General features: G+C 38.5%; 1 protein-coding gene across 2 annotated transcripts; it reads left to right on the forward strand.

Annotated features, from left to right (window-relative positions):
• Positions 1 to 21,333: 21,333 nt before the first annotated feature.
• LOC107649090 (zinc finger protein OZF-like) lies at positions 21,334 to 49,142 on the forward strand. Of its 2 annotated transcripts, XM_056796848.1 has the most exons (5): positions 21,334 to 22,151; positions 33,775 to 33,851; positions 40,725 to 40,851; positions 42,360 to 42,455; positions 45,009 to 49,142. In XM_056796848.1, exons 1-5 carry the CDS (start codon positions 22,070 to 22,072, stop codon positions 46,607 to 46,609), a joined length of 1,983 nt encoding a protein of 660 aa, XP_056652826.1. In that variant the 5' UTR covers positions 21,334 to 22,069; the 3' UTR covers positions 46,610 to 49,142. The 2 variants fall into 2 exon arrangements, with proteins under 2 accessions (XP_056652826.1, XP_056652827.1); XM_056796849.1 differs by lacking the exons at positions 33,775 to 33,851; positions 40,725 to 40,851; positions 42,360 to 42,455.
• Positions 49,143 to 69,942: the final 20,800 nt, after the last annotated feature.

Genomic DNA, 69,942 nt, shown 5'->3' on the forward strand with positions numbered 1-69,942 from the left:
AAATGGGTGGGACATATTGGAGACAGTTCTGATACACTGTTACAGTCTCATACCAAGAGGGAGGGAGGTGCCCAAGTGGCTTAGTTAACTTGTGATGTGTTATAATCTCATCCAGTAGGTGGGAATAATTTTTGGTATGATGGTAATAATAGACTTTGGAATGATGGTAATAATAGACTTTGTTAAAAAATATCTTTGCCAAAGTTGAAAGATTGGCTAAATCTGTAGAACTTGTGACAAGTATTCATGATTTCAAAGCTTTTTTACATGTCACACAGCAAGTCATGTGAATCCTAATGATAGTTCGTTTGTTTGCTATTGTCATTAATGAGCTCTTATAATTTGGGGGATTTTGGTATGTTTTAGAATCTGTATTAGTTGTACTACAGTTTTTAAAAGGTTTTAACCTGGTGCCATGTACACTCACACTGTGGATCCTGGCCAAGTTAAGAGTAATATATATTTCATTTTTGAGTAAGCACCTTTTGTGTTGTGCCTCTGCTTGGCTAACACATTGTCATATGAAATGTGAACTCTGAAATTATGTTTTTTTCATTATTTTTTTCTCTTTATGTTTTTAATAAGATATTTGATTTTTTTCTTTCTTTTTTCCTAGCCTTGGTGTTACTTGCAGTACATAAAATCAGTATTAAAGTGGTTTTTTTTTTGGCCTTAAAAGATTAAGTTTACAGTATAAGTTTACAGTATCTATTAGCCCTAGTAATATGCATGCCCAAAAGGCTTTCAACTATGGAAACCTGCCATTTATTGATAAATGTTATGGGACTTTGTTTAATGATTATGTCTGATTCCAGAAGGGAACAAAAGAGCCACTATACAGTGCCAAGTAGCGCAAGGTCAAAACAGACCAAATCCAATCCAGGGAGGATTGTTGAACTTCTATGCCAATACGAAAGGTCTTGAACCTAATGTACAAATTGAGGTTGTAGCACTTGACATATGTTAAGATGCAAGACTCCTTGTACCACACTCCATGTGCAATATTCTGACTCAAGTACCCCAGGTTGGCTATCATCCTGGCTCCCCTTATCTCTGACAGTCACAGTAAAATCAGACCAGGGAATGATTTTTCCCATTTGCTGCTGAAACTTAGTCCTTTATCTCTTATAGTTCGGTAATTTTCTGTAGTCCTGGCTGCAAATGGGTACAGTGCTCTATTGCTGTTATTGTCCTACAGACTTGTGGGTCATAAGTCACTTTAATTGGTCCTGCTTGTGATTAAAGAACCTGTTACAGTTTTATTATTTTTTACTCAGAATTTTATACATGTAAGATTTTTATTTTATTTTTATCATTTCTGTATTTCTTATTATTTTTATGCAGAATTTCATTTTTTACTCTTTTATTTGGGATTTTGGGGGGAGGTTTTCTTTTGATATTAGTTTCATATACCTCATAACTCAGTCATGTATCCCAGTGTGATTCTGGTGTTTGTCAACACCCTCCTCGGGGGGGGAGGGGTGTAATTGTCCTAAAATGCAAAGATTTTAAAAATTTTGGAGAAATTTCAGGAAAAGAAACTTGCCAACACCCCAAAATCAAGAAAGTGGATCCTTTTGGAGAAGGTCCTGTAAAGATGCCTGAAGAAGCCACACACTGCATCAAAAGGTCTGGAATGAAGTTTGGGATATAATGAACTGAATTGAAGGAGATTGAACATACTTATTCTGAATGTAAACTCTTATGCCAAAGGGGACTAGTTGGCATTTTGTCAATGCATCTATCAATCAGTTTTTGTATTCTACTCCCATCTCTATCTATTGTAACTCCCTCTTAGAAAAAATGCAATATTGTATGTACTTTTGGCTAGAAGATATTTAGAGTTATAAGATAGTTATAGTTAAATGATCCATTGGGGAGATGGGTCTCCCAAAGGATCACAGGGGGGTTGATTGTGTCAAGGAAGCTCATACCCTTCTCCTCCTGAGTAACTTTACCTATCAAACATTCCTGACATACCACAGTTGCACCAGGGTTGCATCAGTGTATGTTCTGTACATCAATAAAAGTTAAGGTTTGAGGGAGAATTGGGAGGATGGACAAGAGAACCAGAAGGAGAAGAGACAGAGCAGGCAGGTGAGGGGGAATGAGGAAGAGACTGGCAGGCTAGGCACCACGTGGTCAGGTTACTTATAGGAACATTGTCTACCCTTCCAATAAACTTTATTAAAAAAAAAAATATATATATATGGGTAGAATTATTTATTTTAATTATTACACTACTAAAGTGATTTTCCTAAAATATCCATCTGACCATGTCAACCCAATAAACTCTAGTGACTCCTTATTTTTCCAGGAACAAATTCTAACCCTTCTCTTGAGCATTTAAGGCTTTTCAAGGCTTGGTCTGTTCATATATTACCAGTCTTCTCATACTTGACTCCCCTCAACACAGCATCACTGAGCAACCTGCTCTTTATATATGACACTCAATTTCCCTTCTCTGAGCCTTTGTATTGGCTATCTCCCATGCCTAGAATACTCTCCCTCAAAACCTCTAACTAGCAGAATTTCTGGCTTCCTTCTTGATCCTTTTGGCCTTGGTTCTTCATCTGTCAAATGAACTGGAGAATAAAATGGCCAAGCACTCACTGCTTTGTCAAGAAAATCCTAAATGGGATCACAAATAGTCAGACACAATTGAAACAACTGAACAACAAAATAGATATAAAAATAGTACCTTCCTCCCTGGACTGTTATGAGAACAAAAAGAAATATTTCCAAAGCATTTGGTAAACTTCCAAGTGCTATATGAATTATTATTAATATTAAATAGATGAGTCCTTTTTTCTGAGGCAGCTAGGTGGCATAGTGAATGTGAGAAAGTGAAAGGAATTCTGACTATAGTAATTGCTTGGATTTGCTCATCTCCATTTTTTCCCAGGGGATTTCTGACATATAACTATGATCCTTTGTGACTAGAAACTAAGCTTGAGAAAAGGAAACCCATCTCCTGAACACTGCCCTAACTGTACCAGTTGAGCCTGGACTGAGATCAATCCTAGGAACCTTTCCTGAAAAGATGATCATTATCTCCCCAGGAGGGGCTCCAGAGATCTCCATATAAGAGAACTGTTATCAGCCTATCTCCTTTGTCAAGAATTTGCTTACATTTATGCCTCAAGATATCATCTTTTTTTTTCTTTTTTCTTCCTCATCTTTCAAACAATAAAATTCAAACAAAAAATAAAATATAGGCTAATGTCTATATCTAAAGGGCCCCTCTCCATGCATGCTCATTCTGCTAAAAATAGATTAAAAACAGCCTTGGATTCTCCCTCTGTTTCTAGTATCTTTCACTCACTTTGACTCCAGTCTTGTGGGATCAGATAGTGTGTTGATGAATGTTAGGTCTAAAGTTAGGAAGTCCTGAGTTTGAATCCAGTCTCAGATATTTATGAGCTATGTGATCTTGAGGATGTCATCCAACCTCTCTATACTTTTAATTTCCTCATATGTAAAATAAAATTAATAATAGAGCTTATCTTCTAGAGTGGTCTTAAGGACAAAATGAGATAACATTTGTGAAACCCTTTGTAGATTTTAAATCACTATGTCAAATCTAGCTATTATTACTGTAAATAGTAATAATAATAATAATATGAACCCTTTTCCTTAGGCAGCTAGAAGCTTCAGTAGATAGAGCCTCGGTCTGATGTTAGGAAGATCTGAATTTAAATCTGGCCTCCCACACTTACTGTGTAACCCTGGGCAAATTACTTAATCTCTGTTTGCCTCAGTTTCATCAGCTGGAAAATTGGAATAATAACAGCATCTACTCTTGGGGTTACTATAAAGATCAGATTTGTAAAACAATTAGCATAGCGCCTGCTCCATAGTTGATGATCATTAAATGCTCTTTCCATCCCTCTTCTCCTTCCCTTAGTAAACAAAGGCATTCTTTACAGAATATTCAGGGCCTAAAAGTCTTGATGGAATTGCCATTAACCTTTTTTTCCAAACCCTTACCTTCCATCTTTGAATTGGTACTGTGTATTGGTTCCAAGGCAGAAAAATGGTAAGGGCTAGGCAATGGGGGTTAAGTGACTTGCCCAGGGTCACACAGCTGGGAAGTGTCTAAAGTCAAATTTGAATCTAGGACCTCCCATCTCTAGACCTGGCTCTCAATCCACTGGGCTACCCAGCTACCCCCATTAACCTTTAAAAATATATACATTAATAAATACATGTATATATTAATATACATATATATACACATATCTCTATCTATCTAATTTACAAAGAGTTCTAATGGGGAATGTTTCATACCACCTTCTCTATGTTTTCTCTACAGATCATCAGAGATATTAAAGACAAGAGACAAAACCCAACTTGTTTCCTGGCTCCTGGATACAAGTACTTCATAGGAAGATATTTCTGAACCATCTTCCAGCTACCAGCACAAATTAATTTTCTCAACATTCCAGGTAGCTTTTAAAGATTGTGGTTTCAAATGCTGTCTCTGACATTGACTAACAAATTGTCCTCTAGACAAGTCACAACTTGGCTGGCCTCAGTTTCCACTTCTTTGTGTTGAAGGGGGAAAATTAGATGACCCCTAGAGTCTCTTTCAGCTCTAAACTCTGTGATCTTTGGTGTTTCAAGAAACAGAGGGGATTCAAGGATATGGCTGAGGGCTTCGTCCAGTAAGAGCTCTGTCCTTCAGAAGAAACTATACAAGAAGGCCATGCCTGAGAACCCCTAGAACCTGGTCTTCCTGGTTAAGAACAGCTTGCCCTCTGATCTAATCCCTGCACCAGCCATTCAGAAGAGTCATTGAAGGGAGGGTCTTGGCTCCCTTACTGCTTCTTAGAAGACAATGTTTAATCTTTTAATCATTAATGAAGAACTGAGATTTCCAGTCTCTTTCTGACTGAAAGACAAGACCTTTCTGTTCTGTTCTCATATTAAAAGAATTGGTTTTGGTCTAGTAGGAAACTAGAAGCTTCATGTGTCTTTCTTCAAGCTATCTCTTTCTGATTCCAGGCAATTTCAGGTCAAAAATTAAACAGAATTAAAGAATCTCAGACTTAGAAATTATCTCAGAGGTTGTCCAGCCTAACCTCTTTCTGGACAAGAATTTGCTTTATGATCTCTCAAAGAAGTGATCATCTAGATTTTCTTTGAAGACTTCTATCAAAAAAAATCCCTAATTCTTGAAAAATTTCCTTTCTCAAGGGGATAGTTCCAATCTTTACAATAGCCTTCCTGATTTGGGAAACAATCTTCATAACAAAAACCTCTGACAAAGGTCTAATTACTCAAATCTATAAAGATCGAAATCAGTTGTACAAAAAATCAAGCCATTCTCCAATTGAAAAATGGGCAAGGGACATGAACAGGCAATTTTCAGTTAAAGAAATCAAGACTATTAATAAGCACATGAAAAAAGTGCTCTACATCTCTTATAATCAGAGAGATGCAAATCAAAACAACTCTGAGGTATCACCTCACACCTAGCAGATTGTTCAACATGACAGCAAAGGAAAGTAATGAATGCTGGAGGGGATGTGGCAAAGTAGGGACATTAATTCATTGCTGGTGGAGTTGTGAATTGATCCAACCATTCTGGAGGGCAATTTGGAACTATGCCCAAAGGGTGATAAAAGACTGTCTGCCCTTTAATCCAGCCATAGCACTGCTGGGTTTGTACCCCAAAGAGATAATAAGGAAAAAGACCTGTACAAGAATATTCATAGCTGCGCTCTTTGTGGTGGCCAAAAATTGGAAAATGAGGGGATGCCCTTCAATTGGGGAATGGCTGAGCAAACTGTGGTATATGTTGGTGATGGAATACTATTGTGCAAAAAGGAATAATAAAGTGGAAGAATTCCATGGAGACTGGAACAACCTCCAGGAAGTGATGCAGAGCGAAAGGAGTAGAACCAGGAGAACATTGTACACAGAGACTGACACATTGTGGTCCAATCCAACATAATGGACTTCTCCAGTAATGGCTTTACAATGTCCCTGAACAACCTGCAGCGATCTACGAGAAAAAAAAACAACTATCCTCAAGCAGAGGACAAACTGAGGGAGTAAAAACACCGAGATAAAGCAACTGCTTGACTACAGAGGTTGAGGGGACATGATTGAGGAGAGATGCTAAATGAGAGCCCTAATGCAAATACCAACAACAAGGAAATGGGTTCAGAGCAAGGACATATGTGATACCCAGACGAATCATGCATCGGCTAGGGAAAGGGTGGTGGGGGATTGGGGGGGAGGAAAAGAAAATGATCTGTTTCCAATGAACAATGTATGAAAATGACCAAATAAAATAATGTTTTAAAAACTAAAAAAAAAAAACAATAGCCTTCCTGACTTCAATACTAAATTTGCTATTCGTTCCTGCTGATCCTGTTCCTAGAGTCTAACAGAGCTAATCTGTCCTTCTGACAGTTGTTAAGAATACCTAGAACATGCCTTGTTTCTAGGGCAATTCACAGGTATTTCATTCAAGAGATCTTTCTAGAAATTTCTAGGTTCCACATCACTTATGTGGTGTCCTTGGTAATGTGTAATTAGAATTTTGTTAACCTAAAAACTACATTTTCCAGAATTCCTCTTTTGTTCCCATGATAGGTCCTTAGTTTTGTACATAAAGTTTCAGGAACCCTGTCCCTTGGGGTTCTCTATTCTCCTCTCCCCCAACCTCCATCAGGATAAACTTCTCTTTGCTCATGGTTTTTACTTTCCTCTATTTCCTCTATTTCAAGTGATTATTAATAAATCTTATAAAATATAATACTTGAAGTTATTGGATATTAATTTTAATCTTACATTGCAACCAGCAAAATTGGAAAAAGAATTCTCAACATTTTTTTTAAGAAAGCCTTTGAGTAAAGGATAGGGAGCAGATAAATTTTACTCCTGCTAATAAGCTGCTTTTCAAAGTGCTATTTTTTTCTGTGAGCTGTCCACAGTTTCTCATACTGAAAAGAATCTACCTTACAAATGCAATAAATGTAAAAATGCTTTTAAAAAGCCCTCCAAAGTTGCTTTATATGAAAGTTTTTTTAATTGGAGAGAAGCTCTAGATCAGAGTCTTTCAAAATATGGTCTGTGGATCCTTGAGAATATTTGAGGCTTTTTCAGGACATTGATAAAGTCAAAACATTTTTCTTAATATATATAAAAGCTGTATAATTGTGACCCATTTTATTTTGTTGATTAAAAAAATTAATATCCAATATCCCAAGTAATATATTTTATGAGATTTATTAAATATCACTTGAAAGTAGATGAAAGAAAAAAAACCTTCAGTAAAGAGAGGCTTTCCCAGACCATGCACACAGGAGAAGATTTGAGAGCAAGAGGCTGAGTTTCAGAACTTATAAACAAATATGTAAGGATGCCACATGGACATAGGGAAAAGGATTCTGGGAGATGAAGTAAAAGGGTTCAAGATTTTCTAATTACACATTCCCTACACATTGGGAAAGCAGTCTCCCCAAAAGGATCATTTTAAACATAATCAACTAGAAGTACATACAATATTATAGCTTCTAAATTTAAAATTTAAGAAAATAACCTTTGAGTGAAATATAGAATATCAAAAATGTGAAAAATTCTGGGAAAAAGGAAAAAATTCACAAATCACAACAGGTTCTTGAAGCAATCCATGTCCCATAAGTCTGCAATGACAATCATTCACTAACTCAATTTAGTGGTCTGCCACATCTTGGAAGAAAATGGAAAAAAGAGACTAGATTTTGAAACAAATGGGAAATATCATTCCCTGGTTTGACTCTTTTTTTTTTTTTGCTTTCCAGGATAATGGAGCCAGAACAATTGATGTTATGTACTTGATATAGAGTGTAGAGTGTGGTACAAGGATTCTTTGCATTTAACACATGTTAAACAGCTGCGACCTCAAGTCGCACACATGATCAAGTCTTTGCACTTTTTGGGCAGAATATCATCAATCCCCTTAGTATTGGTTTTGTTTTGTTTTGTTTTTTACCTTTGGGCTCATTTGGCACTTTGCAGGTCAATGACTGTGCTCCCTTGTGGTTCATTTCTCATTGGATTAGACATATTCATTGAGCAAAAGTCTCATAATATTTAAATAACTAGTGGCAGGTTGCCATAGTCCAAAGCTTTTTTGGGTATGCATTGACATTAGTGTTAATGTACATTTTTAAACTTTCCCTAGTGAAAAATAAAAAAAAAACTTTTCAAAACTGGTAAAATTTGCTTTGAGTTCAAAAAAGGAGAGAAAAAATAATACTGAAATACTGCATTGCACATACCAGGAAGAAAACTAATTTTAAAAAGAGTTTAAAAAATAAAAAATATATAGCTTACCATCAGTAACACACTGTGTCGGCCAAGGAAAGGTATAATACAAAGGTTTCTCACCTAAAAATGAGATCCATTTCCTTTTTAACTAAGCCATGATCCCAGTGTGAGTGCAAATGATTTTCACAAAGTAACAGCTTTATAAAACAGTAGTACAGTAGGTAATGTACATTCAAAGAAAATACCAAAATTCCCAAAATTCACAATAGCCCAGTTAATGACAATAGCAAACAAACCCACTATTATATAGGATTCACATGCATCTCTATATAGCCACTTACTGTGTGACATTTTAAAAAACCTACGAACTGATAGATACTTGTCATAAGTTCTACAGATCTAGCAATTCAACCTTGGCAAGGATATTTTTAACAAAGTCTATTACTGCCATCATTCCAAAAATTGATAGAGGAGCCTAGAAAAACCCCCAACACATCTCTCTGTACTACTGATAAAAATCTTTTGGATTTAAAACATCACTAAGAATCCAGATAGTTCTGGTGGAAGTAGATTAAACTGAAGAGTTAAATATCATGCAGAAACTACTTTGGTTTCATGCTTTATATAAAACTTTTGTGGAAGGACCTTCTATTTTTGTTCTCTACCTTTAATTCAACATTATTTTACACATATATGTATATATATATATATGTTTATATGTATGTATATCATACAGAAGCTACTAGATATCTAAAAACTCATTTCTGAAGACCCATTAAAATCAATTGAGATATTTAGTTCATTAAATTCTCCAAAGATTATATACAATTATAATCCGTTTTAATGGAGTCCATCCATCATCATCTATGTGACAATTAACAAAAGCAAAAAGGAAAATAAGGCTGTATAAGCAATATGCGACCTTGCTGGATCAGGTGAGAAATCCAGCATACATAAGGAGTTATGGTTTTGCCACTGAAAAGGGTTTGTGTAAGGTGTTTATAGGCTTTCACAATGATATGTTCTTCAGTACTGTCATGGGGGAAAGTACAAGTAAAGATAATGTAACAGAATATATATAATACTCAAAACACAGTAGCATGAAATGATTCAGTATAACAGAATAGTATTAACTAGATTAATATATGAAGGTAATAAAATAAACCTTAAAGCAAATAATCAGCAAAATACAATAAGCATGATAGACAATGAATTCAAAAGTCCTTTCCAATTTCAATAGACTCCTTCACTATTATGGAGGAGAAAAAAAAACAAAAAGCTAACATCAATAAATTTCCAGATCTCATTAAAGGTTCTATCACCTCCCCAGTATTTATCATCCATTTGCATTTTTTTAATCACACTTATAGAGTTCTCCATACCCACACTGAGCATAGTGTGGATGAATCTCATATTGGGTTTGGTGCAGAAACTGGGGAGGCCAAAATGACAAGAGGGTATAAGGAGATGTATCTCCCATCTGAATCTTAAGATTAGTCAAGCTTCAACTGCAAGGTATCCAATCAGCACAAAAACCACCCTGAACAGAAATAAGAAAAACATCCTAAAACTGTAGGCTGCATTTGCTCAATAAGGCTCTCTGAAAATGGAAGCTGTTTGAGATATGCAGGAAAGTAGGCCAGGCTTTGTAACATGTTTACTCTTCAAATAAAGGTCAATGGGTTTTTAAAAGCTATTCTCCAGTGCCCTCTTCCCTAAGGGCAAAACTTTGAAGGGGAACAATAGCATATTTGCATATGAGAGATTGGCTTCTCTTAGTGTTTTGGGGTCAGGAGAAAAAAAGCTGGGAAAAAATCAGACAACAATCCCTAAAACTTCTGCTTCAAATCCACTAATATGGGCTACCTGCCCTCCCTGTTATATTGGGTTGTAGGGTGGGAAAAAAATGGCAGGGTCAGCTTAGGAATTTGGCTTAGAAAATAGAAAGAGGTGGGGCTAAATAGCAAGTTTTTTCTGTTCCACCCTGTGTTCCCCTGCTGAAAAATACCTAGGACAGGCTGGAAGTTCATGTTGGTGGGGAAGGGGAGTGGGGTGGACAGATTTATATGTCACCCTCTGTGCAAGATGAAGAAGGCGCTTCCAAACTCCAAACAGCTCTCAGACTTTCCAGGACACCTGAGCAATAGGGAAACCAGGGTGGGAGCAATGGAGCAGCAATGAATGCTGACTCAAACGGATGGACACAAGAAGCAGCAGGAGAGAAAATGGGGGCTTGCAAAATTTATCTACTCCTTATTCTTTTTTCTAAGGCTTAAACAAATATTTTTTGAGAATTCTATCCCTTCGTAGGTAGCCAAATATAGATTAAAAATTAATCTCTAATATTCCAAGTAATATATTTTATGATTTATTAAATATCACTTGAAAGTAGAGGAAAGAAAAAAAACCTACAGTAAAGAGAGGCTTTCCCAGACAGAGCATGTGGGAGAAGAGAAAGCGAGAGAAGGAGTTATTGAAGTAGCCCCAAAAAGACCAAACATGGAAAAATTACCCCATCCACATTTTTAGGGGACAGACCTGGTTTCCCTTCTTGCAGGAGATCAAACTGTTTATGCAAGATAACAAACTGGTTTCTGCTTAGCTTGGATGGCAAGGGACAAAAGAGGAATTTCAGGAATATCAAAGGGTCAGCGAACTAACATTTGGCTAAGTGAAGATAAACACTCCTTGAATAACAGCCCCCTCATAAATCTAAGAATTGTCTCCACATCTCAGACCCCACATTCCTGTGTTAAAATCTGTTTGTTGTCAGATAAGAACCTGTATGTGAAGAGAAATAACTTGTATCTTGGAAACCTATATAATCTGTTCCTTAATGTCACACTGGCGCAGTTTTCCATTAGGGAATTCTGCCCCAACTGGTAGATTCTTTATTTCTCTCATTTATTAATAAATTATGGTTCCAATAATTGAAATTCTAGGTGTTTGAACTCATTTGTGAAGTGCACCACTTCATTATAAACTTATAAACAAAAAAGCAAGGACACCAAGTGGATGTCAGAAAAAGGGTTCTGGGAGATGAAGTCTAAGGGTTCAAAATTTTCTAATTACACAATTTATTTTTTATTAATATCTATCCTCATCCTAAAAACCACAAAATTGCATTTATGTATACCCAGAAGAGTACAAATTATATTCCCTATGAAAATATTAATTTCCTTAGAATCCTTAGATTTAATTTTGTAAATGGGATCTCCTGGTAATATCCTGGGGAGACAGAGTAGGACATCTGTATTAACCCTGCAAGCAAGTTGCTCTCATGTATTTTTCCTGAGGCTAAGTAAGAATAATAATCAGAAATTCTAATAATAAGGGGATGTTAATAAGGAAAAATCACTTAGTGTGGTTTCAGTGGGTATTTGCATCCTTCCTGGGGGCTGCTTTGCAGTCCCCAGTTTCCACATGTGACAGTGTCAAACAGCATGATCTTTGATGGCTCCCAGCAATGACCAAAGTTATACTGCTTATAAAGGAAAGGCTGTAACTAGAACTCCCATTCTGTTATGGGTAGCCCCGTACTCTTTTTGGAGTGCCTCTCTCCAGTTAAGGATAACTTTTTCTTTCAGAAGCTTTTAAATTAATAACAATTTAAATTGTGTTCTGGTCCAAAAATTATAGATTTAGTGTTTCCATTTTTCTATCTTTGTTTATTTGGTGTTTATAGGCTCTAGCATATGTGAAGGTGCTGTGCTAAACTGAGTAATAGGTATACACCATTCAACTTCTATAAAGCAGTTGTCAAAAATCTATGAATATCCATAATCCTGGGAAGCAGTCCCTGTGGAAATGCAGCCAGACAGTAGCTTCCTTTCAAGTTGGAGCCCTGCTAGCTCAGCAATCTTAGCTACTAAAAACATCCAAAAGAATTTTCTTACCCCTAAAGTCCTTAGTATAGTCAGATAGTTCAATGTTAGAAACAGATATGATTTTACCATATAGAAAAGACATTACCATTCACTTTACTTGTACCCTAGAGATCATGGGACTTTTTAATATGACTTGCAAACAACCCATATATGTTTTCTATTCCATCAGGATATGAGTTCCCTAAAAACAGGGGGTCTTGCTAACTAGTTTGCATCTCTAGCACTTAGCACAGTCCTTTGCATATAATAACCAGTCAATGTGTACTTTTTTCATTCAATATTTCATCCTGACACTACAGTAGCTACATCATCATATTCCTAAGGATTCAAAGGGTTCCTCAAATGGGTTGATCAGAACCCACCCATCAATGTCCATTCCATATTATTTTTATGTAGGTTTATCAATAGCTTTTATAAAATATGGTACCAAATATGGAATATACTACTTACTGAAGATGTTGCTAAAGAAAGTCACATTACAATGAGCCTGTCAGCTCACTTGGTAGAGATTTCCATTTGGTCTCAATTTATGTCTGGTTTTTTGACTTCCATATCTCACTTTTGACTCCTATTGGGTTTTCAGGCCCCTGGCACACTCATGTCTTTTTATGGCTCAACTGTGTATCAGTCTCCCTGAGTAAGATTGATTTGTTGAATTTGCAAAGGACTTCATTTGCATCCCAACCATTTTCCTCTTGACCAACTGTCATTGCTCTCCTAACATTTTATCTGTTCCTAAAGCACTTGATGAGTATACATGTGAACCAGACATAGAAGGGGACAAACATGACTCTATGGCTATATTTCATTCTCCTAACAAGACCGTAAAGTCTTGAAGGCAGTGAACATCTCTCTCTTAAATCACCCTTAGGGCTTATGGAACTGACTTAGACCTTCTAGGAAATGGAACATTAGTCCAATCACTGAACAGCCAGAGGAAATGACTAAAAAGAATTGTCTCTGAATCATCCAGGTAGCATAGTGGATTGAGTCAGTAAGTCTAGAGTCAGTAAGACCTGAATTCCAATCTGCCCTTAGCCACTCGCTATCTGCTTACTTGGTAAAGTCACCTAATCCCTATTTGCCTCAGTTCCTCAATTATAAAATGGGGATAATAACAGTGACTACCTCTTAGGGTTGTTCTGAGGATAAAATGAAATAATATTTTTAAACCCCCAGCATAGTGCCTCGTACACAGGAAGTGCTATATAAATACTTATCCCATTGCCCTCTTCTGGGACAATGGAAACCCCTGAAAATGGAGAAAGAGAAATGTCTGTGTCATATCACAAACCCCTTTCTCCAAGAATACAGGCAAACATCAGGCAAGAGGGATCAGGAAAGTAACTTTTTTGATAAGAACAGTCTATGAAAAAGCTGAAAGTAGACAGCCTTAGTGCTCTTCAGCTGTCATTGAGAGCTTTGAGGTATTCCCTATATTTCTGAGGGAGGTACCTGTAGTGTCCCCAGAGTGTGGTATAGTGAATCTCATGTACCACAAAAGGTTTACACAAGCTGATATAGATAGTTTTAAGAAAAATACCCCAAAATATGAAGAACAAATGGCAGTTGTAAAGCAATTCAAGCACTTAATTGAAAGTTACAATTCTTCTTATTTGGACTTTGACATCCTTGTGGATGAATTATTAACAAAAAGGGAGAAATAGCAAATTATAGAGCGCACTAATAATAACTTCTAAATTGCCAATTGACCAACTGAGGATCCTGGTTGGGAAGTCAACTCAGTTGCAGGGTGGAGAGAATTAACTACAGCCAGGGAAGCAATAATTGAAACTATGAGGCAAAATTCCAGATGTCCAGGAACCTGGTCTAAATTTGAGCACTTAAAGCAGGAAGTAGGAGAGACTCCCTCCACTTTCCTCGATAGAATTATTGACTGTGCTGAAAAATGGATTGGGTTGGATATTTTGACAGAGGAAAATCACATTCACAGGCAGTTTGTGAAAAACGCAAGCTCTGCAATCTGAAATTATTTTTGGAATAACTATCCCAATTGGTTTGATATGGGTCTTGATGAAATTTGGAGAATTGTTCATTATGTTTTCTAAGATGAGAAATATAGGCAATCAGAAGAGAAACTGATATAATTGATAACTTAACCAAAGAAATTAGAGAGCTTAAACAAAAACTGAAATCCAGTAAAGTACAGGAAAAAACAGTAGCTGCACTAAGAACTTCTAGACAATCCAGAAATAACTATAACCCCAGACAATACAGACAGACCCCAAGATGTTATCTTTGTGAACGACCTGATCATCTAATGAGAGATGGCAGATTTAAGGAACAATTTTTGGACAAAACTTTACTGGGAAATGAGGCAAAGAGTTTAATTGCTTTAATGGATTCAGGCAAAATGGATATGGAGATTATGGATTTAACAACAGATTCAATAATGGATTTAATAATGCATTCAAGTATGGGAGACCAAACTACCCAAATTATTTTGATACTGGGTGCTACCATAATTCACAAGGCCCAGACCTGAATTCTATGCAAGACTATATCAAAGCAGGTGATCGTCCAAAATATTCCCAGGTAGCTGGTGGGAATCCCCAAGAACTTGATATGCAAAAAGGTGCAAATTCATTATAAAGGTGTGCCAAGGACTGTGCAATTAAAGAACTAGTATATGGAGAAAATGGATTAGGAAGTATAGGCAATGAAATAAGAATTAATGAAAATGGCAATAGAGATTTTAAAAATGTGGAAAATTAGTACCAGAGAAATCAATGAAGAATTAGAGAATGAGGACCAGGAACAAGTGTTGAGTTTTCTTGATCCTAGTGTGTTAACTCCTGTCCATTCTCCAGAAAATAACACAGAACACCATGTAACACTAAAAATGGGAATCCAAGTTTATGATTATCTCTTAGACACACGTGTATTAGAGAAAGAATTGTGGCTGCTGACTGCTTGTATGTGAAAAAAGCAATAGCAGCCGAAGAGATTACATTAGACAATATGGCTCAGTCAAAAAGACATCAGAAGAAGAAATTATTCAAGAAGAAGAATAAAATAGAGACAGAAATCAAGACAAAGGAGAAGACAACATAGAAAAAACAGAAGATGACAGCGGAAAGAATGATTGAACTGTAACAAAGGTATTGCAAAAAAAATCAACACAGAAAAGAGAAACACAGAATGATTATGAACCCAAACTGTAAGATTTTTGCGCCATTTTAATATTACACACTTTCACTATAGTTGCAAAGAAACACAAAGACAGAAAACAGTATCAGAGGAAGTGACTTTAAAGATTCGGTAAGTATTCATTACAAAATAATATACACATATAGAGGACATTTCTCACACACTCTGCAACATCATATCCAGATGATGAGCATTCATAGAAATAAATAAATACAGACAAATCACTGGAAGATAATAATGATTGTACATCTTAAATTAATAAGACCTTATCTCACAGGAAGACTTTATGTGTTTCTAGGAGATAACATCAGAAGAACATACATATCTTTCAAAAGAAAATCTTTAAAGTTTTCTTGGACTATTTTAAGGAGGAAAGTTTATTTTCCTCCTGCAAAACATAAATACTTTGTAAATACTATGTACATAGTCTTTAATATAATTTGTACACAATATATACATAGGTGTAGAAATTGTACAGATCTGTATATTTCTATAGATTTCTGTATAGTTAAATTGTTGCAAGGTTTTGATGTTATTAGTATAGCAAATTGATTTTGAGTTTTAATGTAGTTAGTTTTGGTTTTCTGTATTAGCCATATGATAAGGTCTTAGCATAGTAAAGAGTTTCATTTGAGTTGTTCAAATAGGATTTGTAAAATGTAGTTTGCATGAGTTTTGCAAAGTTATTATTTTAGATAGACTTTAGTTTTTTTGTAAATTGGTTTTTTGTAATTGTATTTTATTGTTTCAAAAGTTTTTCAAAAGTTTGCAGCTTACATTTTGTATTTTACATTTTGAATGTCTCTAATTGTATGTTTTACACTTGCATTTGTGCAAGTATGTTTTCATTATTTGTTTTCATTGAAATTTTCTTTTCTTTGATTTATATCCCGAGTACAGTTTAGCATAGATAAGAATAGGATAAGATTAAGTGTAAGATTAAGATTAATTTGTTTTGGGAAATATAATAATAATAAAGTTAGGTATAGTTTTGGAATTTCATAGAATAGCGAGCATACAGGGGAGATTTTTTTTTATCTCTCCATATGCTTGAGGGGGAGAAATTATAAGGATGATATTAAAAAATAAGTATTGTTTTATTAGTTTAGAGATAAGAAGTAGAGAAGCTGGCTTGAGAAAGAATTGGAGTGTCAAACAGAGCTGAGACAGTGTCAATTTCAAGTCCAATGTTTTTTTCTGTGACAGTTACTCTCTCTAGAGGTGGCAGTTGGTCTCTGGCAGTTGGCAGTCACACACAGAGGTTCTGGCTCTGAGTGCTTTGAGGAGGTAACATCTTTGCCTCTCTCTCTCTCTGTTTGAGGTAATGTCCTGAAGGAGTTAAGTGTTCTCTATTTCCAACTTGAGAGACACTATTGACTATATACTACTGTCTTTATAGATTGTTTAATTCTGAGAAGACCAAAGAAAGACCTGCTCTTTGGTTTGGACTCTGACTCTAAGGTTCAGAGTCCTAACTTTATTCTTGTTGAGAATCAACTGGCTAGCCTTTGTTATTTTTATAGCTTGGAGGCAAATTAAAAATTATAAGAATAATGTATAGTTGGAAATTCTTGAATCCCTAAAATTGTATTACCCAAAATTCTTTTCTGTATTACCCAGAATGCTTTTCCCTTTGTGCACATTTGCATGGTCTATAATTGTTTATAAGTTCTGTAGCTCCTCCCTCTTTCTCTCTTCTTTTGTGAACCATTGGGTCAGTTTAGGTAGCTTTTTACTTTAGTTATTATTAATAAAACTTAACAAAATATAATATTTTAGTTATTGAATATTAATTTTTAAAACCCACATTAATATTGTTAGTTCGTTGTAGAACAGGGAAAATTTGGGTTAGTCAGATGAGGAAGGATTAGTGTAGTTTGTGGACACAGGAGAAGTGGTTCCTTGTGGAACCAGGGAGATTTATTTGGGTACAGTTAGAATCCCTTAGAGTTAGAAATCCTTTTATCCTTATATTTCAATAAATATTATATTTTTTATAACAAGAGTCTTTTTACCATCCTTGCACCTGGCACCGAAGAGAAGTTCACTTCACTGGTTTAAACTGAAGATACTTTGTGAGCGCAGCAAGCAGAGTATCTAAATCAGTTTATAATCAATAATCAATCCATTGATATTAGTTTTACAGTCACCTTGTATTTTTACAGTGGGAAAATAGATATACTGATGCAGTGTGGGTGAAGATATGAACTAGTCCAACAATTCTATAAAGCAAATTGGAACTATACCCCAAAAGCTAACCATGTGTGCTCATTGGCTCAGTAAAACTGCTATAGATCTATAATGGAAAGAAATCAAGGAAAGGAGAAAAGAGTTCATAGCAGGGAATTGGAAACTGAGGGGATGCCCATCAATTGGGAAATGACTGAACAAGTTATGGTATATTAAACCTAAAAAACATTATTGGATTCTAAGAAATTATTAAGGAGATAGCTTCAGAAAAACCTGGAAAGTGCATGAACTGATACAAAGTGAAGGGAACAGAACCAAGAGAACAATTTATATAATAACGCAACATCATAAAGATAATTAACTTTGGAAGACTTTTGTTGTTCAGTGGTTTCAGTTATGTCTGATTCTTCAAAACCCCATTTGGATTTGTCTTGGCAAAAATGCTGGAATGGCTTGCCATTACCTTCTCCAGTCTATTTTATAGATGAGGTAACTAAGACAAATAGGATCAAGTGACTTGTCCACAATCACATAGCTAGTAAGTGTCTGAGGCCAAATTTGAACTCAAAAAGATGAGTTTTTCTGACTCCAGGCCTGGCTCTCTATCCAAAGCACCTCCTGACTGCCCCCCAAAGACTTAGTAACCCTAATCAACACAAGGACCAACCACAATTCCAAAGGGGTCATGATGAAACCTGCCATTCACCTCTAGATATGGGGCTAATAGACTAAGAGTACAGATTTTAAAGCCTGTCTTCTTTCCTCCATTTTTTTGTTCCCTCCCTTCCTTCCTCCTTCCTTCCAGTTAATGCAAAAATTAGTTGTATGTGACAATACATATTCATAATGAATTTTTATTTTCTGACTTTCTTGATGGATGAGAAAGGGAAGGAGAGCATTCAGTACTGAAAATATTATTGAATTTTTTTTCAGAAAAAAAATATAATTTCCCCATTCAAAAGGTATAGGAACTGGGGGGGGGGGGTGACTTTTACTGTAAATGAGTCTTACTAACATAGTAGAACTGGTTTTCACATAGAAATAATAGGAGTCCTGAAAGGAAGTGACCAATTCTTCTTGGGATTTTTGATAGGGGAGGGGAAATATGGCCCTAGACTGACATAAACTCTAGATTTGGGGAAATCAAATTGCAAGAGATTCAAGAGAAAGGTGAGAGGGAGGGAATAAGTAAGTGTAGGATTTTGGAAGCCTTATATCTCACAAAGAAAATCAACCCAGGATCAACGAATAATAATCTTTGAGGCAGTTAAGTGTTATGATGGATAGAATTCTAGACCTGAAGTCAAAGAAGTCCCAAGTTTAAATCTAGTCTAGGACACTTACTAGCTGTATCACTCTAAGGTCACATAACTTCTGGTTATCTCATTTTCCTCATCTATAATTGGGGATAATAGCACCTACCTGCCCAGGTTGTTGTGAAGATAAAATGGGATGTTTTCAAAGTGCTTGCAAGTCTTAAAGTGCTTTAGATAAGCCAGCTATTATGGTTATTAATATTATATTCAAGTAAGAACTTCTGAAGACTCAAAAGGAATTCTGTCCATCTGAAAAAGCACCGTTGTTTGTACAGACCAATATGAATTCACAAGGAACTCAACAACCAACTTAATTTTAACCCTAAAGTATATATAGAAGAATTGGAAACAGAGAGTGAAAGCAAATAATAATGAAGAATTGTCTTGTAAAGACAGGATAAGGAATTCTAAAGTTCAGAATAAGGGGAGGGGCAGAAGGGAAATTAATAACAATTAACCTGCAATGATATAAATGAGAGCTGGGTTCAAATACTCAAGTGGTGTGTGTGTTGGGAGGAATTAGACTTGTTCTTCTTGACCAAGTTGCCTTCGAAAAGGCAATTTTTGGCTTGATTTCAGTAAAGCTTCTTTAAGAACTTTCCCAAAAAGGAACTGGCTATATTTGGGGGTAGATATTGGGCTCTCCCTTAGACATCTTTGACCACAGGTTGGATCTTTGTTAATCTGGTTATGGGCTGGAGTAGATCACCACTGAGGTGGAATCAAATATGTTCAATGAACGAAATGGAATATTATGTACCCTAAAAAAATTATAAATGGAAGAGATTCTGAGATATCTGAAAAGACTTGTATGAACTAAGACAAAGTGAAATGAGCAGAACCAAGAGGACAAATTTCCACAGTGGCTTCAACAGATGGGAAAGACTTCAGCACTCTGGTCAGAGCATGTCTAGGCAAGACTAATGTGTCAAGTGTAGTTATTAATTTCTACAAGAGAACTTTAAAAAGGGAAAGAGGGCAAGAAATTCTGGAGGTGGCACTAGATGTGTAAAAAACAGGGCAATGACAGGAAAGGCAATGCTGTTAGTACTGTAATAAATTTATTTTTTTAAGAAATCATTTATGTATAATCAAGATTGATAGATTCAGATACAAACTTCTTTAGCCGTTCTTCCATGTCAATGGAAACGTCCATGTTAGCTGATGTTTGTCAAGTATGTGGACACTCTCCTGGCAGGAATTGCTCCAGGACATAGGGGTCATTCCTTCTTGCTCCTTGCTGCACTCTTGTGCCAGGCCTAAATAAATCCTTAGTAGACTGAGCTGGAGAAGGGGATTAATCTTTAAGTGGAAGGGAAGGGAAAGGGTCTTTCCTTTCCCCTGCAAGAAAGGAGGCTAGCCATCCCCTACAGAGGGCTACAGAGGGAGAAGTCTTCATAAAGATGAGAGTCGCTGGTCCTGCCTTCCTCCAGGGAAAAACTCAAGCCAAAAGATAACATAAGATTAGGTCAGACAATTAGAAATTCTGGAGGGGCAGCTAAGTGAGTGGATTGAGAGCCAGTCCTAGAATGGGAGGTCCTGGGTTCAAATATGCCCTCAGATACTTCCTAGCTGTGTGACCCTTGGCAAGGCACTTAACACCAATTGGCCAGCCCTTACCACTCTTCTCTTTTGGAACCAATACTTAGTATTGATTCAAAAACATAAGGTATGGGTTAAAAAGTTTTCTGAAGATAATAGATCCTGTTCTCCTTTCCATCCCAAATTGCTCACTTGGAGATCCAAGAAGCAGAAGGGGCTTTGGTGACCCAGTTAGGCTGATTCCAGACAGTTCCTTTTATGAGATGTTCAGAATCAGACTTCTCTCCCTGAATTCCTTCGACCACCCCGCACCCCCAAGCAGAGTCTAGACACCTGACTGCTTAAATTAGGAAGGAGTGAGTCTACTTGCTGGAATGTTTAGGGAAGGCTGAAGAAGCTGAGAGACAGAATCCCTTACGGGGATAAGGAAGCCTGAGGAGTGGGGAGCTCAAAATCCTGGATTTGGGGCGGGGGGGGGGGCAGGAGAGGCCAGAATTGGGAAAAGGTCAGAGATAAATTGAGAGGCTAAAAGAGAAGCCCTACATTTGGAACAGGCAGTGAAGAGCTGGGGGGAAAAAGGGGAGGAGGGTAGGGACCTGGGTAAGGCAGGGTTTGAAAAGCATGACCCACCCCACCTCCAGCCTATAGGAGAGCTCAGGGGGTGGCGCTGGAGTCCGGAGATACCAGAAAGGAGGAAGGATGCCGTGGCCCTCCGGAGCAGCGGGGTGCTCTTTTCCTGCTAGTGCTCCAGGATGGGCAGGAGCAGAGCCCCTTTTGTCCCAACCCCCCAAGACTTGCTTGCAGGGTGCCCATTCGTGGCTCTCGCCCTAGCCCCGGGCGCACTGCCAGCCGCCACTATTCGAGCCTCTCCCCGCCGCCACCACAGCCACTGTAGTGAGCAGGGGGATAGCCCTCCTGGGCGGAGAGGACGTCTTGACGTCATCCTGCGTAAAGCTCGGCAGGGGTCGGGGTGGGCCCTGAGAGCAGCTGCAGAAGGGTTCCCCCAGCTTTTGGGCTGGAGGCGGGGACGGTGGTGACCTATACCAGCTGACTCCACCGCCCAGGTGACAGCGGGCAGACCCCAGCTTATCCGTGGGTACCGAGAGCCCCTCTGGCCAAGCTGGCCTGGACTCCTGAGCGTCTCTGAGCTGTGTCTACACCGCACACTGTAGTCCCCTGCGCAAAGCTGGGAAGGGGGCGGTCTCATGCCCATTCCATACCTGCAGCTCCACGCGGAGGACGCTTCCCGCTGGCCAGCGCATCCCTAGAGAGCCTCTCCTACTCAGGGGCTTGGCTTTGGATCTCCAGAAGAAGGGACAGGGGGTGCTACCCTGCCCACCTGTGTGTGATGCCCCCACCTACCCAAATCCCAAGGAGCCAGGACCGAAACCAGAGACGCGGGCATCTCTGATAGCCCCGGGCCCTCGGACCAGGAGAAGCCTTAGCATTCTCCGGGCTGATCCCATTTAGTGACTGACGGAAGGCTGACGCTCACCAAGGACTACTTGTCCGGTTACCAAATAACCCCCGAGACGGAAGGGAGCCTCTCGGCACTAGACACTTCCATCCCCCATTGTCCACTGGAGACTTGGGCTTTCCGGTGTGCCGCTACAAAAACATAACGGCCATGGCTTACTCCAGGGAAGCCTGAGAAAGAGAGACCATCCACCAGGCGCACAAAGACTCTCTGTGCCGGAGATGGGCACCGAAAGTGATGCCTCCACAGAGAGAGAGTGTGTGTGTTATTACAGAGGTGAAATAGGGAATCCTCTGCTGCTAGGTGAGTAATGGAGGGGTTTAATGCCAACTGAATTACTGTGTTCAGCTATTTCGAATTCTGCCTCCTCCAGTCTGTCCCGTCGATCTGATTTTCTATTTTCTAGTGAATACTAAATGTTTCAGTGATGACTGCTTTATAATAAAGTTCTGAGTCCAGAAGAGCCATTCAACCTCATCTCTACTTTTTTTTCATTATTTTCCTGGAAATTCTAGATCTTTTGTTCTTCCCACTTAATTTTATCATTATTTTGTTTAGCTCTGTAAAGTATTCTCGTGTTAGTTTCACTGCTTTGCCGGTGTGTATGTCTACCCAACTCTTCCTGACCTCATTTTGGAGTTGTCTTGACAAAAACACTGGAGTGGTTGGCAATTTCCTTCTCCAGATCATTATATAGATGAGGAACTGAGGCAAAGAAAGGAAGTGACTTCTCTGAAGTCACACAGCTAGTAAGTGTCAAGGTCAGATTTGAAGTAAGAAAGATGAATTTTCCTGACTTCAGACCTGGCACTATCCAGTCCTCCCCAACATTAGAATAGCACCAAATTTCTAAATTAATGTTAGCCAAATTTCTATTCTTATTATAATAATATGACCAAGCTATGATTGCTAACTTATTCCCCAGCTCAATTATTTTTTAAGAATTTTATCTATACAAATACTGAATTATTTAAGTGGACTGGCTTCCAGTTGGTTTAAGCATTTTGTGGTTATTTTGAAAAATATTTTACTTTTATTGCTATCTCCTTGATACTATATAAAAATGCCACTGATTTTTGTGGACTAATTTGTAACCTGAAATTCAAAGCCATTAATTGTGATCATTTTCTGTCTTCTGTCTTTGCTGATTTTCTAGGACTATGTAAGTAAAACATCATATCATCAGCAAATAAAAAATAATTGTGTGGATTTTTTGTCTATATAGTTTTACTTTCTTTTTGCTACTGTTAACTTTTTAAGAACTAGGTATAACAAAGTGGGGAGAGTGTACACTCCTGCTTTATTTCTTATTGGAAAAAACAGTATTTTTCCATTGTACAAAATGGCTTCAGAGAGATACTTTTTATCATATTTTAAAAGATTCCTCTAAGACTATGCTTTGTTGGGTTTTTAGCATAAATGAGTATTGTATTTTGTCAAAGGCTCATTCTGAATCTGTTCAGATAATCCTGTGGGTTTGGATGTTTCCATTTTTTAATATGTTGAACATTAATGTTTTCCTAATATTAAACCATCTATGCCTTCCTAGTATAAATACCAGCTTGATCTTGGTGAAGGGAAGAGAATAAGTAACTACCACAAGCCAGGCATTGGGCTAAGCACATTATAAATATGATCTTATTTAATCCTCACAACAACTCTGCCAGCAAGGTACTATGGGTATGATTAGTGAATGAGTTTCTGTATAAATTACTGTAATTTGCAGGTTGGGGGAATTTTAACCTTGAAATTTTGTATATTAATAATTACTAATGATATTGTGTTATAGTTGACTTTCTGCTTTTCCTTATAAGGTTTATATATTTAGCCTATATTCTCCTGTAAATTTACCTGGAGAATTTTTCTTTCATAGTTCCTTTACACCAATTTGATTTTCCATTTGTGAAACAGTTAAGAACAATTTGGTGTTCTGTTACATTGTGTATTTTGTATTTTTATGGATAATCCTCTTTTGCTTTTGAGTTCTTCATTTTTTTTATGTCTACCTGAATTTGTTTGGTTCAGGTATTTTTGTTTCTTTTGTCTTCATCCTTATTCTCTCTTATTTAAAAAAATGTTTATTAATTTGATTTTCACCCTCTTCTTTTTAATCTTATTAGCCAAAAATTTATAAATTTTGCTAGTTATATCAAATAATAAACTTTTAATTTTGTTTGCCAGTTTTATGGTCTTTTTGTTTGCCAATTTACTTGTAGGAAATACTGTTTTCATAGCTTCTTCCCTCCACCCTTCATCTTAATTGTCATTCCTTTCTATAGTTTGGGAGTTTTGCCTAAATTATTGATTTCTTCTTATTTATTTCATTATCTGTTACCCCACATGTTTCTATTTTTCCACCTCAATTAAACAGTTAGTTTAAAACTTTCATTTTTCTCTGATCCTCACCTATTTCTTTTCTCTTGGACTTTTTATATGGGCATTTTTCCAAGAATTCCTTTGCTTAATCATCTTATCATCTCAATTTCTTTCTGTCTATATTGAATATTTATTCTCTGATTCATGGTCTAGATTCTTATTTGTTCCTTCTTTCATCTCTTTCTGTTTCTCCTAGGGTTAGAGCTTCTCAATTAGAAGATTATGAACTGCTCTTTTCATTCTTTTATTTTTTAACCCTTACCTTCAGTTTTAGAATCAAATACTATGTATTGTTGATTCTAAGGCAGAAGAGTGGTGAGGGTTAGGCAATAGGAGTAAAGTGACTTAAAGTGTGTGAGTCCAAATTTGAAGCCAGGGACCCCTGTCTCTAGACCTGGCTCTCAATTCCCTGAGCCCCTCAGTTGCCCTCAACTCCTTTCTTCTAACAAGTTTCAATATTCATTGTTTTTATAGGTCTTGCCTCATCTTTCCTTCCTACTGTTGTGCCTTACGTCTGGATGCATCATAAGGGCAGTTAGTGCCCATTGGTAGAAATTACCCTGTGTCCCCAATCATGTTATCTTTTTCTAAATCTTGTTCTTCCTTCTCCTCATGACTCTTCTTTCTCTGCTTATGGGTGCCAACTTGCATTTCACTCATGGAGGGAGGGGATGATATCCATGGAGGCATGATACTCTTCCCTTTCAGGGCACCAACTCCTTTCAGATCAAATCCATCATAAGTTCCCTATCTTCCAGCAAAGACATCCACTTCATTACCAATGTGTACTACCCTATTGTGCTGAGACCTCCCTTCCATTCCAATATCCATCTCTCCCTTCAGTCTCCTTTCCCATTTTCCTGTGAGTACTCTTCTTGATAAGCCATTGTAGGAGTTATCAATCTTTTCCTTTTCATCCATGGTTTGATTCTCTTTCTTCTCTTTTCATTTCCACCCTCTCATCCTGTAATTTTGCACCACAAAATTCATTGATTCACAGGATGAAGAGATTGTAGTGTTTAGTCCGTGATCCTTTTTTGCTCATTCCTCCAAATTCTCTTCTCCATTTCTTTAAATTCCAATTTCTCGTAAAATTTTAATTTTCTCTCAATGCACATGTTTAATTTTTTAACTTTAAGTCAGATTGTCTTGTTCTAAAAAATAACAAGCTTTTCAATATTGATTAATTTATTTCATTACTTATTCTTTCTTTGGAAATTGAACTTATCTTTTTTGGGTGTTTCTTTTTGGAAAGCTATTTGCCATTATTTCACATTATTCCTTTCACACCTGTTTTTTTGTTAGGTAGGAATATCTCAAATTCCTTGGCTTTTGTTTAATATTTATCTTTTTATTGATTTTTGCACTTGCAGATATCTCATTTGGGATTATATTTGAAGCCTCTTTTCCTTTGAGGGGAAATAATATTGCATTTCCTTCTGTAGTTCATATGGTATTCAGGCTAATTTTGTGATGTTTTAATTTACTTTGATTATTTTGAAATTCTTTCAGCTTTTTAAAACAACTTGTTTTTTGTTATTGGAATTGTTAGATTTAACTAATTTATTTTGGAGTTTGAATTAGAGAATATTTTTCTGGAAGGGACCAGTAGATTCTTTCACAGTCACAAATTCTGGGATTTTCTATATTATGGGATTCTGGTTTTTTTAATTATCATATTCTTCTAGGAAAGCTATGCCTTAAATTGTCTTTGTATGGCACAGCTGATAGAAGGCTAAACCTGGAGTTGGTATGGCCTGTGTTCAAATCTGACCTCAGACACTTTTTAATTGGGGCAAATCCCTTTAACTCCCTTGCCCTTCTGTCTCAGAGTTTTTCTTAAGACAGAAAATAAAGGCTTTTTTAAAAAACTGTCTTTGTACATCTTGTCTTTGAGGTCAATGATTTTTTGCTTTTGAGATCAGCAAATTTTTCTTAATATTATTGCCTTGTGCTTCTCTTCTATGAGATTTTCCTCTGTTATAATCTCTTGGATTTCAAGTCTCTGATCTTCTCTTTCATGTGTTTGTGGACACACCATCATTGATTTGATTGTTTCTAATATGCTCATTGAGTGCATTTTTGGCATTTGAATAGCTATTTATACTGACATTTGTTCATACTTTATTTCTTCTCATAGATTTCACTTCTCTCCTGAACCATCACTGTTTTTTAGGTGTTACCCACTCTTGAGAGTCCACAGGTTTTGTTTCATCAAGCATTGGTTTACTTTCCTTTGTGTTGTGCTTTTTAAGAGAGCTTTATAATCTATGAGTGTTTACTATTCATCAGTGCTAGTTTTAGAATCTTTTTTGTTGATTTATCTGCTTGTAATTCTAGCTCTTAAAGTGAATTCTTTTCCTTTTGCAAAGATTTGGTGGTCTAGCCTTTTTTTCTTTATATCTCTGTCATTCACTTTCTGACTCCTCCTCTTTTATTGGTGGATACATCCCTGACACTGTTTTTAAAAACTCCCTCAGCCTCTGCCCTCATTTGGAATCATCCATCCCTGTCTCTTCTTCTGCCAGAACTACAGGTCTCAGGGAAATGGGACTCCCAAAAGTTCTCTTGATATCATTAAGGATGTGGGGGTTTTGTGTGAACAAGGTAAAGTGTCTTTAGTTCAAAACCTGATTTCTTGTTTGAGAGTTGTTGACATTGACTATGAGAACTGTCAAGATTCAGAAAGCATAAAATAAGATAATATCCCCAATCCTTAAAGGGGAAGAGTTGAGCAGAACTGGGGACTTAAGAATGTGGCTGCCTATGATGGAAAGAATTGTTGTAGATATGGCTTTAGAACATTAAGGTCTGTCCAACTTGCTTCCGCTTAGATTTTTTTCTTTTTAAAGAAATTTGACTAGTTTGGCCCTATTTCAGACTTCAGTTGCTATGGAATTGCTGTGTTTTAACATGTAACTAAAGGCTAACAAGCTTTTCTATCATTTTAATAGAACAATTATGTTGTTTGGGATTGCATCTAAGGACAATTGTTATCCATGGTATATTTTATTTTAAGCATGAATGGTAATTAATGATTGGTAGTGCCAGCAAATTAACCTTTGAAATCCACCATTAGTTTTAGTCTGTGATGATGGTGGAATGAAAGGAGCATAAAAAATAAAAACCTTTAAAGTCATTCATGGAGTGTAAGATTAATGTGAATAACCATTATTATTTGATTCAAAATCATAGAATTTTTGAGAGTTGGAAGTAGCCATTTGGCACCTCAGGTACATGAAAGGGATTGTTAAATAGTAATAGTTTTTATTTAATTAGTTCTTATTTTTTAATTAAATCTAGGAGAATATTCTAACTATGAGCAATTGATAGTTGGGAAGGGATTTTAATGAAATTGGAGATATATGAGTGCCCCCCTAGGTGTGGGATTCTCCAAGGATCTCAGTGCAATGATTGCTTTATTATCTAGAGCAATATCAGAAATTTTGGTTGACTTATTTTTACTGATACAGATGATGGAAAAAGTTTTTTTCCTACTCTTTCTTTCTCTCTTTATCTCTCTCTCTCTTTCCCTTCTCTCTATTCTTTTTATTCCTCTCTTTTTCTCTCTTCCTCTCCCTCCTTCCCTTTGCTCTATTCTTTTTCACCTTCCCTTTTCTCTCCCTCTTTTCTTCTCTCCCTTCCTTTTCTCCTCTCTCTTCCTTCTTTTTTCTCTCTTTTTCCTCCCTCTCATTTGTCTCTCTCTCTTCCTCCCTTATTTCTTTCTCCTTTCTCTTTCCCCTCTCTCATATCTCTCTCTCATCTCTCTTTCCATCTCCTTATCCCTTTCCCTCTCCGTTTATCTGCCCCCCTTCTTCTTTCCCTCCCCCGTCTCTCCCTACCTCTCCCCCTCCTTTTTAGTCCAGTTTAGGCCCATTCACTCTAGACTATTGCAATATACCTTTCTCCCTGCCTCTAACCTCTTTCCACTCCATACTAAACCCTACATAACTGCCAGATTGATCTTCATAGACCATGGATCAGACCATATTAAGCTCTGAATCCACAAACTCCAAAGGCTCCATGTTGTTTCTAGGATCAAATACAAACTTCTCTGTTTGACACTTGCACCCTGGCCTCAACCTACTATTCTAGCCATTTTCCCTCTCCATGAATACTATGGTTCTACTAAACTGTCTTTGTTTCTGTTAATAAATTGTTTGTTCTCCTGTCTGCTATGCCTCCTTGCTGCCATTCCTCAGAATCCCTAATGCTGAAGAAAACTAGGGATTCTGAGAAATGGCAGCAAGGAGGCATAGGGTTAGAGTATTCCTATAATGCTCTCCAAGAGTAAGAGTGTTCCTAGAATGTTCTCCAAGGGTTAGGTTGAGGCCAGGGTGCAAATGTCAAATAGAGAAGTTTGTATTTGATCCTAGAGACAACATGGAGCCTTTGGAGTTTGTGGATTCAGAGCTTAATATGGTCTTACCCTTGGAGAGCACTCTATCTACTGTGTTATCTAGCTGCCCCTATAGGATAATTTTAGAATAGCTACTTATGGTCATAATGTATTCAAATAGTCAAACTTAGATTATTGTTAATTCAAAAGGTTTTCTTTCTTGTTAAATTGATGTGACACTCTAGGGAAAAAAAACCATTAGAACTTCTCCCTACAGAATGACAATGATTTGAAAATGCTTTTTATGGTAATTTTAATAATTATGTCAATATGTTGATTTGAAGTTAAAATTTGCATTTAACTTAATTTTATATTAATTTGTATTCATTTTAGTAATTATACTAAAATTGAAAATTATGTTAATTTGGTTTCTAATATTGTGTATTTAACTAGCAGTGATGGGTAACTCTGTGGTCATGTATAGTAACTATAGCTTTTTTTCTGAAAATGGTACCTAGAGTGTTCCTATAATGCTCTCCAAGAGTTAGATTGTTCCTGTAATGCTCTCCAATGGTTAGAGTATTCCTATAATGCTCTCCAAGAGTAAGAGTGTTCCTATAATGCTCTCCAAGAGTAAGAGTGCTCCTAGAATGTTCTGCAAGGGTTAGATTCTTCTTGTAATGATCTCCAAGGGTTAGATTGATCCTTAAATGCTCTCCAAGGGTTAGAGTGTTCCTGTAATGCTCTCTAAGAGTAAGAGTGTTCCTATAATGCTCTCCAAGAGTAAGAGTGCTCATAGAATGTTCTCCAAGGGTTAGAGTATTCCTATAATGCTCTCCAAGAATAAGAGTGTTCCTAGAATGTTTTTCAAGGGTTAGAGTATTCCTATAATGCTCTACAAGAGTAAGAGTGTTCCTAGAATGTTCTCCAAGGGTCAGTTTCTTTCTGTAATGCTCTCCAAGGGTTAGAGTGTTCCTGTAATGCTCTCCAAGGGTTAGAGTGTTCCTATAATGCTCTCCAAGAGTAAGAGTGCTCCTGGAATGTTCTGCAAGGGTTAAATTCTTCCTGTAATGATCTCCAAGGGTTAGATTGATCCTTAAATGCTCTCCAAGGGATAGAGTGTTCCTGTAATGCTCTCCAAGAGTAAGAGTGTTCCTGGAATGTTCTCCAAGGGTTAGATTGTTCCTGTAATGCTCTCCAAGGGTTAGAGTGTTCCTGTAATGCTCTCCAAGAGTAAGAGTGCTCATAGAATGTTCTCCAAGGGTTAGAGTATTCCTATAATGCTCTCCAAGAATAAGAGTGTTCCTAGAATGTTTTCCAAGGGTTAGAGTTATAATGCTCTCCAAGAGTAAGAGTGTTCCTAGAATGTTCTCCAAGGGTCAGTTTCTTTCTGTAATGCTCTCCAAGGGTTAGAGTGTTCCTATAATGCTCTCCAAGAGTAAGAGTGCTCCTAGAATGTTCTGCAAGGGTTAGATTCTTCTTGTAATGATCTCCAAGGGTTAGATTGATCCTTAAATGCTCTCCTAGGGTTAGAGTGTTCCTGTAATGCTCTCTAAGAGTAAGAGTGTTCCTAGAATGTTCTCCAAGGGTAAGATTGTTCCTGTAATGCTCTCCAAGGGTTAGAGTGCTCCTAGAATGTTCTCCAAGGGTTAGATTGTTCCTGTAATGCTCTCCAAGGGTTAGAGTGTTCCTGTAATGCTCTCCAAGAGTAAGAGTGCTCATAGAATGTTCTCCAAGGGTTAGAGTATTCCTATAATGCTCTCCAAGAATAAGAGTGTTCCTAGAATGTTTTCCAAGGGTTAGAGTATTCCTATAATGCTCTCCAAGAGTAAGAGTGTTCCTAGAATGTTCTCCAAGGGTCAGTTTCTTTCTGTAATGCTCTCCAAGGGTTAGAGTGTTCCTGTAATGCTCTCCAAGGGTTAGAGTGTTCCTATAATGCTCTCCAAGAGTAAGAGTGCTCCTGGAATGTTCTGCAAGGGTTAAATTCTTCCTGTAATGATCTCCAAAGGTTAGATTGATCCTTAAATGCTCTCCAAGGGTTAGAGTGTTCCTGTAATGCTCTCCAAGAGTAAGAGTGCTCATAGAATGTTCTCCAAGGGTTAGAGTATTCCTATAATGCTCTCCAAGAATAAGAGTGTTCCTAGAATGTTTTCCAAGGGCTAGAGTATTCCTATAATGCTCTCCAAGAGTAAGAGTGTTCCTAGAATGTTCTCCAAGGGTCAGTTTCTTTCTGTAATGCTCTCCAAGGGTTAGATTGATCCTTAAATGCTCTCCTAGGGTTAGAGTGTTCCTATAATTCTCTCCAAGACTAAGAGTGCTCCTAGAATGCTCTCTAAGAATTACTCAGTTCTGCTTTCTGCCTTTATATAGGAGAGAAGGGTTCCAGAATGAGACACATCACTTCCTTCTGAATTTCCCTGATCTACCTCCCATCTGGACATGAGGCTAGGACCAGAATACTCCCCAACTTGACCAAATTGGCAGAAAGAAGTTGGATGAATCATGTGAAGACTGAGCTGAAATGTCCCTAAGCATAAACTTTCTCATTTACTGCTTTCATCAGGGAACCTTACAATTGCTCTATCTGGACTCCCCCAATCATTAATAGATTTCCACCCTCTTCCACTTTTCTCATTTTGAAAAACTGAACCCTTGATGAGTAAAACAAGCCCCTGTGTCAAAGTCAGTTGTGTGCTCCCTCATCACCATCCCCTTCAGCTCTAGTTCCTTTCTACCTCCCCAAATGTCCTACTCCAGACTTCCTACCTCTTCTACTGTGCATTCTGGAATTTCTGGTTCGTCATTAAGAGGCTTCTTTCCATCTTCAATCCCTTCTCTTCCTTTCATACTTCCCTCCCTTTCTAACATTTACTTAGGATCCTTTCTATTGTGGATGTTTTTCTTTCTGCCTTTTACATTAGTTTTACTTTACTTTCACTTAGAACCTAATTCTGGGATGAAGGAGATGGAATTCTCATAACCCATTTCTGTTTCCCCGTTCTCTCCCTGTTATTCATTTGCTTTTCTGTGTTGTCGAACTCTTTGAGACCTGATTTGGGGTTTTCTTGGCAAAGATACTGAAGTGGTTTGCCATTTCCTTCTCCAGACTGAGGCAAACATGTTAAGTAGCTTTCCCTGAGTCACACAACTAGTGTCTGAGGTCAGATTTGAATTCAGGTCCTTCTGAATCCAGGGTCAGCATTCTATCCATTGTAACAACTAACTTCCTCCTACCTCTCTTTTGAGGTTCATGTTATATCCATCTATATCACCCATTTCAGATCCTATCAACCTTCAAGACCTTAAGGAAGAACCTCTAAGGAAGCTTCCTTAGTGAGTTCAATGTCCAATGATTTATTCTTCTACTCCATTTCACTTATAGCAATGGTCATACTCTTGACTCATATAGGTGCTTAGTTGATCAGAATTTATCATAGAAAGTGTATACACGCCCCACAGTCTCTGAATCACTTCCTTTCATTCCACATCATTACTCCCCTCTCTCAAACTTTTTTCTGTATGTGCAATAGACTACCTACTCTTCCCCCATTGCATATATATCTAGCCCTAAGTCTTTCTCCTGAACTCTGGGCTCACCTCTCTAACTGCCTCCTGAATTCTTCAAACCAGATGTCTTGGTAGACAGCTCAAAATTAGCATTTCCAAAATAGAACCTATTATCTTTCTCTCAAAACCCTCCCTACCTCATTATTACTTCAGTGGGCACCTCCATTTTCCCATGTTGCTCATCTCCATCACCTTCACATATCTAATCTGTTACCAAGTCTTGTCATTTCTACCTTCACAACATCTCTCCAATGTTTCCCCGATACCCAAGCAGCCTGATACATTCTGATGTAGCCACTCTTTACCATATACCTGAATTATTGTAATCCCTGGCTCAGGTTTATCCTCACTCCCATTCTTCCTCCACTTAGCTGTCCAAGTGATCTCTTCCTAAAGAACGGGACTGATTATATATTACCCTCCTCCCATCTCAATGAATTCCAATGGCTCCTTATAATCTCCAAGACCCAAAATAAAATCCTGTTTCCTTCTTAAAGTCCTTTACAATCTACTCACTTCCAACCTTTCTGGTCTTCAGGAAATGAGAGAGAGCATTCCAGTTGTATGGAATAGATAGTAGAAAGGCATGCAGATGGAAGATGTAGTATTGACTTGCTCTGAGTATAGGAGGGAAAGTAATGTCCATCAAGACTGAAAAGTCAAGTTAAAATCTGGTCATGAAAGACTTTAAAGGCTAAAGAGAGGAATTTCTATTTAATCTAAGAGCTGAGAGGAAGCCAGTGGAATTAGTTTTAAGTAGGGGATTCATATAATTAGGTCTGTTGGAGGAAAATGTTTTGGTAGTGCTTGCTCAGCCTACTGGGTCCCCTGCCTTTTCTTCCCTTCCTTATCCCACCCTGTCTCACCTCCAGCACCCAGAGCTAGGTATTCTGCCTCCCCAGCTCCTTGGATACAAGTGCCCAAGATTCCTTGCCTCAACCCCCCAATTCACTTTCAGTGCCCCAGGTGTTCTTGCCTTCTAGACTGTACCTATGGCACCCTTACCCAGGTCTCCCTCTTGCTCCCCTATCCCCACTTTTTTGATAGCCCTTAAACCCTCCTCCATCCACCACTGTGACCCAGGATATCTTTTTCAACTTCTCCTTTACTTCAGCCCCTCTCCTAAACCTAAGCATTCTCCAAACACCATTCCTGTTCCAGACCCAGGAGTCTGAAATCCCCTTTACTCTTAGTCCCAGCACTGCTCTGGCTATTTCTAGGCCTCCATCTTCCAAGGCTTTCCCCATATCCAGGCTTCTCTAGCCTCCTCACCTCCTAGATTCAGCAGTCAGATGCCTAGAGACCCTGCTTATGTGGGGCAAGAAGAGGGGAATGCAATGGAGATAGGTCTGACACTGAAGGATTCAATGAAGGGCTGGGTTCAGCCCATCTGGGGCAATAAGTCCCTTCCTGCCTCTGGGTTACCAAAGATGGAATTCAAGAGTGTGCGAGTGAGCGTGGTAGAGGAAGTGAGATGTTGACCTTCTAATTTTTCAATCCTGACCCTTATTTTAGGCCATCTCTACTCTGAAGGCAACTCTGACCCTCTGTAGGACTTGGCCCTCTCTTGGTCCTTCTGGGGTCTCCTGCCAAGGAGGGGGAAAGTCAGACTCCTCCCCCTCAGAGATCCTTCTCTCTCCACAGCTCAGCCTGCTGAGGATCTAGAGGGGAGCATGGAGCCAGAAGGAATGACCCCTGGCAGCCAGAGGACCCCCTCCCAGGTAAGAGCCAACAGGCCACACACTTGACCAACATTAGGAAACATGAACATTTCTATCAACACAAAACATCACAAGAGGATTGTAGATGAAACCACCAAAGAGAAACAACCTCTATTGCCTGTAAATCTGGGTGGATTTTTTTAGCTCGTTTCTAACCCTAATCTCCACAGCTTCTCACCCTCCCTTCTTTCTTTAAAGCTCTCCCCTTTGGAAATTAATTATAGTCAAGCAAAACAACTTCACACAGCAGTCTTGTCTGGTCATGCTTTGACCAGAGCTGAAGGCTTTCCCAGCTGTTTTGTTTTACAGGGTAGTTACTATAGGAGTTGTTCTTGCAGTCCTGCTCATTTTGCCCTGCCTAAGTTCACATAAGTCTTTCCACCTCTCTCTGAATCCCTTCCACTCCCCATTTCTTTTTTTGTAAACCTTACCTTCTATCCTAGAATCAATACTAAGTAGAGGAAGGTAAAACAAAAAATCAGTAATGGTTAGGCAAAGAGGGTTAAGTGACTTGCCTAGGTTCACACAGCTAGGAAGGGTCTGAGATCACATTTGAACCCAGGACCTCCCAACTCTGGACCTGGCTCTCTATCCACTTAACCACTTAGCTCCCTCTGATCCCCATTTCTAAGGGCACTTTAACATCCCATTTCATTCAAAGACCAGACATTATTCAGTCTAAATAATGATTAGAGTAAGAAATGGAAATAAGGTTAGAAACAGAACCATGTCCAGTTCTCTGCCTGTAACCAACAGGGTGGCTATGAATATTTGGGGGTATTTGATCTCTTTGAGTAAATAGCCTTTTGTTGAGCCCTATTAAGGCAAAGCTGTGCCTAAATAAAAGCTCTCCTTCCAGTGTTGACAGCTCCTCCTTTGAAAATACATTCCCTTTAGCGCACCCCTCATTGGTCCCCATCTTGGAATCAAATCCTCTTTGCTTTCCATATATTTAGTTCTTGTTTTGGATGTTCAATCATATCCAACTCTTTGTGACACCCATTTAGGGTTTTCTTGAAAAAGAAACCAGAGTAGTTGGCCATTTCTTTCTCCATTTTACAAATGAGGAAACTGAAGCAAACAAAATTAAGTGACTTGCCCAGGGTCACACAGCTAGTAAGTATCCAAGTTTGGATTTGAACTCAGAAAAATGAGTCTTTCTGACTCTAGGACCAACATTATATCCACTACATAGCCTAGCCTCCCTTTCTAAACTACTGATTCCAATTTCATTTCACAACTCAGACTAATCAATCACCCAATCAAAGTCCTAATGGCTGTTTCCTACTGATCTCCAGGATATTCTTTCTCCTTTCTCCAAAAGTTCAGTGTGATCACTCTGTGTCTCTTTGCCTCAACTGCTGCCTTTCCACGAGGAGTCTTCAACATGCATGGTGGTATTCTTTCAGTTGTTCCTCAGTTTCACCTGTCATGTCCTACTTCTTCACCTTACCTCAGCTACATGCAAGGATTATCATTCTTGCCTTCCATATTCATTGATTCCTTTCTGCACTCATGTTTTCCCATTCCCTCTCTCCTTATGCCTTAATACTCCTAACTTATTTCCCCAGACCATCACCCCGTGCTCTAACTATGCTTGCCTCCCTTCCCAGATTTGCTGAACCAGTTCATCTGTATGCTATTCTCTTTCAAATCCCTCCCAGTCAAACCCCATAAAACTCTAACTTTGGATTACCCCAGTCTCACATCTCCAACTGTTCATTGGACATCTTGAACTGGGGGTCCTACAGATATATGGAACTCAACATGTCCAAAATGGAATCTATTATCTTCTCTCTGGCTTTTGCCCTCATCCTAATTTTCCTATTATTTTCAAAGGTGCCACTATTCTTCCAGTCATCTAGACTTGTATCCTAGGAATAGTTCTTAACTCCATACGCTCTCTTACCACCCCTAACTCCCATATCCAATCAGTTGCCAAGTCCTGTGCATTCTCTCTTTGCTGTATCTTTTGTCTCTTTGTTGCAGGCCTTTTACCTTATACCTGGACCACTGCAATACCTTTCTGGTTAGTTTTTCTGTTTCAAGGCTACCCACTCTAGTCTATCCTCCACTTTGCTGATCTTTGCAAAGTGCACATTTGATTCTGTTCAAGAAACTATTCCTCAGCACCACCTGCCCCTAGGGTCCTTGCTACACTATTTGAAAGGGTCAACATGGACATCTGGGAGCTCATCAATGATCCTCTACCATTCAAAAAGAGCATCCAGGAAATTCTTCTCATAGTTTCCTACCCAGGCATTTTCCTGGACTTTATTATCCCCAGAAATTTTTCATTCTTTTTCTTAATTGAAAATTTTTATTTAATTAATTTATTTAGAATATTTTTCCATGGTTACATGCTTCATGTTCTTTCCCTTCCCTCCTCCCACCCCACTCCTGTAGCCAATGAGCAATTCTCCTGGGTTTTACATGTGTCATTGATCAAGAACCATTTCCATATTATTTATATTTGCACCAGGGTGATCATTTAGATTCTACATCCCCAATCATATTCCCATCAAGCCATTTGATCAAGCAGTTGTTTTTCTTCCATGTTTCTACTCCCACAGTTCTTTCTCTGGATGTGTATAGAGCAGAAACTTATTCTACAAGATGAAATAAACCTTGTAACACTCACTTCTTGAGGTCATTTCCTACTTCTATTGTAGGACTTCATCATTCTTACACTAACTAACTCACTAGGTATCTCCTCCCATCTCTTTTTGACTCCTTTTAATGTATTATCTTCTCCTTTAGATTAAGCTCCTTAAGGCCAAGGACTGCCTTTTTCTCTTTTTTTGTTTGCCTAGCACTTAATATAGTATAGGAAGCACCTGACAAATGTTTATTGACTTTATTATATATCCAAGATCAAATATAAAATCCTCTGTTTGACATGGCAATCCCTCCATATCCCCTTCCTACTTTTCTGTTGCTATTATACCTTACTCACTGTATTCTCCAGTGCCATGACCCCAGCCTCTTTCTGCAACTCCAACAAGATACTATCTCCTGACTCTGTATTTTTACAGACTGCCTCTTATCTCTGGAATTTTCTTTCTCCTCATTTCTGTTTCCTTGATCCTTTCAAAACTTAGTTAAAATATCATCTTCTTCAAGAAGCTTTACCTGGTCACCTTCAATGCTAGTGACCTATCTCTAAGATGATCTCCAATTTCTCATGTATATATGTATATGTAATATTGCTTTTTTTCTAGCTTTAACATTTTATCACTGTACCTAGGACATAGTGTAAATCTAATGAATAATTATTGGCTCATTGATTCCCATTATCTGATTCCTTTGATCTTATTCCTGTACTTTTACAATAGAACTAGAAGAAATCATAAAATCTGATGGACTGGACATACTATGATTGTGTGCCATCTGATCCACCCTTCCTTCAGTTAGGCAATCTTTCTCCTTCCTACCTGATATAAGGGGGATGGGGGGAAGGAGTTATTTATTAAAGGGTTGGACTGGAGTTTTTAAGAGTGTGGTCACCAGGAATTTATTTTATTCCAAAGAGATTTATTTACAATTTATTTACAAAATGTAGAAAGAATGAAGTAAGAAAAATCAGAGAGAGGCTAGGGTAAGATATCTAGCCTAAGCAATAAGTAATTTACTTCCTTAGCTGCCCTCAGCAAAGCCAAGGACCTAGGGAAAAACTCTCTCAAGAGGCTAGTCTCTCCTGAGGCTAGTTTCTTCATAAAATATGCAGGAAAGGAGTCAGCTCTTCCACTCACCATGTGTAAGTCCAACAGTCTCATCAGGAACAGGGTCTCAGGTCCAGTTAGCAGATGTTCTCCTTCAGTCTCCACTTCAAAGAATGAAGTAGTGTCTCTCACAGGAAGTGACTGCTCCTTTTTTTTTATTTTGCTTTTTATTTTTATTTTTTAATAATTTTTATTTGATAATTTCCAAGCATTATTCATTAGAGACAAAGATCATTTTCTTTTCCTCCCCACCCCATAGCCGATGCGTGATTCCACTGGGTTTCACATGTGTTCTTGATTCGAACCCATTTCCATGTTGTTGATATTTGCACTAGAGTGTTCATTTAGAGTCTCTCCTCAATCATATCCCCTCCACCCCTGTAGTCAAGCAGTTGCTTTTCATTGGTGTTTTTACTCCCACAGTTTATCCTCTGTTTGTGGATAGTGTTTTTTAGAACCCTGCAAGTTGTTCTGGGACATTGCATTGACCCTAATGGAGAAGTCCATTAACTTCGATTATACCACAGTGTATCAGTCTCTATGTACAACATTTTCCTGGTTCTGCTCCTCTCGCTCTGCATCACTTCCTGGAGTTTGTTCCAGTCTCCGTGGAATTCCTCCACTTTACTATTCCTTTCAGCACAATCATATTCCATCACCAACATATACCACAATTTGTTCAGCCATTCCCCAATTGAAGGGCATCCCCTCATGTTCCAATTTTTGGCCACCACAAAGAGTGCTGTTATGAATATTCTTGTACAAGTCTTTTTCCTTATTATCTCTTTGGGGTACAAACCCAGCAGTGCTATGGCTGGATCAAAGGGCAGACAGTCTTTTATCGCCCTTTGGGCATAGTTCCAAATTGCCCTCCAGAATGGTTGGATCAGTTCACAACTCCACCAGCAATGAATTAATGTCCCTACTTTGCCACATCCCCTCCAGCATTCATTACTTTCCATAGATGTCATGTTAGCCAATCTGCTAGGTGTGAGGTGATACCTCAGAGTTGTTTTGATTTGCATCTCTCTGATTATAAGAGATGTAGAGCACTTTTTCATGTGCTTATTAATAGTTTTGATTTCTTTGGCTGAGAACTGTCTGTTCATGTCCCTTGCCCATTTATCAATTGGAGAATGGCTTGATTTTTTGTACAATTGATTTAGTTCTTTGTAAATTTGAGTAATTAAACCTTTGTCAGAGGTTTTTATGAAGATTGTTTCCCAATTTGTTGCTTTCCTTCTGATTTTAGTTACATTGGTTTTGTTTGTACAAAAGCTTTTTAATTTGATGTAGTCAAAATTATTTATTTTACATTTTGTGACTCTATGTCATGCTTGGGTGACTGCTCCTTTTAAAGATGCGTCTTTTGCGTCGCTTCCTATGTCTTCCTCCACTTTTTTACATGGACAAATCATAGTCTAAAGCCTTGCTTAGAACAGCCCAGGAGGCAGTCAGTTGATTCTGATTCATCACTCACTATTGCACACATGGGTCAAAGACCTCCCAATGATTAAGTGGGATGTTTACACTTTTGGTGATTAGATCTAAAAATGGGCAGATCTTCCCACTCAACTTTAAGTAGGGTATTCTAAAAATAGGCAGGGTTACAATTTAAATCTTCACAATCAGGGAAGAGTTCATGATTTTCATTTTTACAATCAGGGGATAATTAAATTTAATCTTCACACTAACTGATTCCCTATCTCAGTCACCTTCTGTTTCCTCTTCAAGTTTTCCATGGTAATCTCTATTGTCACTCTCTCAGATGTCTCATATTTAATTAAAAAATGGAGGCTATTTGCCTTGAACTCTTTCCTTCTCTTCTCGCCTCCCATCCTTAATGTCACCCCCCAACAATTTCATGCTTTACTTCAATAAAGGAGGAAACAGCAACCCTTTCCCTTGCCAAGAATAATCCCTCTACATGTTCTCTTATTCCCATCTAATCCTGTTTTCACCACTAGATTACTCCCATAATCATCCCCCTTCTCTCTCTAATCTTCAGTCTTCCTCTTTATTGGTTTCTTCCCTTCTCTCCAAAAGAGACTCATCTTTCATTAGGCTTATTGATCATTGTTTGGTCTGTTTTGAATTCAGGTTTTTGATAGAGTAGTAGTATGCAAGAACTGGTTGGTCTGCCTCTGGACACCATCTTGTCTGGAAGTCCCCACAAGATGAATTCTTAATCAATTAAGGAATAGAATCATTTGCAAAAGATAAAACAGATTGTTTCCATTACATGAGATGGAAAAGTTTTTGCATGGACAAAACTTAAGTACCTAGGGTTAGAAGGGAAGCAACTAACTGGAAAACAAATCTTTGTATCAGATTTCTTGGAAAAACAATTGGTATCCAAAGTAAATAAGCAGTGAACAGAAATCTGTGACTAAGAGCCAGTCCTCAAGAGATATATGACCAAATGGTATAAGCAAACAGGTCTCAGAAAATTTTTTAAATATTGGCCACCATTTCAAAGAATACTTCAAATGACTGGGAAGTGCAGGAACTGATGTCAATCTTTCTGGACCAGGCTTCTCACATCCCCCACTTTGGGATCTCAAGCACCATGAGGGTCTATGGACAGTAGACTCAAAACTTAGCTCAATTCCTACATAGCATTGGCCCTACCAAGTTCATTTCTAGATATAGCTCCTTTACTGGATGAATCCTGGCACTGGACTAGAGTTCTTTAGTTTACTTTGTTAAAAAATATAGTGTATTTCCCAAGTCCTTACAAATTCATCATTCGATTCTATTTATGAGGTTTCATTATGACATATCACTTAGAAGGGTCTGGATGAGAAAAAAGTTTCATACTACCATTATTCCTTCTATCTTCTCTACCAATTCTCTTAGATTACAAATAAAACACAAGAAAATACTTCCTGACTCTCTATGGACAAGCGATTCACAATTTTCAATAGGACATTTCTCACCTACCTTGCAGTTGCCAGTGTAAACCATTTTTTCTAACTTTCCATTTGACCCTTGGGTTTAGGGTTACGCATGTTGGCTCTGACACTTACTAGGAATGTGACCTTTGGGAAAGACCATCAAATTCTTTGAGAGTCATTTTTATCACTTTGCAAAGCACAATGACTTGTAATATGACTTCCTGCTCTAAATTCTATGACTTCTGCCATTTCAGGAATATGTGTCATTCAAGGATGTGACTGTGGACTTCACCCATGAGGAGTGGTGCCTCTTGGACTCTTCCCAGAAGGCTCTCTACAGAGATGTCATGCTAGAGATAGCCCAGAACTTGCACTCCCTGGGTAAAGACAGATTGTACTTTTACCCAAACCCTCCCTCAGCAATTCTAAATTGGCCAATGAAAAGAATACTTTTATCCCTCCCTTCCTATCTGTAGTGCCCAGAATTTTAACCAATAAATAATGAGGCCACTTCCCTGAGAATAACATCATTTATTAATAGGGGATCAGTCAATCATGGTAGCCCCAGCATGGAAAGAAATAGAAAGTTGCAAATCCTTTTAACAGAGTTATATACCTTCCTTCTGTTTGGCCTGACAGTATAGTTTTTTATCTCCCCTCATAGCCTTGATTGGTGGATATTTTGAAAGAGAAGGTAGACTTAGAGATCTCGCTAGAGAATCCTGCAGCTTCACTAAGCTAGGAAATCTGACCCACCTACCCTCCTCTATTAAGTAATGGATTATCATTGAGCTTATAAAGCCCAACTTCTAGTAATCTTCAACTAGAAAAATATAAGTTGTCAAAATCATGTTTTCAAATGGTTCTTTCCTCTACTGGGGATCTGGTCATCCCAAATCTAGATAGGTTTAGCTAGAACAAAGAAGGCTTATTCTTTCTAATGACCTAGGGTGAGTGTTCTTACTTATAAATAAAGAAGGAAGTCTCCATCTTGCCCAAAACAAAATATGGAAGGTCCTATGCCAATTAGATGCCTTGAAGCTTGGGAATAATTACATTAGCTTGGGAGCCACCTGATGTTGGGAAGTTAGAGGTTTGGGGAAATGAATGGTTTCACATAGAAATATTTATAATAAATAATACAATTCAAAATTAATTTGTCTCACTATTATCCAGTGTTTCGAGTAGCAAGTACTTAACCATTATTAGAGACCAAAGCCTCCTAGTCCATTCCTGTCCAAGAAACAGGGTCTTCATCCTCCTTGTCCTCACATCAGAAGTACTTGTGTTGTCTAACAGGAAGTGAGGAGTTTTATTTGTTATTTCTCAAGCTAGCACTTCCTTATTCTAGGGATTTTTCAAGTGGAATATGAAATCAGAATTACATCCACTAGACATGGTCATCCAGCTTTTCTTTGAAGATGTACAATGAGATATAAAAACCCCTAATTCCTGAGGCAACCCTTTCATCTTTGAGATATATCTTATTCTTAGGTTTTTCTTCCTGATAATGTCTACATTTGCATCCCACTACTACTAGTCCTATTTTTGGAGATCTATCCAAGCAAGCCTATCTTTTTTCTATCTTAACACTTCCACAAAATTCATATATATATATATATATATATATATATATGTATATGTATATAATTCAAAAGGTTCACATCCTTCTAGGAGGGAAATGGATAAAATATTAATTTTCTGATTCCCAATTGACTCTACAACATTTTCTTCCTTCCATCCCATAGTTCCCAAAATCAACATATAGGTCATCCCTGAGGGGGACTAGGTAACACTCTCTGATCCTTCTAAGCATGCCTCCTTCTCTCAAGAAGACTGAATTCTAAGGTTCTCTGTGTGTTTAGCCTTTCCTTGTTTACCATGAGCAGGGCTTCCAGTTCCTAAAGCAGATCTTATCTCCCAGTTGGACCAAGAGGAAGTACCATGGTTATTGGATCCAAAAGACCCAAGAAACTCCTGCCTAGGTGAGTGAGTGAAACTGGGCACAGTTATCTCAGAAAGTCATCACCCAAAAAATATTGTACAGATATCCTTAAAAATCCCCAAGGTCATCCAAAAGAGACAGACTCAACATATGCCACTTTCTTGATCTTTCTTCCTTGATGTTTGCCTACATTCTTGAAGAAAGAGTGATCTACAGTATGATACAGAGCATTCTCTTTTCCCATTCTTGGTGGTCTCCTCTGTCAGAAGTCATTCTTCTGAGTTGCTTCTCCCGATTATTCACTGAATGGAAAGACAATCCATTGGCTAGTAGATCTAAGACATTGCCCAAAGCCTTAGGAGAAACTCAAAGGACAGAAGAGATGATCACTGCCTTCAAGGGTTTGCAAAACACACTGAAAGTGTGAGTTATATCTATGGAATAATGAATGCTGCCTTCTTTGACTGGGTTATCTCTCTAACACATTGAGGAAATGCTTTAGAAACAGATAAAAGACCAATTAAACAGTAGACCTAGTCTTTAGGACAGATTTCATTTGAGCCATGTGAAGTCCTATATTTAGGTGTGACAGATTACCTGCACAGTCACAGGCAGGGAAAGATGTGACTAAATCATAGTTCACACCAAAAAAAAGCTATTGGAGTCAAGAGTGAGACTTGGAAGTTGTGAAAACTGAGGTGAACTTGGGTTCGTGGATAGAAGTATGGTTAGCGTACCAAGAAGCTGATGGGCCCGTTGTCCTCTAAAGAGCCCAGACCACAACTGGAGCAGTATGTTCAGTTTTAAAGATATTGACAAACCCAGAAAAAGGTAATATAGGATGGGCAGATATGGGTGGGCTCTGATCAACTATTAGAAGAACTCTATCCCCTTTGATGGGATGACAGAACCATTGAAATGTAACTGGCAAAGTATGGTGTGAGCAAATAAATGATTGACTGCCTGAATGATGAATAAAAACTACTTATTAAGCACTTTCCATTTCCAAAAATATTGTGCTAATTTCTAAAGATATTAGTAGAAAAGCAGGAAAGCCTCTGATATCATGGAGCCCATGTTCTAATGGGGGAGACAACCCATAAAACTGTCTAGCATCCCATGGAAATGTCTAGCATCAGGCATCAAAATTGATGGTAAGACACATTCTTTAACTGCATTTGGCAATGCCAAAGAATATCATGAAAAGAATTCTCTTTTCAGGGTCTTCAATATTTAGGTCTCCTGAGAAGGCAGGAGTGCAGCATCTGAAGAAACCGTTGCCAGGATGCCTCCCTAAGGCACTTCTCAAGATGCTGGCTTCGTAGCTCTCTTGTAGTTCCTTAGTGTGAGTTGAAGGGAATGCAGTCACTTATAAAGCTAGCATAGCCCTTTTAAAAAATTAACCATGATGGTTACAAAAAACTCATATACATGAGAAAAGCATACCAGCAACACAATAAAAATCCTAACAATGATGAGCATTTGGAGAAAGGTTTCATACTAAAATGCCAATTCTGGGAAGGAATCTTGGCAAGTTGAGGGCTCAGGTCCCATACCTTCCCTTATACACAGTATGATCTTAGTGCTGTCACTGAAGTATTATGGTCACCTTTTCTGAGTCATACGGGTGTAATAAATAAAAATGCCTACCCTGCCTATGTCACTGACTACTTGGGAAAGGATCCAGTACTATTCTATGGGAAGCTCTTTGGAAAGATATTATTTTTCAGATATGAGATAATAGAATTTTATCATTGATTCCCACCTTTCTTGTTTGAAGACTTTTCTTTTTGAATGAATGAGATAGCATTTTTTCATAGCTTATTATGTGCCAAGAACTGTGTTAAATAAAGACTGGGCATCCAAACATTAAAAACCAGCCATTCCCTAGTTTCAAAGATCTCACTTTGTAAGTGAGGGAAGTAACATGGGTTGTTCGGTCGGAAAAGCCCATCAAAGATGGTGTCATAGACCTGGATACATCAGTAGGTCAGATGGTAGTTGTTATGAGACTGGAAGTCATGGAGTCAGGTCAAAGGAGAAGAATTGGAGGTTTTAGGAATATTGCATCTAGTTAGATCTAATGGTCCTCCATCTCTTGGGAAGGAATAGAGTTGGCAACTCTTATGCAACAATGTGAGTACTCATTCAGTGTTGAAGAATTCTAGGTGTCCTGGGAAAGGAATACAGGAAAACCAAAGAGGAAGGGTATCAACCTGCACATGTTTTAAGTTCCAGGATGGGGTGGAAGAAAAAGCCAAGAGACAAGGGAGGAGACTGAATTAACACTAAATCTATTTCAGCTTTCTTTCTGTACTAAGAAGTAAAGAGGCTATAGCAAGCAGTTAGGTGGTTCAATGGTTAGAGCACCAGGCCTGGAAATGGGAGGTCCTGAGTTCAAATATGGCCTCAGATACTCCCTAGTTGTGTGACCTTGTGCAAGTCACTTAACCCCCACTGCCTAGCCTTTGCCATTCTTCTGCCTTAGAACCAAAACATAGTATTGAATCTAATACAGAAGATAAGGGTTGTTTTTGTTTTTGTTTTTTTTTAAGAAGTAAGAGGCTATATTTCTGTGTTTTGTTTCCTTCAGATAGGCAAACCACACCTCAAAGCAAGGAGTCTTTTCCAAAGCTGAGCATTTCCTGTGACTTCAATTTCAAAGAATCCTGGCACTGTGATATCAAGTTAGAGAAGAAGCAGAGTATTTGGGGGAGTCATTCCAGACAATTCAAAAAGATACCCCAGAAAACTCCAGAGGAAGAGAGAGATGGTGATGAATATAATAAATTTAAAAGGAATTTTACTCAAGGGTCAACCCTTTCTGTCCAATCAAGAGCCCCCACAAGAAAGCTCCACCATGAATATGCTAAAAGTCAAAGGGACTTCAGACAATATTCAGACCTAATTCAATTTAAGAAATTCACCTCAGGGAAAGAACATTCCAAATACTGTGAATATGGGGACTGCTTTAAAGAGCAGAGAGAGCTCAATCAGTGTCAGGAAAAGCATACGGGAATGAAAGATTATCAGAGTAATCACTGTGAGACAGCTTTCAGTTTGATCCCAGATATTAATAGTCATAAGAAAAATCACCTCGGAAAAATACCTTCTAAGTGCAATGAAGATGGGCCATGCTTCATCCACCACTTGTCTCTTAGTTTACTGCAGAAAGCTCATACTAGAGAGAAATTGCACAAATGTAATCAGTGTGGGAATACGTATTTTCAGAAAATTCACAGACCAGAAAAACCTTGTAAATGCAATAAATTTGGGAAGGCTTTTCCCCAGGGATTATCCCTCATTTCACCTCAGAGAATTCATCCTGGAGAGAAACCTTACAAATGTAATCACTGTGCAAAAGTTTTCAGAAAGCCCTCCCAACTCACAGTCCATCAGAGGATTCACACCGGAGAGAAACCCTATAAATGTAATGAATGTGGGAAAGACTTCAGATGGAGAGCAAATTTTATTATACACGAAAGAATTCATACTGGAAAGAAACCTTACATATGTAATCAGTGTGGAAACGTTTTCCAAAAACCCTGCAACCTTGCTGAACATCTGAAGATTCATACTGGAGAGAAGCCATATAAATGTAATGAATGTGGGAAAGGCTTCATTCAAAGAGCAAAGCTTATTGTACATGAGAGGATTCACACGAGAGAGAAACCTTACAAATGTAATCATTGTGGAAAGGCTTTCAGACAGTCCTCCCATCTTGCTGTTCATCAGATGATTCACACTGGAGAGAAGCCTTACACATGTAATGAATGTGGAAAGACCTTCAGACAGAGCTCATCCCTTATGGCACATCATAGAATTCATTCTGGAGAGAAGCCCTATACATGTAATGAATGTGGAAAGGCTTTCAGACAGAGATCATCCCTTATGGCACATCATAGAATTCATTCTGGAGAGAAGCCCTTTAAATGTAATGAATGTGAAAAGGCTTTTAGCCAGAAGTCATCACTTATGGCACATTACAGGATTCATTCTGGAGAGAATCCCTATACATGTAACGAATGTGGGAAATCCTTCAGCTGGAGTGCAAACCTTGTTGCCCATCAGAGGATTCACACTGGAGAAAAGCCCTATAAATGTCACCAATGTGACAAAACCTTTACTCGGAAGTCTTTTCTTACCATGCATGAGAGAATTCATACTGGCCTGAAACCTTGTAAATCTATGTGAAGTGGAAATACTTTTAGCTGGGCAGCAGACCAGAAGATATTAGAAAATCCACATGGTTCATGAACTCATAAGATATAATGAATTTTTAAAATTCTTATGTTCAGATTGTTTACTATACAATAGTATTCAAATATTTGAGCCCTGTCTAAAGGTCTTTCCACATTCATTACAATGTGTAAAGCTCAATATTCATCAACCAACTGTAATACTTTGGCCATTCCCCTAAGGCAATCCCTTTATCTGAAGTTCTTGCTAAAATGAAAATTGTTGCTGTGAATATTTTGATGTATAGTGGACCTTTAGGTTTAGGCTGTGATCCAAAACGATGAATATTTTAATGATTTTTCCAGGACACTTCCTTTGTTGTTATTGTTTTTTATAGAAAGCGAGGGTTTTGTTATTCTGTTCTTGACAAAAATATCAGAAAATGAGCATTTTCACTTAAAAAAACTGAGTGTACATAAAAAAATGCAAATCTACCTGAAATACATTTTTTGTGGTTTTTCAAAAAATGTGTTGTTTTATCATTTGTAACTGTCTCTAGCCCTTGTTTGGTGAAGAATGCATCTCTTCCCATAGCTATGAAAACTATAGATCTTTTCTAATTTTTTAATGCTTTGAAGTTAATAAGAAGAGAATGTATCTATTAAGAATTTATTATTTAATATGTTATAATAATTTGATCTCAGCCTAATTTTTGATACTTCTTTCTAGTTTTCCCATAAGTTGTTCATCAAATAGATAGAAATTTATGTGCTCATGTTTATTGAACTCTGAGTTCTTGTTTATTTCTGATTTTTCCCATTTCTAGGCTATTCTACTGATCTATTTCTCCCTCTCTCTCTTTTTTTAAATACAATAACAAATAGTTTTGAAGACTGCTGATTTATGATGCAATTTGAGGTCTGTCTATTTTATTTCCCTGTCATCCTCACCTTTTTTCATGATTTCCTTTCATATTCTAAATCTTTTGTTTCTAAAAACGAATTTTGTTCTATATGTTCCTTTGAGAGTTTAATTAGCACAGAATTAAATCTGTAAGTTAACGTTGCTGATATTACTATTTTTTTATCATGTTCGTATGGCCCAGTCATTAGCACTGAATATCCATCTACTGAATTCATTTTTGTATTGCTTTTCATCAATGGATGTTCACAGGTAGGGCATATTACATATATTTTCAGATTTTTGAAATCTGCCAGTTTTCCTGATTTCTTCCTTTTTCCTTTTTCTTTTTCTCCTTTAAAAACATTTGTTATATCAGATAACCCTTGAAGAAGGGAAGACTATGTGGTGGTGTAAAACAATAGCAATAAAATCTATTTTTAAAAAGAAATATAAAAAATGTATATAAAGTATTTCTCAAAGGTGGTTCTAAAGTTGTCCCATTTCTCTTCATTGTCTCCTGAGCTTTCTGTTTTATTTTGTACTTTTTAAAAGAAGCTTCATGAATACTCATATGTTTAAAAATTTTCATCATCATCATCAAATCCTTCCTCTTCCCCAATAAGAAATTCTCCAATTACACAAAATACTTTAGCTCATTCTCTTCTTATTCTTAGTGATATATCCCATTGTAGTCAGGTCAAATATCCATTTTGAATTTAGGGTTGTATAAGGTGTAAAGTCAGACTTCTAAACTGCTCTACCAAATTGCTAATCCATTTTGGCAAGAAAAAAAAAAGATCCTTCTTCACCTGAGCATTTATATTCTTGACAATGGGCTCCTATTTTCATTTCTTTCTTGCTTGTTTGTTCCATTCAATTTTATATGAACTGATAGAGAGTGAGATGAGCAGCTGGAAGAGAATAAAATACTACCACATCCTACATTAAAAAGATTGCTAAAAAGAAATGAGACTGAATAACTGACAAACCAGCCAAGATCTTGGAGTGTACTGATGGAGAAAGATTTCTTCCTTCTCAAACAAAAGAGGGGGGAGATTGATTGCCAGCACCGAATGTTGGATGCACTAGCAAATGGGATCATGCTGTTTTTGCTGCACTCTTTATCTTTGCAATAAAAGAAGATTCCATTGGTAGAATGGGAAGCATTTCAGATTTTTGAAATCTACCAGTTTTCCTGATTTCTCTTTTTTCCTTTTTCTTCTTTTTTGAACCAGAAATGGCATGTAAAGCCAAGATCCAATAAACCATGCTTAAAACTAAATGTGAAGAGTGAAAGGCAGCAGGAGGTGTGTTGTCTCCTGAGCTCTCTGTTTCGTTTTGTTTTGTTTCATCCCAGAACATCACAGAACAGCCTCTTTCTTGAACTGAACCTTGAAAGAAATTAGAAAAGAATATGTTGTTCCCCAAGGATCTGTGTTAGTTTAAAGCAGCCAACCGATGTCATGTTGTTCTAGTCCATAAAGCAATCATTGCTCTCAGAGGAGTCGATCCTCAGTGTTGCTTCTGAAACTGGTACTTTGAGCATTCAACCGTAACAGTGCTGAAGGGGAAATTTCTTCTCCCAACACTTTGGTCATGTTGTTTTTCCTCAGAAATTATACTAGCTAATTTCAATAATCCAAAATGAGTCTGTGTGCAGTTTTTAATACACTCAGAGTATGGAATGCTTGGCCGGCGGCTGAAGGGGAGTACATCACAAGGCATCAGCATTTCTGCATTACATGTAACAAAGAAAGAAAGATGCTTACTCATTGTAGCTGGTTATACAAAGGAAACAGAGTATGCTTGTTAAGGAAAATGTACAACATTAGCTATAGGAGAGGGATAAGGGATGCGTCCATGCTAGTATAGTCAGTTTCACTAAATCAAAGGGAATTAACTATGTGTCAGGTTAGATAAAGAGGAGGACATACCAGATGCTGAAATCCTCTCTTTTGTTAGCCATTAAAACTCTTGGTATCAATGAAAGGAGAAGACACTGATGGAAATCAGCTGCTACAGATGGTCATACACAGCAAAATGGCCAGTATGGAACAAAATGGAGTCAGTTATTTTCTCCAAAAAGTTTGGTTTTGGGCACTTTAAGGATATAATCTTATACATGAACATATAATTCTTTCTTTTAATTCAATTTTATTTCATATTCTATTTCAAATTATCTCCCTTTCTTCCTCCCCCTTACCCACTGAGAAGACAAGAAAAATAAAACCCATTACAAACATGCAAAAAAAATTTTTACACATTAGTCATGTTCACCCAGACAGAAAGGGAAGGAAGGAAGGAAGGAAGGAAGGAAGGAAGGAAGGAAGGAAGGAAGGAAGGAAGGAAGCAAGGAAGGAAGGAAGGAAGGAAGGAAGGAAGGAAGGAAGGAAGGAAGGAGGGAGGGAGGGAGGGAGGAAGGGAGGAAGGGAGAGAGGGAGGGAGGGACGAATGGAGGGAGGAAGGAAGGAAGGAAGGGAGGGAGGGAGGGAGGGACGAATGGAGGGAGGAAGGAAGGAAGGAAGGGAGGGAGGGAGGGAGGAAGGGAGGAAGGAAGGGAGGGAGGAAGGAGGAAGGAAGGAAGGAAGGAAGGAAGGAAGGAAGGAAGGAAGGAAGGAAGGAAGGAAGGAAGGAAGGAAGGAAGGAAGGAAGGAAGGAAGGAAGGAAGGAAGGAAGGAAGGAAGGAAGGAAGGGAGGGAGGGAGGGAGGGAGGGAGGAAGGGAGGAAGGGAGGAAGGAAGGAAGGAAGGAAGGAAGGGAGGAAAAGAAAGAAATCTTACAAAGTTGATCAGTGTGGCAATGCTTTATTCCAACCTTGTATATCAGAGGATTCACACTGGAGAAAAGCCCTATATATAATGAATTAATTTACTCAAAATACTTCCCTTGTAGTACAAAAGTGTTCACACTAAATAAAAATCTTATAAATGAACAGTGTTGACTTTTAGAACTACTTTCACCCTTTTTTATATATCAGAGAATTCACAGTGAAGAAATGCACTGTAAATGTAATGTGGAAAGACCTTCAATCAGACCTCAGCCCTTATTTATTATGAAAGAATCCTATACTAGGGAGATGTATCAAGAATGTCATCAATGTTGAAAGGCTCTCCAAAATCTTTGTGTGTGTGTTCTTTCTTTTTTAATTTTTTTAGTCAATTTAGAACATTATTCCTTGGTTACAAGAATCATATTATTTCCCTCCCTCCCCTCCCCCACCTTCCCTTAGCTGATACGCAATTTCACTGGGTATTACATGTATCCTTGAGCAGAAGCTATTTCCATGTTGTTGATGTTTGCCCTGGGATGTTCATTTAGAGTCTACATACCCAATCATATCACCCTCGACCCATGTATTCAAGCAGTTGTTTTCCTTCAGTGTTTTTATTCCCACAGTTTGTCCTCTGCTTTGGATTGTGTTCTTTCTCATAGATCCCTCTGGGTTGTTCAGGCTCACTGCATTGCCACTAATAGAGAAGTCCATTACATTCGATTGTGCCACAGTGATTCAGTCTCTCTGTATAATGTTCTCCTGGTTCTGCTCCTCTCACTCTGCATCAGTTCCTGGAGGTTGTTCCAGTTCACATGGAATTCCTCCAGTTTATTATTCCTTTGAACACAATAGTATTCCATCACCAACATATACCACAATTTGTTCAGCCATTCCCCAGTCAAAGGGCATCCCCTCATTTTCCAATTTTTTGCCACCACAGAGTGCAGCTATGAATAGTCTTGTACATGTATTTTTCCTTATTATCTCTTTGGGGTACAAACCCAGCAGTGCTATGGCTGGATCAAAGGGCAGACAGTCTTTTAGCACCCTTTGGGCATAGGTCCAATTGCCCTCCAGAATGGTTGAATCAATTCACAACTCCACTAGCAATGAATTAGTGTCCCCACTTTGCCACATCCCTTCCAGCATTCATTACTTCTCTTTGCTGTCATATTAGCCAATCTGCTAGTTGTGAGGTGTTTTGATTTGCATCTCTCTGATTATAAGAGATTTAGAACACTTTTTCATGTGCTTATTAATAGTTTTGATTTCTTTGATTGAAAATTGCCTATTCATGTCCCTTGCCCATTTATCAATTAGAGAATGGCTTGATTTTTTGTACAATTGATTTAGCTCTTTATAAATTTGAGTAATTAGACCTTTGTCAGAGGTTTTTGTTATTAAGATTATTTCCCAATTTGTTACTTCCCTTCTAATTTTGGTTGCGTTGGTTTTGTTTGTACAAAAACTTTTTAATTTGCTGTAATCAAAATTATTGATTTTACATTTTGTGATTTTTTTCTAACTCTTGCTTGGTTTTAAAATCTTTCCTTTCCCAAAGATCTGACATGTATACTATTCTGTGTTCACCTAATTTACTTATAGTTTCCTTCTTTATATTCAGGTCATTCACCCATTCTGAGTTTATCTTGGTGTAGGGTATGAGATGTTGATCCAAACCTAATCTCTCCCATACTGTCTTCCATTTTTCCCAGCAGTTTTTATCAAATAATGGATTTTGGTCCCAAAAGCTGGGATCATTGGGCTTATCATAGACTGTCTTGCTGAGCTCTCTTACCCCAGGTCTATTCCACTGATCTTCCTTTCTGTCTCTTAGCCAGTACCATATTGTTTTGATGACCACTGCTTTGTAGTATGGTTTGAGATCTGGTACTGCAAGTCCTCCTTCCTTTGCATTTTTTTCATTATTTCCCTGGATATCCTGGATCTTTTGTTCCTCCAAATGAACTTTGTTATGGTTTTTTCTAATTCAGTAAAAAAGTTTTTTGATAGTTCAATGTGTATGACACTAAATAAGTAAATAAGTTTCAGTAGGATGGTCATTTTTATTATGTTAGCTCATCCTACCCACGAGCAGTTAATGTTTTTCCAATTGTTTAGATCTAGTTTTAATTGTGTGGAAAGTGTTTTGTAGTTGTATTCATATAGTTCCTGTGTTTGTCTTGTCAGATAGATTCCTAAGTATTTTATATTGTCTAGGGTGATTTTAAATGGAATTTCTCTTTCTAATTCTTGCTGCTGAGATGTGTTACACATATATAGAGGTACTAATGACTTATGTGGGTTTATTTTGTATTCTACAACTTTGCTAAAGTTGTTGATTATTTCCACTAGTTTTTTAGTTGATTCCCTAGGATTCTTTAAGTGGACCATTATATCATCCACAAAGAGTGATAGTTTTGTCTCCTCATTGCCTATTTTAATACCTTCAATTGCTTTTTCTTCTCTAATTGCTACAGCTAGTGTTTCTAGTACAATGTTAAATAATAGAGGTGATAATGGCCATCCTTGTTTCACTCCTGATCTAATTGGGAATGCATCTAGTTTATCTCCATTGCAGATGATATTTGCTGATGGTTTTAGATATATACTGTTTATTATTTTTAGGAATGACCCTTCTATTCCTATACTTTCTAGTGTTTTCAATAGGAATGAGTGTTGTATTTTGTCAAAGGCTTTTTCTGTATCTATTGAGATAATCATGTGATTATCCTAATATTGAACCATCCTTGCATTCCTGGTATGAATCCTACCTGATCATAGTGGATAACCCTTGTGAGGAGTTGTTGGAGTCTTTTTGCTAGTATTCTATTTAAGATTTTTGCATCTATATTCATTACGGAGATTGGTCTATAGTTTTCTTTCTCTGTTTTTGACCTGCCTGGTTTTGGAATTAGTACCATGTTTGTGTCATAAAAGGAGTTTGGTAGAACTCCCTCTTTGCTTATTATGTCAAAAAGTTTGTATAGTATTGGAGTTAGCTGTTCTTTGAATGTTTGATAGAATTCACTTGTGAATCCATCAGGTCCTGGGAATTTTTTCTTAGGGAGTTCTTTGATAACTTGTTCAATTTCTTTTTCTGATATGGGATTATTTAAGAATTCTATTTCTTCTTCTGTTAATTTAAGCAATTTATATGTTTGGAAATACTTATCCATATCACCTAGATTGCCATATTTGTTGCCATATAATTAGGCAAAATAGTTTTTAATGATTGCCTTAATTTCCTCTTCATTGGAGGTGAGATCCCCCTTTTCATCTATGATACTGTTAATTTGGTCTTCTTCTTTCCTCCAAAATATTTAAACTTGCTGTTTATCACACAATTCATGCTGGAGAGTAGCCCTGCATATGTAATGTATATGGGAATGACTTCATCTATAATATCTTGTGGTAGAAGAGAAAAGTCAGATTGAGGACAGAGGCATGATGGTGAAGTGGAAGAAGTATAGTGAATTTATCCTCCAAAATCCTCTAAACAGATCCAGAAAGTGAAGGAGATTGCATTTGAATGGAGAAATTCAAGAAAAAGTCACAGTGATTTTTCCTGTCCAGGTCAGCATGGGGAGACAGAGGGGTCTACAGTAACTGAGGATGGGATTTGGCCAGGAATGTGCCTCATAGAGTACTCCAGCACAGGCAGAGACTGTGTACCTGCACTAGAAGGGGTCCCAGATCCATCAGAGATGTAAACCTGGGTAGGGTACAGGAACAGGTGCCACCTGGCAGCTCTGTTATTCATTACCCAAGCACTCACAGATCCAAGATAAGGTGAGAGCATGGCTTGAGCCTTTCTGTAGCTATTTGGAGTACAGCCCTAGGCTATGTACTAAAAAGAGTGAAGCAACTTTGAAAGACTTCAGAACTCTAAAGAATGCAGTGAACAACCACAATTCCAAAGGACAAGTGATCAGACATGCTACCCACCTTCTGACAGAGGAATAGTAATAAATTCATTTTGGGAAGTGACCAATGAGGGAATTTATTTTGCTTGACCATGCATTTTTGTTTCATCTTTGTTTTTATTTTTCCCTCAATAGAAGGCAATAAACACTTACTCATTGAAGAAAAAAAAAAGATTTAAGTTTCAGTAAGTAGGAAAGTCTATAAAGTAGGAAAGTATATAAAGATGCCTATGGAATTTAAAGACATAGAAAAGGTTAGAAAAAAATCAAGTCAATATAGGAGAAGGTAGCCAAGTCATTGTAAAGGCTAATAATAGAAGGAAAGAATTTGTTATTAAGGAAACAGAAATTCTAAAATTGAGAAGCAAATGGGTGTACAGGATTAGCTTCAGACGTTGGGGGGATTTGATTGAGGAGAGTTAGGATGAGAGGACATGAGGGGGAAGGGTTAATTTTTCTCCTAAATGGTTGCTGATTAATTGTTAGAATGATAAGGAGAGAAAACTAAGAAGCCACAAGAATAATGATGAGTAGCAGATCAGGAGGGAAGAAATTAGGAATCATTACTAAAGAATGTTGCAGAGAGGTGAGCTCGACATGTTTCATCTGGATGGTAGATGGTTGTGACAAGACTACAGTGTCTTCAGAGAAGACTAGTATGTGTGGTGAGAGGAATTGCTGAACTCCTTTCAGTTCTATTTGTCTCCTTTGGTGTTCACTTGCCACTAATTCTCTCCTGTAGCTCTAAGAAGCTGTAGCATGCACTATAGCCACTCCCCAGTAAACCATCTCTGCAGTCAGGATAAACCAGATTGCAGGTAACCAACAAGCCTCCAACCTATTGGTGAACTGAGGTGAGGGGGCAGTGTCTACCCCAAGCATGTGGCATTTTCCCCCAGCAGAAGGGACAGATGAGAACAACATGTAAATTAGCTGGAGAAAGAAATGGCAAACCACTTTTAATCTCTTCACCAAGAAGATGAAGTCATAAGGAGCGAGACACAACTGAATCGAGAGAACAACAACAACAAAATACAAAAACTAATTGATGTCAAACATGAAATGAAGTCATACTCCAGCTTGGTTATAGCAAACTGGGGTGATGATCATAGGCCCCTAGCAATTGGTTTGGGGAAGAGAGAGGAGATGGTCATAGGAATTTGAGCCAATGGTTTGGAGGAGAAATACCCCACCCCAGGTTGCACAGGACAACTGAGAACTAGAATTCACATGTTATAAGGACTTTGAGCTTTTTTCTCAGTTGTTAACAGTTCAAATTCTTATGAGAACTATTTTTAAACCCTTACCTACAGTCTTACAATAAATACTGTGTATTGGTTCTGTTATAAGTAAGAGAGGGTATAGCTTGAGAGGAGGGTCTGCAGAGGACAGATTCAGAGGATGGAGGCAGGAGACAAACAGGGAAAGAATTCTGGAATGTTGAAAAGAAGGCTGAGCTGAAAAACTGAGAAGCAGTTAGAGTCTCTCTGAGGGTTTGTTGACAAGCTACCTGGTGGATTACCTTTACCTGTCTGTTGCTATTAAGAAGAAAATCCTTAATGTCTTTTCTTCATAGGCTCTTTATTGATTATACTTTATATTCTGTTCTAGTCAACAAAGAATGCACTTAGTATTTCTACTTTTCCACATCTGTTTATAAGTTCTTTAGGCCCTAAGGCTTGGTCAGTTTCTATAAAGGTGCCATGATAAACTGAGAAATAAGGATACTCTATTCCCAGGACATGACTCTGAAGAAAGAACTCTAAGACAAAGGAGATCTCCCTCCTCCCACTAAGAGAAAGGGGAAAGAGAAAGCTCAGTCATGAGAGAAACTCTCCAAGAATGAAGACAAAGCTCAAATGAGAGATCAGGAAAATGAATTGTGGTGATGCGGAAGGTCTATAAAAAGGCTCACAACAGATAACCTCAAATCTTTTCAAATGACCTTGGAGGATCTGTGGACAGTACCCTGCTCAAAATTTGTAAATGAAAACTTCTTAAAGTAAATGCCTGAAAATCCCTAATTTCACTCACTCACCTACACAAGAGTTCGTTAGGTCTTCATTTTCCAGCAGCCGTGGTGCTTCAACTTGGTCCAAGTTTGAGATCCAGTCCACTTTAGGAACTGAACGCCCTAATGATGGTAAGTAGCAAAGGGACATAGAGGATCTCAGGATTCATTTCTCTTTGGGGGAAGGGGATATGTTAGCAAGGATCAGCGACAGTTCCCAGGAAACCACAGGATTAGTATATATGATGTTTCTTGGAGCTACAGAAGGGAAAGAGGAATAGTCATGGAGTCAATTTGGAATTACAAAATTAGTTCTTTGCCCACCTTCCTCTGGGAAGGAAAGGAAACTTCTATAACTGCTGGCATTCTCAGTGAAATTTAAGCAAAATATCAAGGAAGAAGAAGACTAGATTTGTTCTAGGAAGCTTCTAAAAGAATGACTTGCCACAGCTGGATTGCAAATTGAGGCTTGATGTCAGAATGAATGCAATAAGAATGAAACACATTCCACAGGGGAAGAGATTGCAGCAAGAGCTAGGGGGTTCCCTGCACCAGACATCCACAAGAAGTTCATTGACTAGTGTCCAGAGATTCTCAAGGAAATTATTGTCCAAGTGAACTTCATCCCATAGAATCTCTGAGATCACATGTCAGTTTGAGATTCTATAATTCTGATTCCATATTTGACTTAAAACTCTCTAGAACGAAGAGGAGACTACCCAAGAAGCAACAAATGAAACTCCCACTTTCATATTAGACAAGGCAAGAACCTTTAATAGACCAACAGGGAGCAATGGGCCCCTGTCTGTTCAACAGGAAGGGACTAGCAACCTTTCATTTCTTTTTTTTTTTAAATATATTTTATTTGATCATTTCCAAGCACTATTCGTTAAAGACATAGATCATTTTCTTTTCCTCCCCCCCACCCCCCATAGCCGACGCGTAAGTCCACTGGGCATTAGATGTTTTCTTGATTTGAACCCATTGCTTTGTTGATAATATTTGCATTAGAGTGTTCATTTAGAGTCTCTCCTCTGTCATGTCCCCTCAACCTCTGTATTCAGGCAGTTGCTTTTTCTCGGTGTTTCCACTCCCATAGTTTATCCTTTGCTTATGAATGGTGTTTTTTCTCCTGGGTCCCTGCAGATTGTTCAGGGACATTACACCGCCACTAATGGAGAAGTCCATTACGTTCGATTATACCACAGTGTATTAGTCTCTGTGTACAATGTTCTCCTGGTTCTGCTCCTCTCGCTCTGCATCACTTCCTGGAGGTTGTTCCAGTCTCCATGGAACTTCTCCACTTTATTATTCCTTTTAGCACAATTGTATTTCATCACCAACATATACCACAGTTTGTTCAGCCATTCCCCAATTGATGGGCATCCCCTCGTTTTCCAGTTTTGGGCCACCACAAAGAGTGCAGCTATGAATATTTTTGTACAAGTCTTTGTGTCCATTATCTCTTTGGGGTACAGACCCAGCAGTGCTATGACTGGGTCAAAGGGTAGATATTCTTTTGTTGCCCTTTGGGCATAGTTCCAAATTGCCCTCCAGAATGGCAACCTTTCATTTCTAATCATGCATAAATGTTTGATGCACCAGAAGAAGTAGCTGCAAAGAGCAAAGGCAGTCCCTTTCAATAGAAGGTTCCAAATGGTTGGGAGCTTGTGGCATCAGAGGGTTAATAATTCTTACCCAGGGAGAGCAGGTTCTGAGAGATCTCCAGCATGACATCCTTGTGCAGCTTCTGTTGAGAGGGGTTCAGAGAGCACCACTCCTCCTAGCTAAAGAACACAGCAACTTCCTTGAATGACACACATTTCTGAAACACCAAAGGATTGGAGGGTTAGACTTTGTCAATCACCCATTCACAGAGGAGGAAACTGAAACCCCAAGAAGGCAGGTGACTTTGATTTGGCCAAAGGACCCAGAGCCAAGCCAAGAAACCATCATTGGTAAGAATGGATCAAAGGGTGAGAAAAGCACCATTGTGCTAGTGGATGGAAGATAGTCTAGAATTGTCTTATTGTCAAGTAATTGTGCTTGTAGAGTAAGAGAGAAACTGATGTTTATTTGGGGGGGGGGTTGACTATAGATGAGCATCTATAGAGAAGACAAGAAGGAAGGTGATGTAAAACAACTTCTCTATCAAGTCTGTTCCAAGTATTACATTTTAAAAATCCTCTTCAAGAGAATTCCATGAATAGTTGGTGAGGATCTGGCAAGAAGAGAGTAGTCTAAAAAGAAGGTTCCTGGACATTATTGAAGAGATGGATAAATAAAAAAGCCACAAAAACAGATTTGATTCATCTACAAGATAAATTTTTAAGTGTTTTATAATTTTTTAATAATTTAAAAACATTTTTTAAATTTTTTATTTTTAAAATATATTTTATAATAAAACATTTTAATAAATTTTATTGATGGCTTTTGTCTTATATCAAGTAGATTTCCCACATACATGCCGTCTCCCACAGAGCTATCCTTCATACAAAAACTTTTTAACTAAAAAGATTTTTTTTAAAAAACCCTCACCTTCTATCTTGGAATCAATACTAGGTATTGGCTCCAAGACAGAAGAGTGGTCAGGACTAGGCAATGGGGGTCAAGTGACTTGCCCAGGGTCACACAGCTGAGAAGTGTCTGAGATCAGATTTGAACCTAGGACCTCCCATCTCTAGGCTTGGCTCTCAATCCACTGAGCTACCCAGCTGCCCCCTAACTAAAAAGATTTTTTTAAACCCTTACCTTCCATCTTGGAGTCAATACTGTGTATTGGCTCCAAGGCAGAAGAGTGGTAAGGGCTAGGCAATGGGGGTCAAGTGACTTGCCCAGGGTCACACAGCTGGGAAGTGTCTGAGGCCAGATTTGAACCTAGGACCTCCCATCTCTAGGGCTAGCTCTCAATCCACTGAGCTACCCAGCTGCCCCCAACTAAAAAGATTTTTGATCATTTACTAGTCATTAATAATATTGCTGTAGTCATTATGAATAGTATATACTGAAAACTGCTTACTTCACTTTATATCAGTTTATAAAAGTCTTATATTCTCTGAATTTCTCAAATTCACTGTTTCCTGTGACGCAGTAATATTCCATTATATTTACATACCACGATTTCCTTAATCATTCCCACATCAATGAGCATCTATTCTATTTGCACTCATTTGTTACTATTAAAATGTTGGCTTTAAACATTTTGGTGTAGATGAGACCTTTCTTTTTGACAGTGACCTCTTTGTGGAATGTCCCTGGCAGTGAAATCTCTTGGTCAAAAGGGAGAGGCATTTTAGCCATTTGGCTTACATAATTCAAATAGCTGTACAGAAGGTTGTTCTAAGTCACAGCTGTACCAAAAGTGAATAAGCGAACCTGTCTTTCTACAGTCAGTCTAATACAGACTAGTCCTCTCATCTCATCCTTGTCAATTCTGTAAGTGTGAGTTGAAACTTTAGGGTTGTTTTGCTTTACATTTCTTTGCATACTTGGAATGTTCTTTCTTGGAGTTGTTCATTGTTTGCAATTCTTTTAGAAACACTTTTTTCACATCCTTTAAGCAATGAAACACTGAGGTATGTCTTTTGCGTTACTCTGTTGTTGTGAGTTGTCTAATAACTAAGATCTTGAAATCCAAAGCTTTATCTGAGAAATTTCCTACAAAAATTTCCCCAGATGACTGCTTCCTTTCTTATCCTAGACACCTTAGTTGTGTTTGTGCAAAAGCGTTTTCATTTCATGCAATTAAAACAATCCATTTCATCCTTTTTTCCATTTTATTTGCTTGTTGCATTAAAATGCCCAAGTATCTCCCTCCCCCTTCCCTCCCACCTACACTAGAGAAGGCATCATTTGGTAAAAAGATATGTGCATATGGAAAACTATGTCTTGCTTATTTCTGTTTATCAGTTCTTTCTCTGGAAGTACACATATATAATATTTCATCTTTGGTTATTGTTTCTCTCCCTAATTCATCTTCTGGGAGCAACTAGATGGTTCAGCAGGTAGAGAGATGGCCCTGAAGTTAGGAGGTCCTAGGTTCAAAGCTGGCCATAGGCACTTCCTAGCAAGTCTCTTAACCACCATTGCCTAGACCTTACCACTTGTCTTTCTTGGAACAAATACATTGTTGTATTAATTCTAAGTTAGAAAGCAAGAGGTTGTTTTTTTGTTTTTAATTCATCTCCTGCCCAGAGCTGTGAAAAGTATATGATTTGAGGCTCTTCTCAGTGTTTTGTTCAATGATCCTTAATATTCAGTTCTTATATCCATTTAAAATTTATTGTGGAATCTGCTATCATCTCTTGATCTGACACACATCGATACAAGTAATGCTCATGTGCAATCGACTACAAAATGTTCCTTAAAGAAATAAAGTCATTTAAATGGCTGGAGGGATAATTAGGGCTAATAAATGGACCAAGACACTATAAGGAATTATCAGAGTTAAATATTTAATGCTGTATCAGCCAATCTACTAACGACACACTTTACAGAGTTACATAAAATGATAAATTTCATTGGAAGAAACAAAAGACCTAAAATATCAGGGGAAATAGTTGGGAGAAACCAGAAATGGAGGGGCAATAACACCCCTTATTTCAAACTATACAACAGAATAGCAATCATCAAAACATTTGGTACTATTACAAAAAATAGAAATAGCCTGTTCAATGTTGAGATGAGACAGCAGAGATTCAAACATCTGTGTTTCTATCCAGGACGCCATTATCTTTTCAGTGTCTTAGGTTCAAAATCTCAGCATTGATGGGGATACCTCACTCTCTCTCATTAATATCCAATCAAATATCAAAGTATCCATTGCACCTGATTCCTTTCTTCAGCTCCAGTGGGATCAAGTTTAACATGGATGAATGTAAACTCTTATATTCAGGGAATAAGACATTTGCAAACAGAAGATAGGAGAGGCATGGCTGGACCATAGCTCATCTGAAAGCAATCAGGGGAGACTGCAAGCCCAAAATGAGTCAAGAGCATAGTATTAGCATCCAAAAAGCTAATGCCATCTTCACTATGAGAGAGGCACAGGATATAAAACCACACTCCTATGATCCTGTTCATTCTGGTTGGACCTCCTCTGAACTTTTGTTCTGGGGTCTGTACTCTATATTTAAAGAAATGCCATTGGAAGATGCAGAGCATCTCCAAGAAGATGACCAAGATGGCGATGGATCATGAGGTTGGGCCATTGAGAATTAGAGTTGGGAGAAAGTTTGAAGCTTTGTCTTGAGAAAAGAAGATTTCTGTGAGATATAGATGCTAGCTGTCCTTGGGTATCTGACAGGCTGTCACAGAGAGGAGAGTTCTCTGCTTGGCAGGGATATGGAACAAGGAGCAATAGGGAAAGTTGGAAAGAGGCAAAATGAGACTTCATTGAAAGAAAGTCTTCCTACTTCATAGAGCTGTCCAAAAGTGTAATAGGCTGCCTATCTTTAAGGAACAGAGGGGTGTGTGGAAGAGTGGATTCTAGAATCAGGCATGCTAAGATTCCTGCCAATACCACCAACATAAAATCTGGTCTGCAAATGAAACAAGCAAATGAATGGTGCAATGGATAGAGCGCCAGACCTGGAGTCAAAAAGATTCATCTTCCCAAGTTCAATGAGTTCAGACACTTCCTAGCTGTGTGACCCTGGATAAGTCATGGAACCCTGTTTGCTTCCGTTTCCTCCTCTGTAAAATGAGCTGGAGAAGGAAATAGCAAACTACTCCAGTATCTTTGCCAAGAAAACCCCAAGTGGGGTAACAAAAAATTAGACAACTGAAAAATGGTTGAACTGAACCCAATGAGAAACAATGACTTCTTCCCCCACAGAACTGCACAGAAAGTCATCCAGAAGCCAGTGGGTAACAGGAAAGAAAGCCCCCATCGAACAACAACTGAACAACAAAATAAAATACACAGGATAGCATTGTAGAAGGGATTCAGAAAGACCTGGGAAGACTTGTGTGAACTGAGGCAGGCTGAAGTGAGGAGAACATTTATACACTGACTAGGATACTGTAAAGGAAAACAGCTGGGAAACACTTCAGAACGCTGGTCAAGGCTTTCCTGCATAAAATTAATTTATTATTGTTTGCCACAAGAGGGAGTATTTGGGGGGGGGGCGCGATGGGGGAGGATGAGCCAAAGACTGAGGTGGGTAAAAATAGAGATGAAATAACCACTGAAACAATGAAAATATTTGGTGTTATTATTATACTTAAACTGTAATTATTCGATTGTGTGTATATTTAAATGAGTATATATACGCATATATTCAAAATAGGCACTGACATATACAATCTCCTGTTGTTCTCTGTCTCTGGATTACTGGTGTTTGTCAATGTCTGTCATGTCTGGAGCCTGACTGCTCTTACCTGGGATGGAGTCTTCTGGATCCCAGGAGCCATTCCCTCCGGCTCCAAGCTTCTGCCTTGGACCAAAGCCTGGACTCTCTACAGGCTGAGCTGGAGAGGAAGAAAGCTGACCTTTCCTCAAGAACCTACAATGAAGAAAGGACCAAGGAGGATGAGAGCCATCAGGGGAGAGACCCCAATCAAAGCAGGTTCGGAAGCATAGTCTGAACAGAAAGAAAATATGGCTTCCTTTCCTGCTCCATCTTTCCCTCCTTTGGAAAACCAAGATGCAGGAGGAGACTAGGTGTCATACATGGCCCAAGAGCAGCCAGACTGTCTGTCACTGACACCTTTGGAATCAGACTCTAACTCCACTGCCTCTTCCCTTCCAGGCTCCCCCCATTTCCATCTCACTCCACAAAAGGGTCTAAAAGAGGGGGTTTTCAGTCTTTTTTGCATCACAGACCCCTTTTGCAATCCTGGGTCACCTGTGGACCCCCTCCCCAGAACACTGTTCTTAAATGCAAAAATTAACAACACCTTTTTGAATATAGCTATCCCAAAATATTTTCTAAAGTCAAGTTCGTGGACCCCCTGTCAGCAACCTCTTGTCTAGAAACCTGAGTGACTGATGAATCTGAGGCAGGGGGGAGGAAAAGACTAAGGATGGAGAAGACCCTGGGATATGGAGGTCGAGGACTGGCCAGAGAAAGGCTGGGTCTTAGAGAGACAGTCTCTCCTGGGAATAAGGGGATTGGAGGGAGGATGGAGAGCTAGGAGAGAGGGTCCAAGGTGAGGGGAAGGCTGGCAGAGAAATCAGGGATCCTGGTAAGGAAATGAGGGCTCTAAAAGAAGTTGAATGAAGCAGGAGTCCTGGGTTAGGGAAGCATAGGCATGGTCTGTGATGTGCCATTGGGGTGGGTAAGACACCATGGGTACTGGAACAGTGCTATGACGTTAGATGGGGCAAGGACATCTAGAGACCAGTAGGGGATGGGGTGGGGAGCATACCTGGGTTTCAATTGATGGGGGAAGGAGGAGGGGGCACAGGACACCTGCTGCAGAGATAGAGCTGGGGCCAGGGAGGAAAGAGAACTGGGTCCCTCTCATGGGGAGTGAGTGGGCAAAGCTCCCAGCTCCTAGGTACATGGAGAGGGATAGGATGAAGGCAGGATGTCCAGATCCCGACAGAGGACGGGGAGACACTCCCCGGGAAATCAGACAGGAGAAAGAGGAGATGAGAGCCAGCAGAAGCAGACAGGACCTGAGGCTAGAGCTGAGGGCTGGAAACCAGCCAGGATCTAGGAGTCTTGCCGGGGCCTCAGTCCTGGGTCAACAGGGAATTGGCTCCCACTCCCAGCCACAAAGGATTCCTGTCACAGGCAGCCAGGGCTGTACTTGCAAAGGTGGGGCCTCAGTCTTCGGTCATATTGTGGGGGAGCTGTGCGGGATCCTTCCTGGTCTCAAAGCCCTCCTCTGCCCCACACCGCCACATTCCTGAGGTCTTTGGAGTGGAGCTTTCCTCCCATCCTTTCCTCTCAACACTGCACTGGAGGCTTCTAGGTCTACACCTGCTGCCAGGTGTAGACACCTCCCCCTGTTGTCCCTTATGTCCCTGTTCTGTGTTAAAACTTATAGAATTCAGTGGACATGGAAATCGGTCTGGTCACCCCTGGATCTCCCAAGCCACAAACCTCAACCCCAAGGGCTCTACCTCCATCCTGGCTGTCCACCATCCCTAGGGCTAGTTATCTCTTTGAGCTACCTCTTCCCCATAATTCTGCCACCTCCTTCCTTCTCCCTGCTCTGGAACTCAGACCTTCCTGCCTTTGATGAGAACCTGCTGATCTTCCATATTTCTCCCTGCTCCACTCCTGAAACTCTTCTGCACCAGGCTCTCCAGTCTTCCCATTCCTCCTTGTACTCTTGGCCATTGCCACCACTCAAGCAGGGAGCCCTGCCTTCCCTGCACAGCCAGGACTCTATAGTTTTGCCCATCCCACACTCTCCTCCACCTAAGAATTCTTTGACCCCTTTTTCCTATCTTCATTTCTGATTTATAAGTCCTGAACCCTAAGAGGGCTTTCCCTCCTGCACAGACACCTTGTTATTCTTCCTTGAGGAACACTGTCTCTAGAAGACTCCTCAGTCCTATGGAAGGTATTACAGAATATATTACAAACCTCATTTCTTCTAAACTCAGACAGCAGCTACCCTCTATTCACTCTAAGAGGGCCTGAATGAATTTTTAAAAGCACTTTTTAAGCACTCAAGAAAACACATGAACAAGCAAAAATAATCCCTGGCCTCTCTGAGCTTTCATCCAACTAGAGAAAATATGTAGGAAGGAGTCCTTGTCAAGGAGGGGTGTCTGATTGGGAAATCACAGGGATGGGCACTGGAATCCAATGGCAATTCACTGAAACATATCTTCCAAGAATAACACTTTGGATGTGCTTATAGCTCCTAGAACTAGAGGTGGGATGGGAGAGGGCTCAGTATAGCATCAAGATGGTCAGAGAGTACCATCTGGTGGTCTGGTCTTGGCTGGTTATGGAGAACTTTGCCCAGTGACTGTAGAAGGGGATAACAGTTGAAGAGGAACTAGCCAGGGTACTAGTCACTACTGTTGTCATAACATCCCAGTTCTGAGTACACAGCCATTTTAATAAGTTTCCCATAGCCACAGAGCTGTCAGGATTGAACCTAGTTAGAGAATATCTAACCATGCTCAAGTTTCTCCAAAATATTTCCATCATAGGTCTTCATGATTCCCCCCAAGAGTTTCCCCAGACTTCTCCATGGGTAATGCATCCATCAAAGGCATCCTGTGCATATTCTAGTTCCCTGAGAGTAGCAAAGGCAGCTAGAGGTATGAAGTAATTGTGCCTAGTTTTGGTCCCTAGCATTAGCTGCCATGCAATGACATTGGAGTTAAGAAATTGAGCAATATTTGTCCTTTCCTATTCTTCATAGAAGTCACATAATGGGGGGCAGCTGGGAAGCTCAGTGGATTGAGAACTAGGCCTAGAGACAGGAGGTCCTGGGCTTCAAATCCGGCCTCAGCCACTTCCCAGCTGTGTGACCCTGGGCAAGTCACTTGACCCCCATTGCCTAGCCCTTACCACTCTTCTGCCTTGGAGCCAATACACAGTATTGACTCCAAGACAGAAGGTAAGTGTTTAAATTTAAAAAAAAAGAAGAAGTCACATAATGTCACCTGTAGAGTCTCAACAAGAGTACACCAAACAGTAACAGTTTCCTGGTAACTTCTCTGGCAACTCATTCCAAATCTACTGTCATGACTTAGGGGAAAATAAGGAACCAGGCAGGGTTGTACTTCATTAAGAAAATTTATAAAGCAAATTTATCACATTACCTGGCACATAGTAGGTACTATAAAATTCTAGCTCTATCATCATCATCATCATTGTATTTCATAGAAACAGGGCAATATGAAAGTAGACAAAGCAGATTAGCACCTCCTGAAGAAATCCCAGAATGAAAACTCCCAGGAAAGTCAGAGAGAAAATCTAGGGCTTCCAGCTCAAAGCAAAAATACTGCACAAAGGAGTTTTAGTACCAAGAAGCAATAGTCAGAACAGCATGACTTAGCAATTGCTACCATAAAGGAGAAGTAGGATATTCCAAAAGATAAATGATAACAGGTAGCATCTAAAAATAACCCATCTGTAAAAATTAAAAGGGAAAGTGTAGCATTCCAGACATATAAGCATCTGGGAAGTATGGTTGATGTATTAAATACTTGATCAGATCAGTTAATGATCAATGTATAGACAGTTCTAAGGGCAGGAGAATTCCTGAGCCTAAGCCACAGATGCTTAGCTCTCACCTGGTCAAACCTCATTCCTCTGAAAAGCGCATGTCAGGAGAATCCCCACCTCCTCTGATCTTGTCATTGTCTATTCAACCAATGTTAAGACCTACGTGCTATGTTACCTATTCATTGATCACCTCTCAAAACACAATAAATGCTGGGGCAGGGCGTGCTATTCTTTCTCTTGATTCCTGCAACCTTGGAGTTCTCCCTTTCCTAGTGCCACATGCTTTCTATCTCGGAATTCTTACTTCCACGTGTTCTCTTATTTCTCATATTTTCCTTTAATTGATTTTCTAAGGAGAATATTATCAGGAGCAAGCGCCACTCCCTATATCAATTAACTTGTCTGTGAGTCTTCATTTATCACCCATTTTCCTCAGACTCCTTTCTCCTTCTCAAGTTATAACCCACAAAGGAAAATCTTTATGTAGCAACTGCTGGTCGGATTGTTATAGAAAGAACATTGTGAAGATTGGATTTGGCTCTCCCCTGATTGTAACAATGAAGGTACTTAGCTCTTCCTTGATTGTGAAGATTAAATTGTAATCCCCTGTCTATTTTTAGATTTTAATCCCCAAAGTGTAAACACAGTATTTAAAGTAGATCTACCCATTTTAACCACAAAAAAGTGTGAACTAACTACCAAAAGTTGTGAACTAACCACAAAAGGTGTGAGCACCCATTTCATACACTGAGTGGGAGGTCTGTGGTCCACGTGTGAAAGAATGGGAAATCCTGAAGAGGAGTGTCTGCTGTTATTGGTAGACATCAAATTTAGGGGAGGTGACACAAGAGAAAAAAGTCTTTAAATAGTGGAAACAGAGACACACAGGATGGATACAGTCACTTGGAGTTGGACTGGAAGATAGTCACTCAAGTTTGGAGTGAAGACACTTGGCTGTGGAACTGGACCCCTGGAGGAGCTCATGCAGGAGACTTCAGACTGCTTTCCTTTTAGATGATCACCATAGTGAGTTAAAGGCTGACTTAGTTTCCTTGCCATTTTGGAGGTGTGAACCTCCAAGAAAGGCCCATTGTCTTGAGACTCCTTTCCCCTAGCTGGGGCTTAGAATTTCTACCTGGCTCTGAGGAAGCCTGAGCTCTCTCTCTCCCTCCCTTTTCTCTCTTCCTTAATATCTTCCCTCTATTGTAAAAATAAACTACCATAAATTTCATTTACATGAGTAATTCATTTTGGGATTTAGTAATTAAATCCCTGGCAACCACCAATTAAATATTCAGTCCCAACCAACCAATACATCTAACAACATTTAATGAAATACAGAATTTCCAAGCATTCCTTGTGGGAAAACAAATTCCAACACCAATAATTGGGGGATTGAGAAAAAGAATGAAAAGAAATCAAGAAAAGGAAATTGACAAAGGGGAGAGAAGCCGGTAAGGAAGCATAAAGAGATGATTTCATTTATAGATCATAAATCTTATACAAACTTCTGTAAGGGTTAAAAATTAAATGATTGGACTAAATATATTAAAATGTGGTTGCTGAAATTATTACTCAAGTCAGAATGACTTTATAGCAATTTATTTATAAAATAGAGGGAAAGAGTGAAAGTAAGGAAATGAGAGAGAGGGTAGATAATTATTCTGACCCAGTCCAAACCAGGCAAGGTTTCAGAGGCCCCAGAAAAGAGGGCCCCAGGGGTAAATTAAACAAAGATTCTAGCCACAAGGCCCCCTCCAAGACGAGGGGTCTCTCTGGAGGTTAGTACCTCCAGAAAATCCAGGAAAAAGAGTCAGTCCTTTTCACTCACCCACATGGTAGTTCTAGAAGAAAATCTAGTGGTAATCTGAGGTCTCAAGCTGGAGCTCCTTCAAAGCCAAGTTTGAAGGCAAAAGACCTGGTCACAAGAAGTTTTTCCCACTTTTAAAGACCATTCCTTTCATCACTTTCATCCTTCCTTCCACTTTACATAGACCAATTGCAGCTATACCTTTACTTAGGACTGCCCAGGGGACAGTCAGTGGGTTTTGATTTGTCACCTACTATAGCACACATGGGTCACAGACCTCACCCATACTTAAGGATAACTGGGGTGTATACCCTTCTGGTGATTAAATCTAAGAGTGAGTGAGAGGAAAGTTAATCCCATCTTCACAATCCCTCCTATGATCCTTTGGGAGAATTGTCTCCCCAGTGGATCATTTGACATAATCATCTTGTACCTCTAAAAATCTTCTAACTACAGGTACATGTAATATTGCACCTTCTAAGAGGAAACTATAATAGTTAGAGATAAGAGGGAACTAGAAAAGAGAGAAAGCAAAACCAATGTTTGGTAGGCACATTGACAAAAAAAACAATTAGGGGGAAATCTCCTTTGGAGTAAGAGTGTCCATTTAAAATAAATGGGTTCAACCCCCTTCAGTTCAATCAATTGCACCCCAAAGTTCATTCTGGATCTTCTTGATGCAGAGTAGGTTTCTGCAGGCACCTTTCTCCAAATAGTTCATTTTCTGGATTCAAAGAGTTAACAAACTTTTTTTCCTGAAATTTTTCTCAAGCAAAAATTTTAAATTGTGGATTTTATGAAAATATATACAATCCTCCCTGAGGAGGGTGTTGACCAACACCTGGATCAACTCAGAATATATGGCTGAGTTATGGGGTATATAAGTCAATTATCAAAAGATAAATCAAAACCATAAAAATAAATAGAAGAAAAAATTAAATTTTGGGAGAAAGAAAAAATTCAAAATCAGAATCAAAATATCAAAAATCTATGTATATAAACATTTCTGAGTAAACAAGAATAAATTCATAACAGACCCTTGTATTAGGGTCCAATTGAATAAATTCATAACAGGCCCTTATATTAGGGTCCAATTAAATTTTTGTTCTCTTTTCCTTTTACCCCCAAATTATTGTAATTTATAAGTTGGGTATGGTTACAAGATCCATTGGGGAGACTAGTCTTCCAAAGAATCTCGGGAGGATTGCATAATTTGAATCTGTTACTCGAAAAACTACTATCCCCAGCTAAACTATGATCCACAGCACCCTACTCCCTTTCTGTTGTTACATGCTGATGTAGACATGAGATTAAATTGGTGGAATTCCATCTCTCAGCCTCTTTTTCCTTCCTGTGGTGGCTTCAGTGGAGAGGGGATTTTTGAGCAGGTAGAAAATTTAGTCACATGGTTCTATTTTGTCAGATAATAAACTTTATAAAATAATACTTGAAGTATTAGATATTAATTTTAAATCCTACATGCTTCTTTCACCACCTTTGTAAAGAAAAGAGCAAAAAAAAAAGAGAACAGGTACAAGAGGGCATGAGAGAAGAATTATGTTATACCTCCTTTCCCTATCTTGACTTCTTGCTGAAAATTCCAGCCCTTTGGATGTCCTCTTTTCTTGATTGGTTGGCTTCTCTGCCACAAATCTCTCTGCACTCCAATCCATCCTCCACATACCTGCCAAAATAATCTTCCTGAAGTTCAGGTCCGATCCCATTACCACTTCTACTCAATAAACTCCTATGGTTTTCTTTTACCTCCAGAATAAAGTAAA

Source organism: Monodelphis domestica, chromosome 4 (assembly GCF_027887165.1).
Source record: "Monodelphis domestica isolate mMonDom1 chromosome 4, mMonDom1.pri, whole genome shotgun sequence".
Taxonomy (NCBI): Eukaryota; Metazoa; Chordata; class Mammalia; order Didelphimorphia; family Didelphidae; genus Monodelphis; species Monodelphis domestica.

Bases quoted from the DNA above. Each gene is read 5' to 3' on its own strand.
- LOC107649090 (XM_056796848.1), top strand. From the start codon at position 22,070: ATGGGCACCGAAAGTGATGCCTCCACAGAGAGAGAGTGTGTGTGTTAT. The intron at 22,152-33,774 runs GTGAGTAATGGA...CTCTCTCCACAG, and splicing joins AGGGAATCCTCTGCTGCTAG to CTCAGCCTGCTGAGGATCTA. The intron at 33,852-40,724 runs GTAAGAGCCAAC...CTGCCATTTCAG, and splicing joins GCCAGAGGACCCCCTCCCAG to GAATATGTGTCATTCAAGGA.